Raw genomic sequence first — 72089 nt, 5'->3', positions numbered from 1 at the left:
ATTAGTGGTTAGGTTTAATACCAATCCCTGCTGCCAACCTTCCCTCTGTTCCTTTCCATTAGTGGTTAGGTTTAATACCAATCCCTCTGCCAACCTTCCCTCTGTTCCTTTCCTTTTCCATTGTTCCTTTCCAGTGGTTAGGTTTAATACCAATCCCTGCTGCCAACCTTCCCTCTGTTCCTTTCCTTTCCATTAGTGGTTAGGTTTAATACCAATCCCTGCTGCCAACCTTCCCTCTGTTCCTTTCCTTTCCATTAGTGGTTAGGTTTAATACCAATCCCTGCTGCCAACCTTCCCTCTGTTCCTTTCCTTTCCATTAGTGGTTAGGTTTAATACCAATCCCTGCTGCCAACCTTCCCTCTGTTCCTTTCCATTAGTGGTTAGGTTTAATACCAATCCCTGCTGCCAACCTTCCCTCTGTTCCTTTCCATTAGTGGTTAGGTTTAATACCAATCCCTGCTGCCAACCTTCCCTCTGTTCCTTTCCTTTAGTGGTTAGGTTTAATACCAATCCCTGCTGCCAACCTTCCCTCTGTTCCTTTCCATTAGTGGTTAGGTTTAATACCAATCCCTTGCTGCCAACCTTCCCACTGTTCCTTTCCATTAGTGGTTAGGTTTAATACCAATCCCTGCTGCCAACCTTCCCTCTGTTCCTTTCCATTAGTGGTTAGGTTTAATACCAATCCCTGCTGCCAACCTTCCTCTGTTCCTTTCCATTAGTGGTTAGGTTTAATACCAATCCCTGCTGCCAACCTTCCCACTGTTCCTTTCCATTAGTGGTTAGGTTTAATACCAATCCCTGCTGCCAACCTTCCCTCTGTTCCTTTCCATTAGTGGTTAGGTTTAATACCAATCCCTGCTGCCAACCTTCCCTCTGTTCCTTTCCATTAGTGGTTAGGTTTAATACCAATCCCTGCTGCCAACCTTCCCTCTGTTCCTTTCCATTAGTGGTTAGGTTTAATACCAATCCCTGCTGCCAACCTTCCCTCTGTTCCTTTCCATTAGTGGTTAGTGGTTTTTAATACCAATCCCTGCTGCCAACCTTCCCTCTGTTCCTTTCCATTAGTGGTTAGGTTTAATACCAATCCCTGCTGCCAACCTTCCCACTGTTCCTTTCCATTAGTGGTTAGGTTTAATACCAATCCCTGCTGCCAACCTTCCCTCTGTTCCTTTCCATTAGTGGTTAGGTTTAATACCAATCCCTGCTGCCAACCTTCCCTCTGTTCCTTTCCATTAGTGGTTAGGTTTAATACCAATCCCTGCTGCCAACCTTCCCTCTGTTCCTTTCCATTAGTGGTTAGGTTTAATACCAAGCCCTGCTGCCAACCTTCCCTCTGTTCCTTTCCATTTGCCTGTTTCTCTGTTCCTTTCCTTTCCATTAGTAGTTAGGTTTAATACCAATCCCTGCTGCCAACCTTCCCTCTGTTCCTTTCCATTAGTGGTTAGGTTTAATACCAATCCCTGCTGCCAACCTTCCCTCTGTTCCTTTCCATTAGTGGTTAGGTTTAATACCAATCCCTGCTGCCAACCTTCCCTCTGTTCCTTTCCATTAGTGGTTAGGTTTAATACCAATCCCTGCTGCCAACCTTCCCTCTGTTCCTTTCCATTAGTGGTTAGGTTTAATACCAATCCCTGCTGCCAACCTTCCCTCTGTTCCTTTCCATTAGTGGTTAGGTTTAATACCAATCCCTGCTGCCAACCTTCCCTCTGTTCCTTTCCATTAGTGGTTAGGTTTAATACCTGTTTCTCTGTTCCTTTCCTTTCCATTAGTAGTTAGGTTTAATACCAATCCCTGCTGCCAACCTTCCCTCTGTTCCTTTCCATTAGTGGTTAGGTTTAATACCAATCCCTGCTGCCAACCTTCCCTCTGTTCCTTTCCTTTCCATTAGTGGTTAGGTTTAATACCAATCCCTGCTGCCAACCTTCCCTCTGTTCCTTTCCATTAGTGGTTAGGTTTAATACCAATCCCTGCTGCCAACCTTCCCTCTGTTCCTTTCCATTAGTGGTTAGGTTTAATACCAATCCCTGCTGCCAACCTTCCCTCTGTTCCTTTCCATTTGGTTAGGTTTAATACCAATCCCTGCTGCCAACCTTCCCTTTAGTGGTTAGGTTTAATACCATTAGTGGTTAGGTTTAATACCAATCCCTGCTGCCAACCTTCCCTCTGTTCCTTTCCATTAGTGGTTAGGTTTAATACCAATCCCTGCTGCCAACCTTCCCTCTGTTCCTTTCCATTAGTGGTTAGGTTTAATACCAATCCCTGCTGCCAACCTTCCCTCTGTTCCTTTCCATTAGTGGTTAGGTTTAATACCAATCCCTGCTGCCAACCTTCCCTCTGTTCCTTTCCATTAGTGGTTAGGTTTAATACCAATCCCTGCTGCCAACCTTCCCTCTGTTCCTTTCCTTTCCATTAGTGGTTAGGTTTAATACCAATCCCTGCTGCCAACCTTCCCTCTGTTCCTTTCCATTAGTGGTTAGGTTTAATACCAATCCCTCTGTTCCTGTGGTTAGGTTTAATACCAATCCCTGCTGCCAACCTTCCCTCTGTTCCTTTCCATTAGTGGTTAGGTTTAATACCAATCCCTGCTGCCAACCTTCCCTCTGTTCCTTTCCATTAGTGGTTAGGTTTAATACCAATCCCTGCTGCCAACCTTCCCTCTGTTCCTTTCCATTAGTGGTTAGGTTTAATACCAATCCCTGCTGCCAACCTTCCCTCTGTTCCTTTCCATTAGTGGTTAGGTTTAATACCAATCCCTGCTGCCAACCTTCCCTCTGTTCCTTTCCATTAGTGGTTAGGTTTAATACCAATCCCTGCTGCCAACCTTCCCTCTGTTCCTTTCCATTAGTGGTTAGGTTTAATACCAATCCCTGCTGCCAACCTTCCCTCTGTTCCTTTCCATTAGTGGTTAGGTTTAATACCAATCCCTGCTGCCAACCTTCCCTCTGTTCCTTTCCATTAGTGGTTAGGTTTAATACCAATCCCTGCTGCCAACCTTCCCTCTGTTCCTTTCCATTAGTGGTTAGGTTTAATACCAATCCCTGCTGCCAACCTTCCCTCTGTTCCTTTCCATTAGTGGTTAGGTTTAATACCAATCCCTGCCTTCCCTCTGTTCCTTTCCATTCCAATCCCTCTGTTCCTTTCCTTTCCATTAGTGGTTAGGTTTAATACCAATCCCTGCTGCCAACCTTCCCTCTGTTCCTTTCCATTAGTGGTTAGGTTTAATACCAATCCCTGCTGCCAACCTTCCCTCTGTTCCTTTCCATTAGTGGTTAGGTTTAATACCAATCCCTGCTGCCAACCTTCCCTCTGTTCCTTTCCATTAGTGGTTAGGTTTAATACCAATCCCTGCTGCCAACCTTCCCTCTGTTCCTTTCCATTAGTGGTTAGGTTTAATACCAATCCCTGCTGCCAACCTTCCCTCTGTTCCTTTCCATTAGTGGTTAGGTTTAATACCAATCCCTGCTGCCAACCTTCCTCTGTTCCTTTCCATTAGTGGTTAGGTTTAATACCAATCCCTGCTGCCAACCTTCCCTCTGTTCCTTTCCATTAGTGGTTAGGTTTAATACCAATCCCTGCTGCCAACCTTCCCTCTGTTCCTTTCCTTTCCATTAGTGGTTAGGTTTAATACCAATCCCTGCTGCCAACCTTCCCTCTGTTCCTTTCCATTAGTGGTTAGGTTTAATACCAATCCCTGTGGTTAGGTTTAATACCAATCCCTGCTGCCAACCTTCCCTCTGTTCCTTTCCATTAGTGGTTAGGTTTAATACCAATCCCTGCTGCCAACCTTCCCTCTGTTCCTTTCCATTAGTGGTTAGGTTTAATACCAATCCCTGCTGCCAACCTTCCCTCTGTTCCTTTCCATTAGTGGTTAGGTTTAATACCAATCCCTGCTGCCAACCTTCCCTCTGTTCCTTTCCATTAGTGGTTAGGTTTAATACCAATCCCTGCTGCCAACCTTCCCTCTGTTCCTTTCCATTAGTGGTTAGGTTTAATACCAATCCCTGCTGCCAACCTTCCCTCTGTTCCTTTCCATTAGTGGTTAGGTTTAATACCAATCCCTGCTGCCAACCTTCCCTCTGTTCCTTTCCATTAGTGGTTAGGTTTAATACCAATCCCTGCTGCCAACCTTCCCTCTGTTCCTTTCCATTAGTGGTTAGGTTTAATACCAATCCCTGCTGCCAACCTTCCCTCTGTTCCTTTCCATTAGTGGTTAGGTTTAATACCAATCCCTGCTGCCAACCTTCCCTCTGTTCCTTTCCATTAGTGGTTAGGTTTAATACCAATCCCTGCTGCCAACTGTTCCTTCCCTCTGTTCCTTTCCTTTCCATTGGTTTAGGTTTAATACCAATCCCTGCTGCCAACCTTCCCTCTGTTCCTTTCCATTAGTGGTTAGGTTTAATACCAATCCCTGCTGCCAACCTTCCCTCTGTTCCTTTCCATTTGCCTGTTTAATACCAATCCCTGTTCCTTCCCTCTGTTCCTTTCCATTAGTGGTTAGGTTTAATACCAATCCCTGCTGCCAACCTTCCCTCTGTTCCTTTCCATTAGTGGTTAGGTTTAATACCAATCCCTGCTGTTCCAACCTTCCCTCTGTTCCTTTCCTTTCCATTAGTGGTTAGGTTTAATACCAATCCCTGCTGCCAACCTTCCCTCTGTTCCTTTCCATTAGTGGTTAGGTTTAATACCAATCCCTGCTGCCAACCTTCCCTCTGTTCCTTTCCATTAGTGGTTAGGTTTAATACCAATCCCTGCTGCCTTTCCATTAGTGGTTAGGTTTAATAATACCCTCTGCCAACCTTCCCTCTGTTCCTTTCCTTTCCATTAGTGGTTAGGTTTAATACCAATCCCTGCTGCCAACCTTCCCTCTGTTCCTTTCCATTAGTGGTTAGGTTTAATACCAATCCCTGCTGCCAACCTTCCCTCTGTTCCTTTCCATTAGTGGTTAGGTTTAATACCAATCCCTGCTGCCAACCTTCCCTCTGTTCCTTTCCATTAGTGGTTAGGTTTAATACCAATCCCTGCTGCCAACCTTCCCTCTGTTCCTTTCCATTAGTGGTTAGGTTTAATACCAATCCCTGCTGCCAACCTTCCCTCTGTTCCTTTCCATTAGTGGTTAGGTTTAATACCAATCCCTGCTGCCAACCTTCCCTCTGTTCCTTTCCATTAGTGGTTAGGTTTAATACCAATCCCTGCTGCCAACCTTCCCTCTGTTCCTTTCCATTAGTGGTTAGGTTTAATACCAATCCCTGCTGCCAACCTTCCCTCTGTTCCTTTCCTTTCCATTAGTGGTTAGGTTTAATACCAATCCCTGTTAGGTTTAATACCAATCCCTGCTGCCAACCTTCCCTCTGTTCCTTTCCATTAGTGGTTAGGTTTAATACCAATCCCTGCTGCCAACCTTCCCTCTGTTCCTTTCCATTAGTGGTTAGGTTTAATACCAATCCCTGCTGCCAACCTTCCCTCTGTTCCTTTCCATTAGTGGTTAGGTTTAATACCAATCCCTGCTGCCAACCTTCCCTCTGTTCCTTTCCATTAGTGGTTAGGTTTAATACCAATCCCTGCTGCCAACCTTCCCTCTGTTCCTTTCCATTAGTGGTTAGGTTTAATACCAATCCCTGCTGCCAACCTTCCCTCTGTTCCTTTCCATTAGTGGTTAGGTTTAATACCAATCCCTGCTGCCAACCTTCCCTCTGTTCCTTTCCATTAGTGGTTAGGTTTAATACCAATCCCTGCTGCCAACCTTCCCTCTGTTCCTTTCCATTAGTGGTTAGGTTTAATACCAATCCCTGCTGCCAACCTTCCCTCTGTTCCTTTCCATTAGTGGTTAGGTTTAATACCAATCCCTGCTGCCAACCTTCCCTCTGTTCCTTTCCATTAGTGGTTAGGTTTAATACCAATCCCTGCTGCCAACCTTCCCTCTGTTCCTTTCCTTTCCATTAGTGGTTAGGTTTAATACCAATCCCTGCTGCCAACCTTCCCTCTGTTCCTTTCCATTAGTGGTTAGGTTTAATACCAATCCCTGCTGCCAACCTTCCCTCTGTTCCTCTCCATTAGTAGTTAGGTTTAATACCAATCCCTGCTGCCAACCTTCCCTCTGTTCCTTTCCTTTAGTGGTTAGGTTTAATACCAATCCCTGCTGCCAACCTTCCCTCTGTTCCTTTCCATTAGTGGTTAGGTTTAATACCAATCCCTGCTGCCATCCCTGTTCCTTTCCATTAGTGGTTAGGTTTAATACCAATCCTTCCCCTCCCTGTTCCTTTCCATTAGTGGTTAGGTTTAATACCAATCCCTGCTGTTCCTTTCCATTAGTGGTTAGGTTTAATACCTTCCCTCCCTGTTCCTTTCCATTAGTGGTTAGGTTTAATACCAATCCCTGCTGCCAACCTTCCCTCTGTTCCTTTCCATTAGTGGTTAGGTTTAATACCAATCCCTGCTTCCCTCTGTTCCAACCTTCCCTCTGTTCCTTTCCTTTCCATTAGTGGTTAGGTTTAATACCAATCCCTGCTGCCAACCTTCCCTCTGTTCCTTTCCATTAGTGGTTAGGTTTAATACCAATCCCTGCTGCCAACCTTCCCTCTGTTCCTCTCCATTAGTAGTTAGGTTTAATACCAATCCCTGCTGCCAACCTTCCCTCTGTTCCTTTCCATTAGTGGTTAGGTTTAATACCAATCCCTGCTGCCAACCTTCCCTCTGTTCCTTTCCATTAGTGGTTAGGTTTAAATCCCAATCCCTGTTCTGCCAACCTTCCCTCTGTTCCTTTCCATTAGTGGTTAGGTTTAATACCAATCCCTGCTGCCAACCTTCCCTCTGTTCCTTTCCATTAGTGGTTAGGTTTAATACCAATCCCTGCTGCCAACCTTCCCTCTGTTCCTTTCCATTAGTGGTTAGGTTTAATACCAATCCCTGCTGCCAACCTTCCCTCTGTTCCTTTCCATTAGTGGTTAGGTTTAATACCAATCCTTCCCACTGTTCCTTTCCATTAGTGGTTAGGTTTAATACCAATCCCTGCTGCCAACCTTCCCTCTGTTCCTTTCCATTAGTGGTTAGGTTTAATACCAATCCCTGCTGCCAACCTTCCCTCTGTTCCTTTCCATTAGTGGTTAGGTTTAATACCAATCCCTGCTGCCAACCTTCCCTCTGTTCCTTTCCTTTCCATTAGTGGTTAGGTTTAATACCAATCCCTGCTGCCAACCTTCCCTCTGTTCCTTTCCTTAGTGGTTAGGTTTAATACCAATCCCTGCTGCCAACCTTCCCTCTGTTCCTTTCCATTAGTTTAGGTTTAATACCAATCCCTGCTGCCAACCTTCCCTCTGTTCCTTTCCATTAGTGGTTAGGTTTAATACCAATCCCTGCTGCCAACCTTCCCTCTGTTCCTTTCCATTAGTGGTTAGGTTTAATACCAATCCCTGCTGCCAACCTTCCCTCTGTTCCTTTCCATTAGTGGTTAGGTTTAATACCAATCCCTGCTGCCAACCTTCCCTTTCTTAGTGGTTAGTTTAATACTGTTCCTTTCCTTTCCATTAGTGGTTAGGTTTAATACCAATCCCTGCTGCCAACCTTCCCTCTGTTCCTTTCCATTAGTGGTTAGGTTTAATACCAATCCCTGCTGCCAACCTTCCCTCTGTTCCTCTCCATTAGTGGTTAGGTTTAATACCAATCCCTGCTGCCAACCTTCCCTCTGTTCCTTTCCATTAGTGGTTAGGTTTAATACCAATCCCTGCTGCCAACCTTCCCACTGTTCCTTTCCATTAGTGGTTAGGTTTAATACCAATCCCTGCTGCCAACCTTCCCTCTGTTCCTTTCCATTAGTGGTTAGGTTTAATACCAATCCCTGCTGCCAACCTTCCCTCTGTTCCTTTCCATTAGTGGTTAGGTTTAATACCAATCCCTGCTGCCAACCTTCCCTCTGTTCCTTTCCATTAGTGGTTAGGTTTAATACCAATCCCTGCTGCCAACCTTCCCTCTGTTCCTTTCCTTTCCATTAGTGGTTAGGTTTAATACCAATCCCTGCTGCCAACCTTCCCTCCCTGCTGCCAACCTTCCCTCTGTTCCTTTCCATTAGTGGTTAGGTTTAATACCAATCCCTGCTGCCAACCTTCCCTCTGTTCCTTTCCATTAGTAGTTAGGTTTAATACCAATCCCTGCTGCCAACCTTCCCTCTGTTCCTTTCCTTTAGTGGTTAGGTTTAATACCAATCCCTGCTGCCAACCTTCCCTCTGTTCCTTTCCATTAGTGGTTAGGTTTAATACCAATCCCTGCTGCCAACCTTCCCTCTGTTCCTTTCCATTAGTGGTTAGGTTTAATACCAATCCCTGCTGCCAACCTTCCCTCTGTTCCTTTCCATTAGTGGTTAGGTTTAATACCAATCCCTGCTGCCAACCTTCCCTCTGTTCCTTTCCATTAGTGGTTAGGTTTAATACCAATCCCTGCTGCCAACCTTCCCTCTGTTCCTTTCCATTAGTGGTTAGGTTTAATACCAATCCCTGCTGCCAACCTTCCCTCTGTTCCTTTCCATTAGTGGTTAGGTTTAATACCAATCCCTGCTGCCAACCTTCCCACTGTTCCTTTCCATTAGTGGTTAGGTTTAATACCAATCCCTGCTGCCAACCTTCCCTCTGTTCCTTTCCATTAGTGGTTAGGTTTAATACCAATCCCTGCTGCCAACCTTCCCTCTGTTCCTTTCCATTAGTGGTTAGGTTTAATACCAATCCCTGCTGCCAACCTTCCCTCTGTTCCTTTCCATTAGTGGTTAGGTTTAATACCAATCCCTGCTGCCAACCTTCCCTCTGTTCCTTTCCATTTGGTTGTTTAATACCAATCTGTTCCAACCTTCCTCTTTCCTTTCCATTAGTAGTTAGGTTTAATACCAATCCCTGCTGCCAACCTTCCCTCTGTTCCTTTCCATTAGTGGTTAGGTTTAATACCAATCCAATTCCCACTGTTCCTTTCCATTAGCCAATCCTTCCAACCTCTGTTCCTTTCCTTTCCATTAGTGGTTAGGTTTAATACCAATCCCTGCTGCCAACCTTCCCTCTGTTCCTTTCCATTAGTGGTTAGGTTTAATACCAATCCCTGCTGCCAACCTTCCCTCTGTTCCTTTCCATTAGTGGTTAGGTTTAATACCAATCCCTGCTGCCAACCTTCCCTCTGTTCCTTTCCTTTCCATTAGTGGTTAGGTTTAATACCAATCCCTGCTGCCAACCTTCCCTCTGTTCCTTTCCATTAGTGGTTAGGTTTAATACCAATCCCTGCTGCCAACCTTCCCTCTGTTCCTTTCCATTAGTGGTTAGGTTTAATACCAATCCCTGCTGCCAACCTTCCCTCTGTTCCTTTCCATTAGTGGTTAGGTTTAATACCAATCCCTGCTGCCAACCTTCCCTCTGTTCCTTTCCATTAGTGGTTAGGTTTAATACCAATCCCTGCTGCCAACCTTCCCTCTGTTCCTTTCCATTAGTGGTTAGGTTTAATACCAATCCCTGCTGCCAACCTTCCCTCTGTTCCTTTCCATTAGTGGTTAGGTTTAATACCAATCCCTGCTGCCAACCTTCCCTCTGTTCCTTTCCATTAGTGGTTAGGTTTAATACCAATCCCTGCTGCCAACCTTCCCTCTGTTCCTTTCCTTTCCATTAGTGGTTAGGTTTAATACCAATCCCTGCTGCCAACCTTCCCTCTGTTCCTTTCCATTAGTGGTTAGGTTTAATACCAATCCCTGCTGCCAACCTTCCCTCTGTTCCTTTCCATTAGTGGTTAGGTTTAATACCAATCCCTGCTGCCAACCTTCCCTCTGTTCCTTTCCATTAGTGGTTAGGTTTAATACCAATCCCTGCTGCCAACCTTCCCTCTGTTCCTTTCCATTAGTGGTTAGGTTTAATACCAATCCCTGCTGCCAACCTTCCCTCTGTTCCTTTCCATTAGTGGTTAGGTTTAATACCAATCCCTGCTGCCAACCTTCCCTCTGTTCCTTTCCATTAGTGGTTAGGTTTAATACCAATCCCTGCTGCCAACCTTCCCACTGTTCCTTTCCATTAGTGGTTAGGTTTAATACCAATCCCTGCTGCCAACCTTCCCTCTGTTCCTTTCCATTAGTGGTTAGGTTTAATACCAATCCCTGCTGCCAACCTTCCCTCTGTTCCTTTCCATTAGTGGTTAGGTTTAATACCAATCCCTGCTGCCAACCTTCCCTCTGTTCCTTTCCATTAGTGGTTAGGTTTAATACCAATCCCTGCTGCCAACCTTCCCCTCTGTTCCTTTCCTTTCCATTAGTGGTTAGGTTTAATACCAATCCCTGCTGCCAACCTTCCCTCTGTTCCTTTCCATTAGTGGTTAGGTTTAATACCAATCCCTGCTGCCAACCTTCCCTCTGTTCCTCTCCATTAGTAGTTAGGTTTAATACCAATCCCTGCTGCCAACCTTCCCTCTGTTCCTTTCCTTTAGTGGTTAGGTTTAATACCAATCCCTGCTGCCAACCTTCCCACTGTTCCTTTCCATTAGTGGTTAGGTTTAATACCAATCCCTGCTGCCAACCTTCCCTCTGTTCCTTTCCATTAGTGGTTAGGTTTAATACCAATCCCTGCTGCCAACCTTCCCTCTGTTCCTTTCCATTAGTGGTTAGGTTTAATACCAATCCCTGCTGCCAACCTTCCCTCTGTTCCTTTCCATTAGTGGTTAGGTTTAATACCAATCCCTGCTGCCAACCTTCCCTCTGTTCCTTTCCTTTCCATTAGTGGTTAGGTTTAATACCAATCCCTGCTGCCAACCTTCCCTCTGTTCCTTTCCATTAGTGGTTAGGTTTAATACCAATCCCTGCTGCCAACCTTCCCTCTGTTCCTCTCCATTAGTAGTTAGGTTTAATACCAATCCCTGCTGCCAACCTTCCCTCTGTTCCTTTCCTTTAGTGGTTAGGTTTAATACCAATCCCTGCTGCCAACCTTCCCTCTGTTCCTTTCCATTAGTGGTTAGGTTTAATACCAATCCCTGCTGCCAACCTTCCCTCTGTTCCTTTCCATTAGTGGTTAGGTTTAATACCAATCCCTGCTGCCAACCTTCCCTCTGTTCCTTTCCTTTAGTGGTTAGGTTTAATACCAATCCCTGCTGCCAACCTTCCCTCTGTTCCTTTCCATTAGTGGTTAGGTTTAATACCAATCCCTGCTGCCAACCTTCCCACTGTTCCTTTCCATTAGTGGTTAGGTTTAATACCAATCCCTGCTGCCAACCTTCCCTCTGTTCCTTTCCATTAGTGGTTAGGTTTAATACCAATCCCTGCTGCCAACCTTCCCTCTGTTCCTTTCCATTAGTGGTTAGGTTTAATACCAATCCCTGCTGCCAACCTTCCCTCTGTGCCTTTCCTTTCCATTAGTGGTTAGGTTTAATACCAATCCCTGCTGCCAACCTTCCCTCTGTTCCTTTCCTTTCCATTAGTGGTTAGGTTTAATACCAATCCCTGCTGCCAACCTTCCCTCTGTTCCTTTCCTTTCCATTAGTGGTTAGGTTTAATACCAATCCCTGCTGCCAACCTTCCCTCTGTTCCTTTCCATTAGTGGTTAGGTTTAATACCAATCCCTGCTGCCAACCTTTCCATTAGTGGTTAGGTTCCCTCTGTTCCTTTCCTTTCCATTAGTGGTTAGGTTTAATACCAATCCCTGCTGCCAACCTTCCCTCTGTTCCTTTCCTTTCCATTAGTGGTTAGGTTTAATACCCTGCTGCCAACCTTCCCTCTGTTCCTTTCCATTAGTGGTTAGGTTTAATACCAATCCCTGCTGCCAACCTTCCCTCTGTTCCTTTCCATTAGTGGTTAGGTTTAATACCAATCCCTGCTGCCAACCTTCCCTCTGGTCCTCTCCATTAGTAGTTAGGTTTAATACCAATCCCTGCTGCCAACCTTCCCTCTGTTCCTTTCCTTTAGTGGTTAGGTTTAATACCAATCCCTGCTGCCAACCTTCCCTCTGTTCCTTTCCATTAGTGGTTAGGTTTAATACCAATCCCTGCTGCCAACCTTCCCTCTGTTCCTTTCCATTAGTGGTTAGGTTTAATACCAATCCCTGCTGCCAACCTTCCCTCTGTTCCTTTCCTTTAGTGGTTAGGTTTAATACCAATCCCTGCTGCCAACCTTCCCTCTGTTCCTTTCCATTAGTGGTTAGGTTTAATACCAATCCCTGCTGCCAACCTTCCCACTGTTCCTTTCCATTAGTGGTTAGGTTTAATACCAATCCCTGCTGCCAACCTTCCCTCTGTTCCTTTCCATTAGTGGTTAGGTTTAATACCAATCCCTGCTGCCAACCTTCCCTCTGTTCCTTTCCATTAGTGGTTAGGTTTAATACCAATCCCTGCTGCCAACCTTCCCTCTGTGCCTTTCCTTTCCATTAGTGGTTAGGTTTAATACCAATCCCTGCTGCCAACCTTCCCTCTGTTCCTTTCCTTTCCATTAGTGGTTAGGTTTAATACCAATCCCTGCTGCCAACCTTCCCTCTGTTCCTTTCCTTTCCATTAGTGGTTAGGTTTAATACCAATCCCTGCTGCCAACCTTCCCTCTGTTCCTTTCCATTAGTGGTTAGGTTTAATACCAATCCCTGCTGCCAACCTTCCCTCTGTTCCTTTCCTTTCCATTAGTGGTTAGGTTTAATACCAATCCCTGCTGCCAACCTTCCCTCTGTTCCTTTCCTTTCCATTAGTGGTTAGGTTTAATACCAATCCCTGCTGCCAACCTTCCCTCTGTTCCTTTCCATTAGTGGTTAGGTTTAATACCAATCCCTGCTGCCAACCTTCCCTCTGTTCCTTTCCATTAGTGGTTAGGTTTAATACCAATCCCTGCTGCCAACCTTCCCTCTGGTCCTTTCCATTAGTGGTTAGGTTTAATACCAATCCCTGCTGCCAACCTTCCCTCTGTTCCTTTCCATTAGTGGTTAGGTTTAATACCAATCCCTGCTGCCAACCTTCCCTCTGTTCCTTTCCATTAGTGGTTAGGTTTAATACCAATCCCTGCTGCCAACCTTCCCTCTGTTCCTTTCCATTAGTGGTTAGGTTTAATACCAATCCCTGCTGCCAACCTTCCCTCTGTTCCTCTCCATTAGTGGTTAGGTTTAATAATACAATCCCTGCTGCCAACCTTCCCACTGTTCCTTTCCATTAGTGGTTAGGTTTAATACCAATCCCTGCTGCCAACCTTCCCACTGTTCCTTTCCATTAGTGGTTAGGTTTAATACCAATCCCTGCTGCCAACCTTCCCTCTGTTCCTCTCCATTAGTGGTTAGGTTTAATACCAATCCCTGCTGCCAACCTTCCCTCTGTTCCTTTCCATTAGTGGTTAGGTTTAATACCAATCCCTGCTGCCAACCTTCCCTCTGTTCCTTTCCATTAGTGGTTAGGTTTAATACCAATCCCTGCTGCCAACCTTCCCTCTGTTCCTTTCCATTAGTGGTTAGGTTTAATACCAATCCCTGCTGCCAACCTTCCCTCTGTTCCTTTCCTTTAGTGGTTAGGTTTAATACCAATCCCTGCTGCCAACCTTCCCTCTGTTCCTTTCCATTAGTGGTTAGGTTTAATACCAATCCCTGCTGCCAACCTTCCCTCTGTTCCTTTCCTTTAGTGGTTAGGTTTAATACCAATCCCTGCTGCCAACCTTCCCTCTGTTCCTCTCCATTAGTGGTTAGGTTTAATACCAATCCCTGCTGCCAACCTTCCCTCTGTTCCTTTCCATTAGTGGTTAGGTTTAATACCAATCCCTGCTGCCAACCTTCCCCCTGTTCCTCTCCATTAGTGGTTAGGTTTAATACCAATCCCTGCTGCCAACCTTCCCTCTGTTCCTTTCCATTAGTGGTTAGGTTTAATACCAATCCCTGCTGCCAACCTTCCCTCTGTTCCTTTCCTTTAGTGGTTAGGTTTAATACCAATCCCTGCTGCCAACCTTCCCACTGTTCCTTTCCATTAGTGGTTAGGTTTAATACCAATCCCTGCTGCCAACCTTCCCTCTGTTCCTCTCCATTAGTGGTTAGGTTTAATACCAATCCCTGCTGCCAACCTTCCCTCTGTTCCTTTCCATTAGTGGTTAGGTTTAATACCAATCCCTGCTGCCAACCTTCCCTCTGTTCCTTTCCATTAGTGGTTAGGTTTAATACCAATCCCTGCTGCCAACCTTCCCTCTGTTCCTTTCCATTAGTGGTTAGGTTTAATACCAATCCCTGCTGCCAACCTTCCCTCTGTTCCTTTCCATTAGTGGTTAGGTTTAATACCAATCCCTGCTGCCAACCTTCCCTCTGTTCCTTTCCATTAGTGGTTAGGTTTAATACCAATCCCTGCTGCCAACCTTCCCTCTGTTCCTTTCCATTAGTGGTTAGGTTTAATACCAATCCCTGCTGCCAACCTTCCCTCTGTTCCTTTCCATTAGTGGTTAGGTTTAATACCAATCCCTGCTGCCAACCTTCCCTCTGTTCCTTTCCATTAGTGGTTAGGTTTAATACCAATCCCTGCTGCCAACCTTCCCTCTGTTCCTTTCCATTAGTGTTTAGGTTTAATACCAATCCCTGCTGCCAACCTTCCCTCTGTTCCTTTCCATTAGTGGTTAGGTTTAATACCAATCCCTGCTACCAACCTTCCCTCTGTTCCTTTCCATTAGTGGTTAGGTTTAATACCAATCCCTGCTGCCAACCTTCCCTCTGTTCCTTTCCTTTAGTGGTTAGGTTTAATACCAATCCCTGCTGCCAACCTTCCCTCTGTTCCTTTCCATTAGTGGTTAGGTTTAATACCAATCCCTGCTGCCAACCTTCCCTCTGTTCCTCTCCATTAGTGTTTAGGTTTAATACCAATCCCTGCTGCCAACCTTCCCTCTGTTCCTTTCCATTAGTGGTTAGGTTTAATACCAATCCCTGCTGCCAACCTTCCCTCTGTTCCTTTCCATTAGTGGTTAGGTTTAATACCAATCCCTGCTGCCAACCTTCCCTCTGTTCCTTTCCTTTAGTGGTTAGGTTTAATACCCTGCTGCCAACCTTCCCTCTGTTCCTTTCCATTAGTGGTTAGGTTTAATACCCTGCTGCCAACCTTCCCTTTGTTCCTTTCCTTTTGCCTGTTTCTCTGTTTCATTACTATCTGAATAAAGTGTCAAATAAACTTCAGGAAATTCGCTTTAAAGTAGTAACATTTTTCTGGAGAAGGACCCCCGTCTAGAGGTCAGGGGTCAATGACATTCATCGAGCAAATCTCAAGTGAGTTGCATTATTATGCAAACTTAGGGCACAGTTTGTGGTGTAAAATAGGTATTGTGTCACACAGATCCGCGCTCCCTTGCACAACTAAAATTGTGCCATAGTCACTTCCTGTTTCTGTGGCAGGAAAATCACTTGAATAGTCACTTCATAGCAGCTTTGAGAAAAGCTAAGAAATGTTTTGCACCTTAAATATCTTGCGGCTTGAAAATGTCACCCATAATGTTGCCCCAGGATTCACAGTTCGATTTTACTGGGAGAAGAGTTTCACTACTCTGTCAGGAGTCATGTCGTCATGTTATGTAGCATTATATTGGATCTCTCCAATATGGTATCCATCCACTCGGCAGGATACAGTCCGAGTCAGAATTTCAGATGTGTCCTGTGTACTGGGTAGTGCTGTGGCTGAACCCCTTAACTTCTTTGGGCTAGGGGGCAGTATTTTGAAGTTTGGATGACAAAAGTGTCCAAAGTAAACTGCCCGTTACTCAGGCCCAGAAGCTAGGATATGCATATAAAATGTTTGTATGCTTTTGTAAGCGGGGCGCTGTCCTCAGATAATCGCATGTTATGCTTTCGCATTAAAGCCTTTTTGAAATCTGACTGTATAAACACAGACGTATACCTGCAGCTATTCAATAGCTTGGAGCAGCTAACTAGCTAGCTATCTATCCTCTCCATCTGGGTGCTCTCCTGCCCCCCACTCGGTTTGGCTTGTGCCAACTTGTGACAGTGTACCAACCTGGCCGATACGCGGTTTGGTCTACCATTATTGCGGCGCTGAGGGTTTATCTTAGTATTCCATGTGACTTGTCTGTCCACCGGAACCCGAAGGCTAAGCCGACCCTGCAAGATCTGGAGACTAAGTTTAGCTCGTTTTCTGTTTACAGTTAAGACAGTAACTATCCTAGTGTCCCTTGGAAACTCACTTTTCAGCTACAGTATTATGGTCCGCCCCCAGGTGGTAAGGGTGGGTAACAACACATCCCCCACGCTGATCCTCAACACAGGGGCCCCTCAGGGATATGTGCTCAGTCCTCTCCTGTACTCCATGTTCAATCATGACTGCACGGCCAGAGACGACTCCAACACCATCATTCAATTTGACGAGGTCAGAGACCTGGCAGTGTGGTGCCAGGACAACAACCTCTCCCTCAACGTGATCAAGACAAAAGGGATGATTGTGGACTACAGGAAAAAGAGGACCGAGCACGCCGCCGTTCTCATCGATGGGGCTGCAGTGGAGCAGGTTGAGAGCTTAAAGTTCCTTGGTGTCCACATCACCAACAAACTAACATTGTCAAAGCACACCAAGACAATCATGAAGAGGGTACGACAAAACCTATTCAGCTACAGTATTACACTGCGGTCTAAAAAGATTTGGCATGGGTCCTCAGATCCTCAAAAGGTTCTACAGCTGCATCATCAAGAGCATCCTGACTGGCTGCATCACTGCCTGGTATGGCAACTGTAGTGCGAACGACCCAGTACATCACTGGGGCCAAGTTTCCTGCCATCCAGGACCTCTATACCAGGCAGTGTCAGAGGAAGGCCCAATAAATTGTCCAAGATTCCAGCCACCCTAGTCATAGACTGTTCTCTCTCTGTCCACCAAGTCTAGGTCCAAGAGGCTTCTATACAGCTTCTACCCCCAAGTCGGAAGACTCCTGAACATCTAGACAAAAGTTTACCCAGATCATATGCTGCCCCCCCCCCTGTTTACACCACTACTACTCTCTGTTGTCATCTATGCATAGTCACTTCAATAACTCTACCTACATATTACATTAATTACCTCGACTAACCGGTGCCCCCGCACATTGACTATGTGCCCCCGCACATAGACTATGCATCGGTGCCCCCGCACATAGACCCTGTATCGGTGCCCCGCACATTGACTATGTATCGGTGCCTACGCACATTGACTATGTATCGTTACCCCCGCACATTGACTATGTATCGGTGCCCCCCTGCATACATTGACTATGTATCGTTACCCCCACACATTGACTATGTATCGTTACCCCCACACATTGACTATGTATCGTTACCCCCACGCATTGACTATGTATCGTTACCCCCATTACATTGACCATGTACCGGTGCCCCCACACATTGACTATGTATCGTTACCCCCACACATTGACTATGTATCGTTACCCCCACACATTGACCCTGTATCGGTGCCCCCGCACATTGACTATGTATCATTACCCCCACACATTGACTATGTATCATTACCCCCACACATTGACCCTGTATCGGTGCCCCGTACATTGACTATGTATCGGTGCCCCCTGTACATTGACTATGTATCGGTGCCCCCCCTGTACATAGACTATGTATCTGTGCCCCCCTGTACATTGACTATGTATCGTTACCCCCTGTACATTGACTATGTATCGTTACCCCCTGTACATTGACTATGTATCGTTACCCCCTGTACATTGACTATGTATCGTTACCCCCTGTACATTGACTATGTATCGTTACCCCCTGTACATTGACTATGTATCGGTGCCCCCTGTACATTGACTATGTATCGGTGCCCCCTGTACATTGACTATGTATCGGTGCCCCCTGTACATTGACTATGTATCGGTGCCCCCTGTACATTGACTATGTATCGGTGCCCCCTGTACATTGACTATGTATCGGTGCCCCCTGTACATTGACTATGTATCGGTGCCCCCTGTACATTGACTATGTATCGGTGCCCCCCTGTACATTGACTATGTATCGGTGCCCCCCTGTACATTGACTATGTATCGGTGCCCCCCTGTACATTGACTATGTATCGGTGCCCCCCTGTACATTGACTATGTATCGGTGCCCCCCTGTACATTTCTATTGTTATTTCACTGCTGCTCTTTAATTACTATTATTATTACTTTCATCTCTTATTCTTATCTGTATTTTTTTTAAACTGCATTGAGGCTCGTCAGTAAGACATTTCACTGTAAGTTCTACTACACCTGTTGTATTCAGCATTTCACTGTAAGGTCTACTACACCTGTTGTATTCAGCATTTCACTGTAAGTTCTACTACACCTGTTGTATTCAGCATTTCACTGTAAGGTCTACTACACCTGTTGTATTCAGCATTTCACTGTAAGTTCTACTACACCTGTTGTAGTCAGCATTTCACTGTAAGTACTACTACACCTGTTGTATTCAGCATTTCACTGTAAGTTCTACTACACCTGTTGTATTCAGCATTTCACTGTAAGTTCTACTACACCTGTTGTATTCAGCATTTCACTGTAAGGTCTACTACACCTGTTGTATTCAGCATTTCACTGTAAGGTCTACTACACCTGTTGTATTCAGCATTTCACTGTAAGGTCTACTACACCTGTTGTATTCAGCATTTCACTGCAAGGTCTACTACACCTGTTGTATTCAGCATTTCACTGTAAGGTCTACTACACCTGTTGTATTCAGCATTTCACTGTAAGGTCTACTACACCTGTTGTATTCAGCATTTCACTGTAAGTTCTACTACACCTGTTGTAGTCAGCATTTCACTGTAAGTACTACTACACCTGTTGTATTCAGCATTTCACTGTAAGTTCTACTACACCTGTTGTATTCAGCATTTCACTGTAAGTTCTACTACACCTGTTGTAGTCAGCATTTCACTGTAAGGTCTACTACACCTGTTGTATTCAGCATTTCACTGTAAGGTCTACTACACCTGTTGTATTCAGCATTTCACTGTAAGGTCTACTACACCTGTTGTATTCAACATTTCACTGTAATGTCTACTACACCTGTTGTATTCAACATTTCACTGTAATGTCTACTACACCTGTTGTATTCAGCATTTCACTGTAAGGTCTACTACACCTGTTGTATTCAGCATTTCACTGTAAGTTCTACTACACCTGTTGTATTCAGCATTTCATTGTAAGGTCTACTACACCTGTTGTATTCAACATTTCACTGTAAGTTCTACTACACCTGTTGTATTCAGCATTTCACTGTAAGTTCTACTACACCTGTTGTATTCAGCATTTCACTGTAAGTTCTACTACACCTGTTGTATTCAGCATTTCACTGTAAGTTCTACTACACCTGTTGTATTCAGCATTTCACTGTAAGGTCTACTACACCTGTTGTATTCAGCATTTCACTGTAAGGTCTACTACACCTGTTGTATTCAGCATTTCACTGTAAGTTCTACTACACCTGTTGTATTCAGCATTTCACTGTAAGTTCTACTACACCTGTTGTATTCAGCATTTCACTGTAAGGTCTACTACACCTGTTGTATTCAGCATTTCACTGTAAGGTCTACTACACCTGTTGTATTCAGCATTTCACTGTAAGTTCTACTACACCTGTTGTAGTCAGCATTTCACTGTAAGTACTACTACACCTGTTGTATTCAGCATTTCACTGTAAGTTCTACTACACCTGTTGTATTCAGCATTTCACTGTAAGGTCTACTACACCTGTTGTATTCAGCATTTCACTGTAAGGTCTACTACACCTGTTGTATTCAGCATTTCACTGTAAGTTCTACTACACCTGTTGTATTCAGCATTTCACTGTAAGTTCTACTACACCTGTTGTATTCAGCATTTCACTGTAAGGTCTACTACACCTGTTGTATTCAGCATTTCACTGTAAGGTCTACTACACCTGTTGTATTCAGCATTTCACTGTAAGGTCTACTACACCTGTTGTATTCAGCATTTCACTGTAAGGTCTACTACACCTGTTGTATTCAGCATTTCACTGTAAGGTCTACTACACCTGTTGTATTCAACATTTCACTGTGAGGTCTACTACACCTGTTGTATTCAACATTTCACTGTAAGGTCTACTACACCTGTTGTATTCAACATTTCACTGTAATGTCTACTACACCTGTTGTATTCAACATTTCACTGTAATGTCTACTACACCTGTTGTATTCAGCATTTCACTGTAAGGTCTACTACACCTGTTGTATTCAGCATTTCACTGTAAGTTCTACTACACCTGTTGTATTCAGCATTTCACTGTAAGGTCTACTACACCTGTTGTATTCAACATTTCACTGTAAGTTCTACTACACCTGTTGTATTCAGCATTTCACTGTAAGTTCTACTACACCTGTTGTATTCAGCATTTCACTGTAAGGTCTACTACACCTGTTGTATTCAGCATTTCACTGTAAGTTCTACTACACCTGTTGTATTCAGCATTTCACTGTAAGGTCTACTACACCTGTTGTATTCAGCATTTCACTGTAAGGTCTACTACACCTGTTGTATTCAGCATTTCACTGTAAGTTCTACTACACCTGTTGTATTCAGCATTTCACTGTAAGTTCTACTACACCTGTTGTATTCAGCATTTCACTGTAAGGTCTACTACACCTGTTGTATTCAGCATTTCACTGTAAGGTCTACTACACCTGTTGTATTCAGCATTTCACTGTAAGGTCTACTACACCTGTTGTATTCAGCATTTCACTGTAAGGTCTACTACACCTGTTGTATTCAGCATTTCACTGTAAGGTCTACTACACCTGTTGTATTCAACATTTCACTGTAATGTCTACTACACCTGTTGTATTCAACATTTCACTGTAATGTCTACTACACCTGTTGTATTCAGCATTTCACTGTAAGGTCTACTACACCTGTTGTATTCAGCATTTCACTGTAAGGTCTACTACACCTGTTGTATTCAACATTTCACTGTAAGTTCTACTACACCTGTTGTATTCAGCATTTCACTGTAAGTTCTACTACACCTGTTGTATTCAGCATTTCACTGTAAGTTCTACTACACCTGTTGTATTCAGCATTTCACTGTAAGTTCTACTACACCTGTTGTATTCAGCATTTCACTGTAAGGTCTACTACACCTGTTGTATTCAGCATTTCACTGTAAGGTCTACTACGCCTGTTGTATTCAGCATTTCACTGTAAGTTCTACTACACCTGTTGTATTCAGCATTTCACTGTAAGTTCTACTACACCTGTTGTATTCAGCATTTCACTGTAAGGTCTACTACACCTGTTGTATTCAGCATTTCACTGTAAGGTCTACTACACCTGTTGTATTCAGCATTTCACTGTAAGTTCTACTACACCTGTTGTAGTCAGCATTTCACTGTAAGTACTACTACACCTGTTGTATTCAGCATTTCACTGTAAGTTCTACTACACCTGTTGTATTCAGCATTTCACTGTAAGGTCTACTACACCTGTTGTATTCAGCATTTCACTGTAAGGTCTACTACACCTGTTGTATTCAGCATTTCACTGTAAGTTCTACTACACCTGTTGTATTCAGCATTTCACTGTAAGTTCTACTACACCTGTTGTATTCAGCATTTCACTGTAAGGTCTACTACACCTGTTGTATTCAGCATTTCACTGTAAGGTCTACTACACCTGTTGTATTCAGCATTTCACTGTAAGGTCTACTACACCTGTTGTATTCAGCATTTCACTGTAAGGTCTACTACACCTGTTGTATTCAGCATTTCACTGTAAGGTCTACTACACCTGTTGTATTCAACATTTCACTGTGAGGTCTACTACACCTGTTGTATTCAACATTTCACTGTAAGGTCTACTACACCTGTTGTATTCAACATTTCACTGTAATGTCTACTACACCTGTTGTATTCAACATTTCACTGTAATGTCTACTACACCTGTTGTATTCAGCATTTCACTGTAAGGTCTACTACACCTGTTGTATTCAGCATTTCACTGTAAGTTCTACTACACCTGTTGTATTCAGCATTTCACTGTAAGGTCTACTACACCTGTTGTATTCAACATTTCACTGTAAGTTCTACTACACCTGTTGTATTCAGCATTTCACTGTAAGTTCTACTACACCTGTTGTATTCAGCATTTCACTGTAAGGTCTACTACACCTGTTGTATTCAGCATTTCACTGTAAGTTCTACTACACCTGTTGTATTCAGCATTTCACTGTAAGGTCTACTACACCTGTTGTATTCAGCATTTCACTGTAAGGTCTACTACACCTGTTGTATTCAGCATTTCACTGTAAGTTCTACTACACCTGTTGTATTCAGCATTTCACTGTAAGTTCTACTACACCTGTTGTATTCAGCATTTCACTGTAAGGTCTACTACACCTGTTGTATTCAGCATTTCACTGTAAGGTCTACTACACCTGTTGTATTCAGCATTTCACTGTAAGTTCTACTACACCTGTTGTATTCAGCATTTCACTGTAAGTTCTACTACACCTGTTGTATTCAGCATTTCACTGTAAGGTCTACTACACCTGTTGTATTCAGCATTTCACTGTAAGGTCTACTACACCTGTTGTATTCAGCATTTCACTGTAAGGTCTACTACACCTGTTGTATTCAGCATTTCACTGTAAGGTCTACTACACCTGTTGTATTCAGCATTTCACTGTAAGGTCTACTACACCTGTTGTATTCAACATTTCACTGTGAGGTCTACTACACCTGTTGTATTCAACATTTCACTGTAAGGTCTACTACACCTGTTGTATTCAACATTTCACTGTAATGTCTACTACACCTGTTGTATTCAACATTTCACTGTAATGTCTACTACACCTGTTGTATTCAGCATTTCACTGTAAGGTCTACTACACCTGTTGTAGTCAGCATTTCACTGTAAGGTCTACTACACCTGTTGTATTCAGCATTTCACTGTAAGTTCTACTACACCTGTTGTATTCAGCATTTCACTGTAAGTTCTACTACACCTGTTGTATTCAGCATTTCACTGTAAGGTCTACTACACCTGTTGTATTCAGCATTTCACTGTAAGGTCTACTACACCTGTTGTATTCAACATTTCACTGTAAGGTCTACTACACCTGTTGTATTCAGCATTTCACTGTAAGGTCTACTACACCTGTTGTATTCAACATTTCACTGTAAGGTCTACTACACCTGTTGTATTCAGCATTTCACTGTAAGTTCTACTACACCTGTTGTAGTCAGCATTTCACTGTAAGGTCTACTACACCTGTTGTATTCAGCATTTCACTGTAAGTTCTACTACACCTGTTGTATTCAGCATTTCACTGTAAGTTCTACTACACCTGTTGTATTCAGCATTTCACAGTAAGGTCTACTACACCTGTTGTATTCAGCATTTCACTGTGAGGTCTACTACACCTGTTGTATTCAGCATTTCACTGTAATGTCTACTACACCTGTTGTATTCAGCATTTCACTGTGAGGTCTACTACACCTGTTGTATTCAGCATTTCACTGTAAGTTCTACTACACCTGTTGTATTCAGCATTTCACTGTAAGTTCTACTACACCTGTTGTATTCAGCATTTCACTGTAAGGTCTACTACACCTGTTGTATTCAGCATTTCACTGTAAGGTCTACTACACCTGTTGTATTCAGCATTTCACTGTAATGTCTACTACACCTGTTGTATTCAGCATTTCACTGTAATGTCTACTACACCTGTTGTATTCAGCATTTCACTGTGAGGTCTACTACACCTGTTGTATTCAGCATTTCACTGTAAGTTCTACTACACCTGTTGTATTCAGCATTTCACTGTAAGGTCTACTACACCTGTTGTATTCAGCATTTCACTGTAAGGTCTACTACACCTGTTGTATTCAGCATTTCACTGTAAGGTCTACTACACCTGTTGTATTCAGCATTTCACTGTAAGGTCTACTACACCTGTTGTATTCAGCATTTCACTGTAAGGTCTACTACACCTGTTGTATTCAGCATTTCACTGTAAGGTCTACTACACCTGTTGTATTCAGCATTTCACTGTAAGGTCTACTACACCTGTTGTATTCAGCATTTCACTGTAAGGTCTACTACACCTGTTGTATTCAGCATTTCACTGTAAGTTCTACTACACCTGCTGTATTCAGCATTTCACTGTAAGGTCTACTACACCTGTTGTATTCAGCATTTCACTGTAAGTTCTACTACACCTGCTGTATTCAGCATTTCACTGTGAGGTCTACTACACCTGTTGTATTCAGCATTTCACTGTAAGGTCTACTACACCTGTTGTATTCAGCATTTCACTGTAAGTTCTACTACACCTGTTGTATTCAGCATTTCACTGTGAGGTCTACTACACCTGTTGTATTCAGCATTTCACTGTAAGGTCTACTACACCTGTTGTATTCAGCATTTCACTGTAAGGTCTACTACACCTGTTGTATTCAGCATTTCACTGTAAGGTCTACTACACCTGTTGTATTCAGCATTTCACTGTAAGGTCTACTACACCTGTTGTATTCAGCATTTCACTGTAAGGTCTACTACACCTGTTGTATTCAGCATTTCACTGTAAGGTCTACTACACCTGTTGTATTCAGCATTTCACTGTAAGTTCTACTACACCTGCTGTATTCAGCATTTCACTGTAAGGTCTACTACACCTGTTGTATTCAGCATTTCACTGTAAGTTCTACTACACCTGCTGTATTCAGCATTTCACTGTGAGGTCTACTACACCTGTTGTATTCAGCATTTCACTGTAAGGTCTACTACACCTGTTGTATTCAGCATTTCACTGTAAGTTCTACTACACCTGTTGTATTCAGCATTTCACTGTAAGTTCTACTACACCTGTTGTATTCAGCATTTCACTGTAAGGTCTACTACACCTGTTGTATTCAGCATTTCACTGTAAGGTCTACTACACCTGTTGTATTCAACATTTCACTGTAAGGTCTACTACACCTGTTGTATTCAGCATTTCACTGTAAGTTCTACTACACCTGTTGTATTCAGCATTTCACTGTAAGTTCTACTACACCTGTTGTATTCAGCATTTCACTGTAAGTTCTACTACACCTGTTGTATTCAGCATTTCACTGTAAGTTCTACTACACCTGTTGTATTCAGCATTTCACTGTAAGGTCTACTACACCTGTTGTATTCAGCATTTCACTGTAAGTTCTACTACACCTGTTGTAGTCAGCATTTCACTGTAAGTACTACTACACCTGTTGTATTCAGCATTTCACTGTAAGTTCTACTACACCTGTTGTATTCAGCATTTCACTGTAAGGTCTACTACACCTGTTGTATTCAGCATTTCACTGTAAGTTCTACTACACCTGTTGTATTCAGCATTTCACTGTAAGGTCTACTACACCTGTTGTATTCAGCATTTCACTGTAAGTTCTACTACACCTGTTGTATTCAGCATTTCACTGTAAGTTCTACTACACCTGTTGTATTCAGCATTTCACTGTAAGGTCTACTACACCTGTTGTATTCAACATTTCACTGTGAGGTCTACTACACCTGTTGTATTCAACATTTCACTGTAAGGTCTACTACACCTGTTGTATTCAACATTTCACTGTAATGTCTACTACACCTGTTGTATTCAACATTTCACTGTAATGTCTACTACACCTGTTGTATTCAGCATTTCACTGTAAGGTCTACTACACCTGTTGTAGTCAGCATTTCACTGTAAGGTCTACTACACCTGTTGTATTCAGCATTTCACTGTAAGTTCTACTACACCTGTTGTATTCAGCATTTCACTGTAAGTTCTACTACACCTGTTGTATTCAGCATTTCACTGTAAGTTCTACTACACCTGTTGTATTCAGCATTTCACTGTAAGGTCTACTACACCTGTTGTATTCAGCATTTCACTGTAAGTTCTACTACACCTGTTGTATTCAGCATTTCACTGTAATGTCTACTACACCTGTTGTATTCAACATTTCACTGTAAGTCTACTACACCTGTTGTATTCAGCATTTCACTGTAAGGTCTACTACACCTGTTGTATTCAGCATTTCACTGTAAGGTCTACTACACCTGTTGTATTCAGCATTTCACTGTAAGGTCTACTACACCTGTTGTATTCAGCATTTCACTGTAAGGTCTACTACACCTGTTGTATTCAGCATTTCACTGTAAGGTCTACTACACCTGTTGTATTCAGCATTTCACTGTAAGGTCTACTACACCTGCTGTATTCAGCATTTCACATGCTGACACATAACAACATTTGATATTACACTGCTGTTTTCCACACAGTGTGTAGCTGGGTTGGTGCTCAATAGTTTTTCTGTTACATTACTTTACAGTCCAGACAGTAACTATCCCAGTTTCCCTTAGAAACTCACATAACAGCTAGATTACACTACAGTCCAGACAGTAACTATCCCAGTTTCCTGAGAAACTCACATAACAGCTAGATTACACTACAGTCCAGACAGTAACTATCCCAGTTTCCCTTAGAAACTCACATAACAGCTAGATGACACTACAGTCCAGACAGTAACTATCCCAGTTTCCCTTAGAAACTCACATAACAGCTAGATTACACTACAGTCCAGACAGTAACTATCCCAGTTTCCCTTAGAAACTCACATAACAGCTAGATTACACTACAGTCCAGACAGTAACTATCCCAGTTTCCCTTAGAAACTCACATAACAGCTAGATTACACTACAGTCCAGACAGTAACTATCCCAGTTTCCCTTAGAAACTCACATAACAGCTAGATTACACTACAGTCCAGACAGTAACTATCCCAGTTTCCCTTAGAAACTCACATAACAGCTAGATTACACTACAGTCCAGACAGTAACTATCCCAGTTTCCCTTAGAAACTCACTTAACAGCTAGATGACACTGCAGGTCTTATGCAGTGTGTAGCTGGAGTTGTCATATCCTTTGTAATACTGCAGGGTATATACGAACCATCTTTTCTTCCCACAGAGAGAAATGACCTTTTCCAGTAGGGCTTTTCTCCCACAGACAGCGGACTGCGGATAAGAAGGGTTGGACTCAGCAGTCATCCTGAGTTGCTCCTCTTACAGGCCCAAAGGCCAAACTGAGAGAGGGTTGGACCCAGCAGTCATCCTGAGGTGCTCCTCTTACAGGCCCAATATCAACAAGGCCAGCCGGCTTCTACCTTCCTAGTGGTGCATTCTACTAGAGTAGCTACATCGTGGGCCTCTGACCTCTGCTGTAGTTGTGCATTCTACTAGAGGAGTAGCTACATCGTGGGCCTCTCACCTATGACCTCTGACCTCTGCTATAGTGGTGCATTCTACTAGAGGAGTAGCTACATCGTGGGCCTCTCACCTATGACCTCTGACCTCTGCTATAGTGGTGCATTCTACTAGAGGAGTAGCTACATCGTGGGCCTCTGACCTATGACCTCTGACCTCTGCTATAGTGGTGCATTCTACTAGAGGAGTAGCTACATCGTGGGCCTCTGACCTATGACCTCTGACCTCTGCTATAGTGGTGCATTCTACTAGAGGAGTAGCTACATCGTGGGCCTCTCACCTATGACCTCTGACCTCTGCTATAGTGGTGCATTCTACCAGAGGAGTAGCTACATCGTGGGCCTCTGACCTATGACCTCTGACCTCTGCCATAGTGGTGCATTCTACTAGAGGAGTAGCTACATCATGGTTCCTGCTCCGAGGAGTTCCCCCTCAATGATATTTGCGCCTCGGCCAGTTGGGCTGTTTATGTGCTCTGTTGGATTACTCCAATCCTTTTTGTTGGTGCCTTGAAAAGGACACGAGGTGGAAGTAGTGCACGGCAGCTATTTAAAGTGGTCAGTCGCAGCACTACCCGGTACACGGTACTAATCTGAAATTCTAACTCAGAATGTACCCTGCCACGTGGAAGGAAACCATATTGGAGTGATCCAATAGCTCACATAACCGTGGTTACATACGTAACCTTCGATGTTCACTGAATTGCTAGCGCTAGTTGCTCAAAGATACCTAGCATCAATGCTAGCTTTGGTTAACACCTGCTGCGTGATGATGCAGTTTCCTGTTTAGGTTAGAGGTCACGCTGAAGTGCATTTCAAATATAACAGATTTGAAGCGATTTACATTCTTCCATACCAAACAGATTGCTCTCTCAGGTGTTCTTGGAAGATCACCATTGAAAGAACAGGAGAATAACACCAGTGTTCTGGGAAGATCACCAATGAAAGAACAGGAGAATAACACCAGTGTTCTGGGAAGATCACCAATGAAAGAACAGGAGAATGCATAACACCAGTGTTCTGGGAAGATCACCAATGAATGAACAGGAGAATAACACCAGTGTTCTGGGAAGATCACCAATGAAAGAACAGGAGAATAACACCAGTGTTCTGGGAAGATCACCAATGAATGAACAGGAGAATAACACCAGTGTTCTGGGAAGATCACCAATGAAAGAACAGGAGAATGAATAACACCAGTGTTCTGGGAAGATCACCAATGAAAGAACAGGAGAATGCATAACACCAGTGTTCTGGGAAGATCACCAATGAAAGAACAGGAGAATAACACCAGTGTTCTGGGAAGATCACCAATGAATGAACAGGAGAATAACACCAGTGTTCTGGGAAGATCACCAATGAATGAACAGGAGAATAACACCAGTGTTCTGGGAAGATCACCAATGAAAGAACAGGAGAATAACACCAGTGTTCTGGGAAGATCACCAATGAAAGAACAGGAGAATGCATAACACCAGTGTTCTGGGAAGATCACCAATGAAAGAACAGGAGAATAACACCAGTGTTCTGGGAAGATCACCAATGAAAGAACAGGAGCATAACACCAGTGTTCTGGGAAGATCACCAATGAAAGAACAGGAGCATAACACCAGTGTTCTGGGAAGATCACCAATGAAAGAACAGGAGAATAACACCAGTGTTCTGGGAAGATCACCAATGAAAGAACAGGAGAATGAATAACACCAGTGTTCTGGGAAGATCACCAATGAAAGAACAGGAGCATAACACCAGTGTTCTGGGAAGATCACCAATGAAAGAACAGGAGCATAACACCAGTGTTCTGGGAAGATCACCAATGAAAGAACAGGAGAATAACACCAGTGTTCTGGGAAGATCACCAATGAAAGAACAGGAGAATAACACCAGTGCGCATTTCGGAACACAGTCAATGTTTTTAACACGTTTTAACTTTTGATGATGTCATCGGGTATAACTTTTTAACTTTATATTTGTTTTCTACAACTTAAAGAAATGCGCCATTTTCACATATAGACAATGTGCTGTCAATAATGAAAATGATGAAGAGATTTTCCTTTTAATTAATTAATTGCTTAATTCATTGGAATTTCCTCTTTGTAAGTCTGCTGTTGTGTTGTGATGATGCAGTCTTCTAACAGTGTTTCTGGGGTAATACTGACACCTACTGGTTCATCATTGTCTTGACTGATCCCACAGAGAAAGAACTAAACTATAGCAATAGTACACTACATGCCCAGTACATTATTCATACATTAATACATTTATACATATATTTATCATTTATATTTTATTAATCAAATCAAATCAAATCAAATTTATTTATATAGCCCTTCGTACATCAGCTGATATCTCAAAGTGCTATACAGAAACCCAGCCTAAAACCCCAAACAGCAAACAATGCAGGTGTAAAAGCACGGTGGCTAGGAAAAACTCCCTAGAAAGGCCAAAACCTAGGAAGAAACCTAGAGAGGAACCGGGCTATGTGGGGTGGCCAGTCCTCTTCTGGCTGTGCCGGGTAGAGATTATAACAGAACATGACCAAGATGTTCAAATGTTCATAAATGACCAGCATGGTCAAATAATAATAAGGCAGAACAGTTGAAACTGGAGCAGCAGCACAGTCAGATGGACTGGGGACAGCAAGGAGCCATCATGTCAGGTAGTCCTGGGGCACGGTCCTAGGGCTCAGGTCCTCCGAGAGAGAGAAAGAAAGAGAGAATTAGAGAGAGCATATGTGGGGTGGCCAGTCCTCTTCTGGCTGTGCCAGGTGGAGATTATAACAGAACGTGGCCAAGATGTTCAAATGTTCATAAATGACCAGCATGGTTGAATAATAGTAAGGCAGAACAGTTGAAACTGGAGCAGGAGCATGGCCAGGTGGACTGGGGACAGCAAGGAGTCCTCATGTCAGGTAGTCCTGGGACATGGTCCTAGGGCCCAGGCCAGTTGAAACTGGAGCAGCAGCATGGCCAGGTGGACTGGGGACAGCAAGGAGTCATCATGTCAGGTAGTCCTGGGGCATGGTTCTAGGGCTCAGGTCCTCCGAGAGAGAGAAAGAAAGAGAGAATTAGAGAACGCACACTTAGATTTACACAGGACACCGAATAGGACAGGAGAAGTACTCCAGATAAACAAACTGACCCTAGCCCCCCGACACATAAACTACTGCAGCATAAATACTGGAGGCTGAGACAGGAGGGGTCAGGAGACACTGTGGCCCCATCCGAGGACACCCCCGGACAGGGCCAAACAGGAAGGATATAACCCCACCCACCCATTAACACTTAAATTACTGCACATACAAAGCATTTTAGAGCAATAGGATGAAATGATATTATAGCTGCAGTTTAAACTAGAAAAGGGAGATGTTTGTGTTGATATAATCCCAACTAGATGTCCATTTATTTTAAAGTTACAAACATTAGTGACCAGCACATACACTTTCTGGCCTCAAGCATTAGTTAAAGGTTCAACAATGAATTTGTGTTGGTTCAAATAGAAATGTTTTACTAATCATTCTAGAAATACGAGGAATATAAAAATATCCTTAAAAGATCATTATTTATAACTGGATGTATGTAAGATATTATATATTAAATGGCCTGGTTTAGGACATAAATCATGTATAGGTGAGATAGGTTTATGAACTTTACATTAATCATTTAGATAACTGGATTCATTGTTTAGGATACAGGAAGCCTGACAAGTTCAATCTTCATTTTGGGACCCTGAAAGTCAAAAACAAATACACTGTTATTTAGTTACTTAGTTACCTGAGTGTCCATCACTGACATCAACATCATTTGTTTGATGACATCTATTATTGGTTGATTGATAAGAGGTCGTACTCACAGGTGATTGGTCCGATGGTGACGGGGTCGAGGGGACAGAGGGGGTGACAGAGCGGTATTTCCTTTTGGTGCACATCTGAGGAGAGAGACGAGAAGGAGTCAGAGAGATCAAACACTGAGACAGAGAGACGGGACGGAGTCAGAGAGACCAGACACTGAGACAGAGAGACCAGAGAGAGTCAGAGAGACCAGACACTGAGACAGAGAGACCAGATACTGAGACAGAGAGACGGGAAGGAGTCAGAGAGACCAGACACTGAGACAGAGAGACCAGACACTGAGACAGAGAGACCAGACACTGAGACAGAGAGACCAGAGAGAGTCAGAGAGACCAGACACTGAGACAGAGAGACCAGAGAGAGTCAGAGAGACCAGATACTGAGACAGAGAGACGGGAAGGAGTCAGAGAGACCAGACACTGAGACGAGAAGGAGTCAGAGAGACCAGACACTGAGACAGAGAGACCAGAGAGAGTCAGAGAGACCAGACACTGAGACAGAGAGACGGGAAGGAGTCAGAGAGACCAGACACTGAGACGAGAAGGAGTCAGAGAGACCAGACACTGAGACAGAGAGACCAGAGAGAGTCAGAGAGACCAGACACTGAGACAGAGAGACCAGAGAGAGTCAGAGAGACCAGACACTGAGACAGAGAGACGAGAAGGAGTCAGAGAGACCAGACACTGAGACAGAGAGACCAGAGAGAGTCAGAGAGACCAGACACTGAGACAGAGAGACGAGACACTGAGACAGAGAGACCAGACACTGAGACAGAGAGACCAGACACTGAGACAGAGAGACGAGAAGGAGTCAGAGAGACCAGACACTGAGACAGAGAGACCAGATACTGAGACAGAGAGACCAGACACTGAGACAGAGAGACCAGATACTGAGACAGAGAGACGAGAAGGAGTCAGAGAGACCAGACACTGAGACAGAGAGACCAGAAACTGAGACAGAGAGACCAGACACTGAGACAGAGAGACCAGATACTGAGACAGAGAGACGGGAAGGAGTCAGAGAGACCAGACACTGAGACAGAGAGACCAGACACTGAGACAGAGAGACCAGACACTGAGACAGAGAGACCAGAGAGAGTCAGAGAGACCAGACACTGAGACAGAGAGACCAGAGAGAGTCAGAGAGACCAGATACTGAGACAGAGAGACCAGAGAGAGTCAGAGAGACCAGATACTGAGACAGAGAGACGGGAAGGAGTCAGAGAGACCAGACACTGAGACGAGAAGGAGTCAGAGAGACCAGACACTGAGACAGAGAGACCAGAGAGAGTCAGAGAGACCAGACACTGAGACAGAGAGACCAGAGAGAGTCAGAGAGACCAGACACTGAGACAGAGAGACGAGAAGGAGTCAGAGAGACCAGACACTGAGACAGAGAGACCAGAGAGAGTCAGAGAGACCAGACACTGAGACAGAGAGACGAGAAGGAGTCAGAGAGACCAGACACTGAGACAGAGAGACGAGAAAGAGTCAGAGAGACCAGACACTGAGACAGAGAGACGAGATGGAGTCAGAGAGACCAGACACTGAGACAGAGAGACCAGACACTGTGACAGAGAGACGAGAAGGAGTCAGAGAGACCAGACACTGAGACAAAGAGACGAGATGGAGTCAGAGAGACCAGAGAGAGTCAGAGAGACCAGACACTGAGACAGAGAGACGAGAAGGAGTCAGAGAGACCAGACACTGAGACAGAGAGACCAGACACTGAGACAGAGAGACGAGAAGGAGTCAGAGAGACCAGACACTGAGACAGAGAGACGAGAAGGAGTCAGAGAGACCAGACACTGAGACAGAGAGACGAGAAGGAGTCAGAGAGACCAGAGAGAGTCAGAGAGACCAGACACTGAGACAGAGAGACGAGAAGGAGTCAGAGAGACCAGACACTGAGACAGAGAGACCAGACACTGAGACAGAGAGACGAGAAGGAGTCAGAGAGACCAGACACTGAGACAGAGAGACGAGATGGAGTCAGAGAGACCAGACACTGAGACAGAGAGACGAGAAGGAGTCAGAGAGACCAGACACTGAGACAGAGAGACCAGACACTGAGACAGAGAGACGAGATGGAGTCAGAGAGACCAGACACTGAGACAGAGAGACGAGAAGGAGTCAGAGAGACCAGACACTGAGACAGAGAGACCAGACACTGAGACAGAGAGACGAGAAGGAGTCAGAGAGACCAGACACTGAGACAGAGAGACGAGAAGGAGTCAGAGAGACCAGACACTGAGACAGAGAGACGAGAAGGAGTCAGAGAGACCAGAGAGAGTCAGAGAGACCAGACACTGAGACAGAGAGACGAGAAGGAGTCAGAGAGACCAGACACTGAGACAGAGAGACCAGACACTGAGACAGAGAGACGAGAAGGAGTCAGAGAGACCAGACACTGAGACAGAGAGACGAGATGGAGTCAGAGAGACCAGACACTGAGACAGAGAGACGAGAAGGAGTCAGAGAGACCAGACACTGAGACAGAGAGACCAGACACTGAGACAGAGAGACGAGATGGAGTCAGAGAGACCAGACACTGAGACAGAGAGACGAGAAGGAGTCAGAGAGACCAGACCCTGAGACAGAGAGACCAGAGAGAGTCAGAGAGACCAGATACTGAGACAGAGAGACGAGAAGGAGTCAGAGAGATCAGACACTGAGACAGAGAGACGAGAAGGAGTCAGAGAGACCAGATACTGAGACAGAGAGACCAGACACTGAGTCAGAGAGACCAGATACTGAGACAGAGAGACGAGAAGGAGTCAGAGAGACCAGACACAGACAGAGAGATTAGAAGGAGTCAGAGAGACCAGACACTGAGACAGAGAGACCAGACACTGAGACAGAGAGACCAGAGAGAGTCAGAGAGACCAGATACTGAGACAGGGAGACCAGAGAGAGTCAGAAACCACCACACACAGACTGAGTGAGACCAGAGAGAGACCACAGACTGAGTGAGACCAGAGAGAGACCAGAGACTGAGTGAGACCAGAGAGAGACCACAGACTGAGTGAGACCAGAGAGAGACCACAGACTGAGTGAGACCAGAGAGAGACCACAAACTGAGTGAGACCAGAGAGAGACCACAAACTGAGTGAGACCAGAGAGAGACCAGAGAGAGACCACAGACTGAGTGAGACCAGAGAGAGACCACAGACTGAGTGAGACCAGAGAGAGACCACAAACTGAGTGAGACCAGAGAGAGACCAGACAGAGTGGATGAGTCAGCGGGAAAGATGCAGGACTCACTGGAGTGCAGGAGGAGCTCCTCTGGTCACACAGGCTGAGTCTGCAGTGCAGGAAGACGTCCCGGTAGTCCCCCTGGTACAGGAACAGCAGAGCAGAGAAGCGAGCCCTGAGAGACGAGCCGCTCTCCTCCACCCTCACCTGACGGAGTTCAGTCGGACATCTGGGAAACAGGGAGGGTCATGGGTTTAGGTTAGATAACGCAACAGAAAATACACAAACATTAGGGTTCGGTTCCCAGACACAGAATAAGCCTGATCCTGGAGTAAAAAGCATATGGAGAAGCTCCATGTAAAGTGTTAGTCCAGGACCAGACTTAATCTGTGTCTGGGAAAACCTCCTCCATATGTTCCTTGAGTATAAACCAAGACACCTGCACACATACTTGTTCTGAATGATGTAGTATCGCATGATGTCTTTAGGGTCGGGGATTGCGTGGCATAGCAGTCCTCCAGAACGACCACGAAACGCTCCGTCTCGGACTCCTCTACGGACACGCCCACGTGCAGCACGGAACCCACCGGCAAGGTGACTCCGCCCGCTGGGTAAGCCTTTGTGAAGTCGTCGCTGTGGTACAGAGTCATGTTGGAGCCCACTCTGGAGCCCTTACCGACTCTGGAACCCTTCAGCCTGTCAAATGGGCCAATAGGAGATTTGGTTTTGTTAGATTCCAAATAAACAGAGTAGAAAACTCACGGACGTTTAGTAAAGCTGAAACCAAGTTAATTCACCCACTGGGTCATACAGCAGCATAAGGCAACGACATGTTTCCACCAGTGGTAGTATATATATATATAGACCCCAATGTGGATGGAGCATCCTCCTTCCCTCTAAACATGACATGTTTCCACCAGTGGTAGTATATATATATATATAGACCCCAATGTGGATGGAGCATCCTCCTTCCCTCTAAACATGACATGTTTCCACCAGTGGTAGTATATATATATATATAGACCCCAATGTGGATGGAGCATCCTCCTTCCCTCTAAACATGACATGTTTCCACCAGTGGTAGTATATATATATATATATATAGACCCCAATGTGGATGGAGCATCCTCCTTCCCTCTAAACATGACATGTTTCCACCAGTGGTAGTATATATATATATATAGACCCCAGTGTGGATGGAGCATCCTCCTTCCCTCTAAACATGACATGTTTCCACCAGTGGTAGTATATATATATATATAGACCCCAATGTGGATGGAGCATCCTCCTTCCCTCTAAACATGACATGTTTCCACCAGTGGTAGTATATATATATATATATATACCCCAATGTGGATGGAGCATCATCCTTCCCGCTAAACATGTTTATTGCTCGGCAGGAAGTTAAGTGATGCAGGCAATAAACTGTTCCTTCTCCCAATGTGACCTGATCTCCATTCCTCACTAACCCACATCTCTCCATCCTTATCAGTTCCTGCAACCATGTGATTGCCTCTCCTTTACTCAAAACATTCCAAGCTTAACTGCCTCCACCACAAACATTCCTCCTTCAGATAACCATTAACATCTGGTGTAGAAACCTGACTATGGTACTCAATATTTGAGGTTTAGGAGTCAGAACCCATCAGTATAGTTTTAGCACTGTTACACAGCCAGCTTCAGCTACATATCTTGGAGGAACACCCAGAACAAACAGTACTGTGATGAGTGAGTGGACAAATGTCACGACCGTTGTATGAATAATTGGACCAATGCGCAGCGTGAGTAGAGTTCCACATTTTAACGATAGTGAAACTTCCAAAACAACAAAGACATAACGATCGTGAACTATGTAGCGCACAGAGGCACTCATACAAAACCATATCCCACATCGCAGGTCGGAATAAGGACACACTAAGTACGATCCCCAATTAGAGGTAACGATTATCAGCTGCCTCCAACTGGGAACCATACACACACCAACATAGAAATATAATACCTAGAAACCCCCCTAGTCACGCCCTGGCCTATTACACCATAGAGAACCTAGAGGGCTCTCTATGGTCAGGGCGTGACAACAGAGGAGGTGATAAAATCTTAACTAGTTATCTAAAGGATCATCAAGAACCACGGGTTTAGAGGATAAACTGTCTATACATTAACAGAATACTGACAGTCTGACATGTGTTAGCCTGCATTAACAGAATACTGACAGTCTGACATGTGTTAGCCTGCATTAACAGAATACTGACAGTCTGACATGTGTTAGCCTGCATTAACAGAATACTGACAGTCTGACATGTGTTAGCCTGCATTAACAGAATACTGACAGTCTGACATGTGTTAGCCTGCATTAACAGGATACTGACAGTCTGACATGTGTTAGCCTGCATTAACAGAATAATGACAGTCTGACATGTGTTAGCCTGCATTAACAGAATACTGACAGTCTCTCATGTGTTAGCCTGCATTAACAGGATACTGACAGTCTGACATGTGTTAGCCTGCATTAACAGAATAATGACAGTCTGACATGTGTTAGCCTGCATTAACAGAATACTGACAGTCTCTCATGTGTTAGCCTGCATTAACAGAATACTGACAGTCTGACATGTGTTAGCCTGCATTAACAGAATACTGACAGTCTGACATGTGTTAGCCTGCATTAACAGAATACTGACAGCTTGACATGTGTTAGCCTGCATTGCGTTACAGGGGCGCAACTTTGTTTTTAGAAGTTGGGGGGGCATAGTTATTATTGTTTTTAAATCGAGTCGGATACCCAGCCTACCCAACCACTCGGAGGCGTCCGCATGGTCCTAAAGTACACCGCTGCCTCGTATTGTATCACATTCCAATGATAAAACTGGTCAAAGATGCACCCCTGTTGTGTTACATTGTCCATGTTTTACAGTGTTTACTGTAACATCACCACTTACGACAGGTAGGGTTTGATGGCCACATCCAGGCTGGTCTCTGATTCCAGAGGGTAGGCACAGGAGAAAGGCACGCTCACGGGTCGCCTGAAGGACACGTCGGGGACGTGGTAGATGAATAAACTGTTGGAAAAGATGGCGTCCGTTCCGTTTGTCTGGTGAAAGGGGGAAAAGGGAAGAAGATTAGAAGCCAGGAGACGACCTCTCACCAGTTCTCACAATAATATCACTCTTGGACTATTGTATTTCAGTTCATCTGTTCATCATTTTCTGTTGATGGCAACATGTCTCACAGCAAGTGTTCTCTGTTGAACGTTTCGGTGAGGAACGGGGTGAACGGGTCTCTTCTCACCTCCAGAGTGTTTCCGCAGGCGCCCTCCGTGCGCTCCACCTGGTACCATACCATGCCGCCACGCTCTTCGTGAGCGTTACACCGGGGGTCGGCCAGGTTAGCGGTGGTGGCGTCCAGACCAGCGGCCTCCAGGTTAGTCCTGTTGAGACCCACCTGTACCAGGCTCCGCCCACATACTACCTCTGGGTGCAGCAAAACAGGCTGATCTGTAAGAGAGGAAGAGAGAGACAGAGGGATGAGAAACAGGCTGATCTGTAAGAGAGGAAGAGAGAGACAGAGGGATGAGAAACAGGTTGATCTGTAAGAGAGGAAGAGAGAGACATAGGGATAAGAAACAGGCTGATCTGTAAGAGAGAGACAGAGGGATGAGAAACAGGCTGATCTATAAGAGAGGAAGAGAGAGACAGAGGGATAAGAAACAGGCTGATCTGTAAGAGAGGAAGAGAGAGACAGAGGGATGAGAAACAGGCTGATCTGTAAGAGAGGAAGAGAGAGACAGAGGGATAAGAAACAGGCTGATCTGTAAGAGAGGAAGAGAGAGACAGAGGGATGAGAAACAGGCTGATCTGTAAGAGAGGAAGAGAGAGACAGAGGGATGAGAAACAGGCTGATCTGTAAGAGAGGAAGAGAGAGACAGAGGGATGAGAAACAGGCTGATCTGTAAGAGAGGAAGAGAGAGACAAAGGGATGAGAAACAGGCTGATCTGTAAGAGAGGAAGAGAGAGACAGAGGGATGAGAAACAGGCTGATCTGTAAGAGAGGAAGAGAGAGACAGAGGGATGAGAAACAGGCTGATCTGTAAGAGAGGAAGAGAGAGACAGAGGGATGAGAAACAGGCTGATCTGTAACAGAGGAAGAGAGAGACAGAGGGATGAGAAACAGGCTGATCTGTAACAGAGGAAGAGAGAGACAGAGGGATGAGAAACAGGCTGATCTGTAAGAGAGGAAGAGAGAGACAGAGGGATGAGAAACAGGCTGATCTGTAAGAGAGGAAGAGAGAGACAGAGGGATGAGAAACAGGCTGATCTGTAACAGAGGAAGAGAGAGACAGAGGGATGAGAAACAGGCTGATCTGTAAGAGAGGAAGAGAGAGACAGAGGGATGAGAAACAGGCTGATCTGTAACAGAGGAAGAGAGAGACAGAGGGATGAGAAACAGGCTGATCTGTAAGAGAGGAAGAGAGAGACAGAGGGATGAGAAACAGGCTGATCTGTAACAGAGGAAGAGAGAGACAGAGGGATGAGAAACAGGCTGATCTGTAAGAGAGGAAGAGAGAGACAGAGGGATGAGAAACAGGCTGATCTGTAACAGAGGAAGAGAGAGACAGAGGGATGAGAAACAGGCTGATCTATAAGAGAGGAAGAGAGAGACAGAGGGATGAGAAACAGGCTGATCTGTAAGAGAGGAAGAGAGAGACAGAGGGATGAGAAACAGGCTGATCTGTAAGAGAGGAAGAGAGAGACAGAGGGATGAGAAACAGGCTGATCTGTAAGAGAGGAAGAGAGAGACAAAGGGATGAGAAAATAAAGACAACAGAAAATAAGTTATTCAAGAACCCAAAATGAAAAGAAGGAATTACAAATGATCATATAAACTCTTCGAAAAAAGGGTTCCAAAAGGGTTCTTTGAATGTCCCCATAGGATAACCCTTTTTGGTTCCAGGTAGAACCCTTTTTGGTTCCAGGTAGAACCCTTTTTGGTTCCAGGTAGAACCCTTTTTGGTTCCAACCCTTTTTGGTTCCAGGTAGAACTCTTTTTGGTTCCAGGCAGGGGTTCTACTTGGAACCCAATAGGGTTCTAACTGGAACCAAAATGGTTATAGCTGGCACCAAAAAAGGGTTCTTCACAGGGTTCTCTTATGGGGACAGCCGAAGAACCCTTTTAGGTTCTAATTAGCACCTGTTTTTCTAAGAGAGTACAGTACATAGGTCCTCAAGCAGGTGTTTTCTGAGAACTCACCTGGCCTCTCACACCGCCAAGTGACCCCATCGGTGCTCACGCAGGTCTCCCCCGCTCTGCAGGTACTACACATTGCTTTTGGCGTAGTCGTGGAAACCTGTGACTGTGTTGTTGTTGTGGTGCGATTGTTCTCTACTGGCATTTCTGTAGATGTGACTGGTTTTGGTGTTGTGGTGGGAGCTGACACATCTGGAACAAGGAGTTAAACAGGAGACACAGTTATGAGGGAACATTCATCGCTCATGTTTTGAAAGAACTAGTATGCTGGTATTACCAGAATCAATATGAATGAATGGATGAATATGCTGAGTACTGTTGATATCTAGGGCCATAAGAAGAACATCAAGGTGCATATAACCAGCTGGTGAATGACTAAGCAGTAAACAGTTTAAAAATAAATACAACTTCAATTCAAAAGGCAGAACAACATCAACAAGCCCCACTCAGAACTTGGCAAAGCAGCAGGCGAAACCTTACATGCACAATAGGCGAAGTAGCACCCGGGAGGCATGACGAACTTGTACACAAAGTAGTTCCCAGGGCATGCCTTGACGTGGATGGGCTGAGACTGCACCCAGCAGCAGTCCCCATTGAAGCTGGCGCAGACTGCACTCTGGACAATTTCATCCACCTGCTGGGGGGGAGGAAACGCCAGCCACAAGGGAGCCTGGGTGCCGCACTGGAAGGAATCCACGCACCTGTCCGGCATGGACACGCTCTGGTTGCCGATGAACATGCGGTAATAGCCGTCCCAGCGGACGTTGCGGTCGCAGTGCTTGTTGCCCACGTGGTTGTTGGTGGAACGCCAGGCGTCGTTCAGGACCGTGTAGATCTTACAGGGGTTGGAGCACTGCTGGATGCCGGCGACCGTGATGCAGTCCTCCCCGTCGGCGCACTCGTTGAAGCCGCAGCTGAACCGGACATGGGCAAGGTTGGTGTTGGAGGTGGAGGTGGGGTAGGAGCGGCGGACACGGCGAGGGGCGTGGTGGTGGTCGGCGGTGGAGGTGTGGCCAGGTAAACAGATGAGGCCGTCTCCGGAGAAGCCCTTCTTACAGGTGCATGTGATGTCACCTGTCATGGGGGAGGTGTGGCAGACGGCTTGTTCGTGACACGCCTCGCAGCTGGTGACAATCGTACCTGTGGGAATTTGGGAATATATGGGTTCATCATCTTTTTAGGTTGAGGTATCATGATACAACTGAATTGTTTTGATGCTTCCATTTTTAGGTTCTGCCACTAAAAGAGCAGAGAAAGTCTGTTGTGTGGTGGGTTATATAATATTATACTGTATAAAAACACTTCACACATAATACATGTATCCCTGCACTGTCAACTCTAAACAAAAATATGTTGTTCAGAGTTAGATATGGCAGAACTAAAATAAGACAATGCAAAAATGAACAAATGAAAAAATGCTATACAGTATGGTTTATATCATATATAGTATTCATTATGAATAAACATAAATCATTTAATGTTTTAAATATACAGTGCATTTGGAAAGTATTCAGACCCCTTGACCTTTTCCACATGTTGTTACTTTACAGCCTATTTGTAAAATGGATTAAATCGTGTTTTACCCTCAAGGACATTCTGAGACCTGTCCCGAAGCCTCCTGCGTTGTCTTGGCTGTGTGCTTAGGGTCGTTGTCCTGTTGGAAGGTGAACCTTTGCCCCAGTCTGAGGTCCTGAGCACCCTGAAGCAGGTTTTCATCAAGGATCTCTCTGTACATTGCTATGTTCATCTTGCCCTCGATCCTGACTAGTCTCTCAGTCCCTGCCACTGAAAATCTCCCCACAGCATGATGCTGCAACCACCATGCTTCACCGTAGGGTTTGGTGCCCGGTTTTCCCAAGACGTGATGCTTGGTATTCAGGCCAAAGAGTTCAATCTTGGTTTCATCAGACCAGAGAGTATTGTTTCTCATGGTCTGAGAGTCCTTTAGGTGCCTTTTGGCCAAGTGGGCTGTCATGTACATTTTACTGAGGAGTGGCTTCTGTCTGGCCACTCTACCATAATGGCCTGATTGGTGGAGTGGTACAGAGATGGTTGTCCTTCTGGAGCTATGTCAGAGTCACCTCCCTGACCAAGGCCCTTCTCCTCCGATTACTCAGCTTGGCCAGGCGGCCAGCTCTAGGAAGAGTCTTGGTGGTTCCAAACTTCTTCCATATATGAATGGAAATCATGTCCAATTTCCAAATCATGTCCAATCAATTGAATAACCTACAGGTGGACTCCAATCAAGTTGTAAAGTTGTAAAAATATCTCAAGGATGATCAACGGAAACAGGTTGCACATGAGCTCAATTTCGAGTCTCATAGCAAAGGGTCTGAATACTTATGTAAATACATCATTTATGTTTTATTCAAATTCTAAAAACCTGTTTTCGCTTTGTCATTATGGGGTATTGTGTGTAGATTGATGAGGAAAAAATTAATTTAATCCATTTTAGAATGAGGCTGTAATGTAAGAAAATGTGGAGAAAGTCAAGGGGTCTGAATACTTTCCGAATGTAAAGTATAGTATATTTGTGTGTACCTGAGGTATGTCCAGCTGTTGATGTATTAAATATATAGTATATTTGTGTGTACCTGAGGTATGTCCAGCTGTTGATGTATTAAATATATAGTATATTTGTGTGTACCTGAGGTGTCCAGCTGTTGATGTATTAAATATATAGTATATTTGTGTGTACCTGAGGTGTCCAGCTGTTGATTTATTAAATATATAGTATATATGTGTGTACCTGAGGTATGTCCAGCTGTTGATGTATTAAATATATAGTATATTTGTGTGTACCTGAGGTATGTCCAGCTGTTGATGTATTAAATATATAGTATATTTGTGTGTACCTGAGGTATGTCCAGCTGTTGATGTATTAAATATATAGTATATTTGTGTGTACCTGAGGTATGTCCAGCTGTTGATGTATTAAATATATAGTATATTTGTGTGTACCTGAGGTATGTCCAGCTGTTGATGTATTAAATATAGTATATATGTGTGTACCTGAAGTATGTCCAGCGCTGGACAGAACCAGTAGAGGCACCAGCAGAGCCACCAGGATCATCCTCATCAACACTAGTTACTTCTACAGGGGCAGAAACGGGGAACACAACCTGAAGGAAAATACACTTATTATATTAATCCACACTTTATCCACAATTTACATCCACTGGAACGTCAGTCACGTTTAAATGCACGTTTGACCTGATTTAATTTGACTGTATCTATACAGGTCATCCTATGGTGATAAGAAACATTTTATTTTCTGTCACAAGACTGCAATTAACCCTGTTACAAAACATCTAATACAATAATAGATATTAAGCATGGACACACATTCTCTGGAGGATATTATAACAAAACATCTAATACAATAATAGATATTAAGCATGGACACACATTCTCTGGAGGATATTATAACATTTCAAACTCAGTGCAGGTATATTAATTTCACCAAACCAAAAAGAACTTTGTTTAACCATACAGTATGAATAGTGATCTGAGAGGAGTACTGACTTACCAAATGTTGATGCTGACTGCTGGAACCACCTGTAAACGAGGCATTTATACACTGGTTATCGGGGAGGGGGGAAGCGGGTCACATTGTGCAATATTCCCAGGGACAAGACCTTAGCCTGGGTCCCAGTCTGTTCAGCTCTCATTCCACTCCCTGCCACTCCTTGTCCTGATAAACTGTTTGACAATGACCCTGAGTAAAGGAGTGAAATGTCAGACAAAACTGACTGGATTTCAGGCAAACAATAGGTGTGGAAGAGGTTGAATCACAACTATAGATCCCAACTACAGTATAATCTTAATTTGATCACTCTGTTGTTGCTGAACATTTCCCAGTGTATTAAGAAGGCTTCTAAAGTTTGTCATTTCCACTCAGAAATATCAGACTTGATTTTATTTTACAAAAAATGTATCAACCCCCAATTATAATCTAGGTAGTAATTCACATTTTCTGTTGCTGCAGGATTATTTTCCTTCTGAGGCAAATTGGCTCAAATTACGATCCTACATCTGTATCATCGGTGAAATGTAAGGAATGCATAAGCATAAAACCCTGGGGTGTGGTTAAGGTAAAGTCTATATGCTCTGTTGGGTGGCGGCAGATACAATGGATGTTTTCAAACTAATTAAGCGACAGGGCAAGTGGCTGGTGGGTGGTGGGTGGTGGCTGGTGGCTGGTGGCTGGTGGCTGGTGGCTGGTGGCTGGTGGGTGGTGGCTGGTGGGTGGTGGGTGGTGGCTGGTGGCTGGTGGCTGGTGGCTGGTGGCTGGTGGGTGGTGGCTGGTGGGTGGTGGGTGGTGGCTGGTGGCTGGTGGCTGGTGGGTGGTGGCTGGTGGGTGGTGGGTGGTGGCTGGTGGCTGGTGGCTGGTGGCTGGTGGCTGGTGGCTGGTGGGTGGTGGCTGGTGGGTGGTGGCTGGTGGCTGGTGGCTGGTGGCTGGTGGGTGGTGGCTGGTGGGTGGTGGCTGGTGGGTGGTGGCTGGTGGCTGGTGGCTGGTGGCTGGTGGCTGGTGGCTGGTGGGTGGTGGCTGGTGGGTGGTGGGTGGTGGCTGGTGGCTGGTGGCTGGTGGCTGGTGGCTGGTGGCTGGTGGTTGGTGGTTGGTGGCTGGTGGCTGGTGGGTGGTGGCTGGTGGGTGGTGGCTGGTGGGTGGTGGCTGGTGGCTGGTGGATGGTGGCTGGTGGCTGGTGGGTGGTGGCTGGTGGCTGGTGGCTGGTGGCTGGTGGCTGGTGGCTGGTGGTTGGGTGGCATTAGGCCAACACCGTGCGATTAATGAGGTAAATAATGCCTCACAATATCCCAGAGAACCACTTAACATTTGGCTGCCTTCTTATCTCTGTTATAAAGACCATGTGTCATGGGTTGCTGGTGCTATTGGATAGGCCAACACCCTTGTTTTAATGTCATTTCCACCCTTCTTCCATCAGTTTTTCAATCAGTTTATTTGTCTTATGTTTGCACTGTAGATGTCTGTTTCAACTGTGCAGTGTTTAAATCTGTTTTCTGTTGTTTGTATGTACTATATACACTGCTCAAAAAAATAAAGGGAACACTAAAATAACATATCCTAGATCTGAATGAATGAAATATTCTTATTAAATACTTTTTTCTTTACATAGTTGAATGTGCTGACAACAAAATCACACAAAAATTATCAATGGAAATCAAATTTATCAACCCATGGAGGTCTGGATTTGGAGTCACACTCAAAATTAAAGTGGAAAAACACACTACAGGCTGATCCAACTTTGATGTAATGTCCTTAAAACAAGTAAAAATTAGGCTCAGTAGTGTGTGTGGCCTCCACGTGCCTGTATGACCTCCCTAAAACGCCTGGGCATGCTCCTAATGAGGTGGTGGATGGTTTCCGGAGGGATCTCCTCCCAGACCTGGACTAAAGCTTCCACCAACTCCTGGACAGTCTGTGGTGCAACGTGGCGTTGGTGGATGGAGCGAGACATGATGTCCCAGATGTGCTTTGGATAAAAGCGTCTGCTAAATGGCATATATTATTATTATTATTATTATTATTATTATTATTATTATTATTATGTGCTCAATTGGATTCAGGTCTGGGGAACGGGCGGGCCAGTCCATAGCATCAATGCCTTCCTCTTGCAGGAACTGCTGACACACTCCAGCCACATGAGGTCTAGCATTGTCTTGCATTAGGAGGAACCCAGGGACAACCGGCATATGGTCTCACAAGGGGTCTGAAGATCTCATCTCGGTACCTAATGGCAGTCAGGCTACCTCTGGCGAGCACATGGAAGGCTGTGCGGCCCCCCAACAAAATGCCACCCCACACCATGACTGACCCACCGCCAAACCGGTCATGCTGGAGGATGTTGCAGGCAGCAGAGCGTTCTCCACGGCGTCTCCAGACTGTCACGTCTGTCACATGTGGTCAGTGTGAACCTGCTTTCATCTGTGAAGAGCACAGGGCGCCAGTGGCGAATTTGCCAATCTTGGTGTTCTCTGGCAAATGAAAAACGTCCTGCACGGTGTTGGGCTGTAAGCACAACCCCCAACTGTGGACGTCGGGCCCTCATTCCACCCTCATGGAGTCTGTTTTTGACCGTTTGAGCAGACACATGCACATTTGTGGCCTGCTGGAGGTCATTTTGCAGGGCTCTGGCAGTGCTCCTCCTTGCACAAAGGCGGAGAAAGCGGTCCTGCTGCTGGGTTCTTGCCCTCCTACGGCCTCCTCCACATCTCCTGATGTACTGGCCTGTCTCCTGGTAGTGCCTCCATGCTCTGGACACTACGCTGACAGACACAGCAAACCTTCTTGCCACAGCTCGCATTGATGTGCCATCCTGGATGAGCTGCACTACCTGAACCACTTGTGTGGGTTGTAGACTCCGTCTCATGCTACACTAAAGTGAAAGCACCGCCAGCATTCAAAAGTGACCAAAACATCATCCAGGAAGCATAGTGTGGAAGGACCACTAGAGGGCAGGCTGGGCTCATGGATAGTAGCCCAACAAAGCATGGGAGACAAGGTAACCAGAGTCAATTAAGCACAGCTGACGGTACTAATGAGATACTCTCCTTCCCCTATAAAAGGGAGAATGGAACCAGCAGAGAAGGGGGAAACTATCTCTGGAAGATGGCCACCGAGAGAGAGAAGCTGTGCTGAAAGAACCACGAAGACGGTGACAAACCCGTGATTTATGTTTGTTGTAGTTTAAAGATTATCCTATTGTGTTCTTGTTTCATCTGGAGAAGAAGATGTGTGTTTTTTTCCTTGGAAGATTTTTCATTGATTATGTTAATGTTTTTGTTGACAAAATACCCTCAATAGAGAACCGTGTTCAATCAGAAAAACCTACTCCTGACTCGTTTATTCCACCTTCCCTCTTTAGAGTGACGCCTAATTACTTGGTACGCTCACATTGGTGGAGGATGCAGGCATTAGGTGGACGAGTGACACAAGGATAAGTGAGTAAATTAATATTCTTCCAGAAGACCCGGAGGAACCATTCAAGAACGATGGATAACGCCCTACTACAACAATTGATCACGGCACAGCAGACAACCATAGAACTCCTACAACAACAGCTGAGTCGACGAGAAGAACCTAGAGTTAGGCCAAGAGCGGCTGCTCACGCCATCTTACCTCGTCTCTCCAAGGAGGATGATATTGAGGCCTTCCTCATGACCTTCGAAAGAACGGCCACCTTGGAAGAGTGGCCGCCCACAGAATGGGCTAGCGCATTAGCTCCTCTTTTGACCGGGGTGGCTCAGGAAGCCTATTTTGACCTGGATTCCCGCGAAGCTGCGGACTATGGGCGACTAAAAACCGAGATCCTGTCCCGGTACCAGCTGACTGCCAGAGATAGGGCTGTAAAGTTCCATCAATGGACCTATACAGCTGATCAACCCGTCCGTGCCCAGATCTTCGCCTTAATACGACTGACGAAACAGTGGCTAGAACCTGGAAAAGGAGTAGGACATGTGATAGAGACTCTCGTAGTGGACAAGATATTGAGAGAATTACCCAGTGACTTAAAAAGGGTTGTGGGGCAAGCCAACCCGTTGTCAGCCAACGATATAGCCCAGGCGGTGGAAACATATCGGTCTACAGGGGAGCTGTTAAAAAGTGACAAGGAGGAACGGAAGGAGTCTTCCAATCCCGTACCACGACTCATCCCGGCGCGCCCGCCACCGAAACGTCCAAGCCCCCCCCGGAGGTGGGAGAAGTCAGCCACCACACAGCCGGGTCGATGTTATAAGTGTCAGTCTCCCAACCATTATGCCCCACAATGTCCTAGCAAGGATGAGCCCATGGTCACGGAGTCGTCACTGCCTACCCCCACACATCCCGTTTTGAGGGGGCAGGATCAACACTGTTGGTTAGCAGAGATAGCCCCAGCCTCAGAGATTCCGGTGCGAGTTGAAGGACAAGATGTGGTAGCTATTCTCGATTCGGGAAGTATGGTTACGTTAGTAGAGGAGCGGATGGTGACCTCCGCAACACTGCTACCAGACAAAGTAGCCGTATCCTGTATCCATGGAGACACCCACTATTACCCCACTGTGAATCTGCCCATTCTCACTCCAAAAGGAAGGTGTACAGTCAGGGCAGGGAAAGTGCCCCAGCTGAAGGTGCCATTATTGATCGGGAGAGACTGTCCCCTATATAAGGAGCTTCGGCAGATGACGTTATGCACGGGAAGAAGGGGGACAGGAAAGAAGAGAATCTCCAAGCCCGAGGTAGTGGTACTACAAGGAGACGTAGCCGCGTCCTCGTCCTCTACTGCAGAGGAAGAAATAGCGACCCAACGTTTACGACAGATATTCCAGGAAACCACCGATGAAGACGCCTGTGAAGGGTTATACACAACGCAGGAAGTAAGGAGCAACCAGGCACTAAGGGATATATTTGAAGCTCCATCCGAGGAGGGAACCTGGAAGGGATTCTCCTCGGTCTCCCCTGATGGGGATGTGGAACAACCTCCACATCCCTCTACTGAGGTTGACCTGCCCCAGGAATTAAAGGGACAGTTCGGCACCTCGCAGCATAGAGACCCAGACCTAAGGGAGGCCATGAGGAAGGTGAAGGTGATCGACGGGAGGAACGTCGACGGATCAGGTGAGCCCCCTCTTCCTTACTATGCAATCAGGCGGGGTCTCTTATACTGGGTCGTACGACGAAGGGGGGAAAACCAGGAATTACTAATGGTGCCTAGACCATACAGGGATACAGTTCTACAGTTAGCCCATTCCCACGTCCTAGGAGGACACCTGGCACGAGACAAGACTATTGACAGAATCATGCAGAGATTCTATTGGCCCCGTGTCACCCGAGATGTGGCCAGGTATTGTAAGACGTGTGATCAATGTCAACGTACAGCCCAATGGCCACACCTACGTAACCCTTTGATTCCTCTCCCCATCATAGAGACTCCCTTTGAACGCATAGCTATGGACCTCGTAGGACCCCTCCCAAAATCCGCCAGAGGACATGAGTACATCCTAGTGGTTATAGATTATGCTACCAAGTTCCCGGAGGCCATACCCCTGCGTAACATGTCGTCAAAGGGAATTGCCAAGGAGTTATTCCTGATGTTCTCTCGTGTGGGCCTTCCCAAGATGATCTTAACCGATCAAGGAACCCCGTTCATGTCCCGGTTGATGAAGGACTTGTGTCGGTTATATCAGGTTCAACAGATACGTACAAGCATATTCCACCCTCAAACAGATGGGTTGTGTGAACGCTTGAACAAAACAATTAAAAGCATGTTGAGAAGAGTGGTGTCCCGAGACGGGAAAAACTGGGACATGCTTCTCCCACACTTAATGTTTGCCCTGCGAGAAGTACCTCAGGCATCCACTGGATTCTCTCCGTTTGAATTGCTCTATGGCAGACCCTGTCGAGGAAACCTCGACTTAGCCAAGGAGACCTGGGAGACCCAACCATGCCCCTTTCGATCCACAATAGAACACGTTACCCTGATGAGAGACCGCCTGTCAGCAGTGTGGCCCATAGTCAAGGAGCATATGGAGAAGGCCCAAAGGACCCAAGGCCGGGCCTATGATAAATCTGCGACCCCCCGTGAGTTCACCGATGTTCGACCGTGCCCACGGCCGAACATCGCTTGCTGGCGCAGTGGAGGGGGCCCTACGAGGTAATGAAAAGGGTCTCACCGGTCAATTACCTCATCAAGCAACCTGACAGGAGGAAGAAGGTCCAACTCTATCACATAAACCTGCTGAAGACGTACCATGGACGAGAGGAGGAGGTGGCTTTGATGGCCCTGGAGGGCAAAGAAAAAAAAGAGGCTCTACCACAGGTGCGCCATGGCCAAACTCTCCTACCGGAGCAGTCAAGACAGCTAGACAAGCTGATTATGAACTTTGGTCGAATATTCTCTCCATTCCCAGGACAAACAGATGTCCTGTTCCACCATATCCACACTGAACCCGGCAAGAAAGTGCATATCCGCCCTTACAGGATTCCTGAGGCTCGCCGAGTCATCGCTAAGAAAGAGGTGAGGGAGATGTTGAGGATGGGCGTGATCGAGCCCTCGACGAGCGAGTGGTCCAGTCCCATAGTCCTGGTCCCCAAAGCCGATGGTAGTATGAGACTCTGCAACGACTTTAGGGGCGTGAATGCCATCTCTACATTCGATGCGTACCCCATGCCCCGCGTGGATGAACTCTTGGAGTGCTTAGGAAAGGCCAAGTTCATCACTACCCTGGATTTGACGAAGGGATATTGGCAAGTGCCGGTGGCTCCGGAGGATCGCCCAAAGACTGCCTTCGCCACCCCAGAGGGGCTTTTCCAGTATGTGAGGATGCCCTTCGGACTGCACGGAGCCGCTGCAACCTTCCAACGCCTCATGGATGCCATTCTACGGCCCCATCAAGAGTATGCAGCGGCGTACATAGACGATGTGGTCATCCACAGCGAGGACTGGGATAGTCACCTCCTGCGATTACGGGCGGTGCTCGTGAGTTTGGAAGCCACAGGGTTGACAGCCAATCCAAATAAATGCTGCCTGGGCCTGTCCGAACCGGAATACCTGGGGTATACCGTGGGGAATGGGAAAATACGCCCGCAGGCAGAGAAGACCAGGGCAATTCGTGACTGGCCTCGACCCCGGACCAAGCGAGACGTTCGGGCCTTCTTAGGGATAACAGGATATTATCGCCGTTTTATCCCGGGATATGCAACCATTGCCAACCCCCTCACAAACCTCATCAGGAAAAACCTGCCAAACCAGGTAGAGTGGAAAGATGAGGCGGAAGAGGCCTTTCAATTGTTAAAAGATGGCCTGTGTTCTGATCCCGTTCTACAGGCTCCGGACTTCTCACAAGAGTTCATTGTGCAGGTCGACGCCTCGGATACAGGGCTCGGGGCCGTACTAGCTCAGGGTGAAGGTGAAGCAGAGAAGCCGATTCTCTTCATTAGTAGGAAACTCAGCGATCGGGAACAGAGGTATGCGACCGTAGAGAAAGAGGCGTTAGCCATCAAGTGGGCCCTCGATTATCTCCGGTACTACCTACTGGGTCGGAGGTTTGCATTAGTTACTGACCATGCGCCCCTCACGTGGATGGCTGGTAAGAGAAACAATAACAACAGAATAGCCAGATGGTTTTTGTCTTTACAACCATTCTCTTTCCATGTCATCCACAGGGCCGGATCGAGGAACGGGAATGCAGACGCGCTGTCCCGACGCGACCAAGACGGTGTGTCTGGCGCCCGACCCTCCGGTTCGGTCCTGGGGGAGAAGGTATGTGGAAGGACCACTAGAGGGAAGGCTGGGCTCATGGATAGTAGCCCAACAAAGCATGGGAGACAAGGTAACCAGAGTCAATTAAGCACAGCTGACGGTACTAATGAGATACTCTCCTTCCCCTATAAAAGAGAGAATGGAACCAGCAGAGAAGGGGGAAACTATCTTTGGAAGATGGCCACCGAGAGAGAGAAGCTGTGCTGAAAGAACCACGAAGATGGTGACAAACCCGTGATTTATGTTTGTTGTAGTTTAAAGATTATCCTATTGTGTTCTTGTTTCATCTGGAGAAGAAGATGTGTGTTTTTTTCCTTGGAAGATTTTTCATTGATTATGTTAATGTTTTTGTTGACAAAATACCCTCAATAGAGAACCGTGTTCAATCAGAAAAACCTACTCCTGACTCGTTTATTCCACCTTCCCGCTTTAGAGTGACGCCTAATTACTTGGTACGCTCACAATAGGAACTGAGAAGTGGTCTGTGGTCAACACCTGCAGAACCACTCCTTTATTGGGTATGTCTTGCTAATTGCCTATAATTTCCACCTGTTGTCTATTCCATTTGCACAACAGCATGTGAAATTTATTGTCAATCAGTGTTGCTTTCTTAAGTGGACAGTTTGATTTCACAGAAGTGTGATTGACTTGGAGTTACATTGTGTTGTTTAAGTGTTCCCTTTATTTTTTTGAGCAGTGTATATATGCTTGTTTCGACCTGGCCATGCTTTAGGATACACCCTAGCTGGATAACCATTGTCCCATTTTTATCAATCTGTTTTTTTTTGTCTTCTGTTTGTGATATAGATATGCCTGTTTCAACTGTGCCGTGCTGACAGATAGGCTACCTCTAAGTGTTCTTGACATTGTTCCCTTTATCTTTAAGTTTTTTGTCTTTTGTTTGTACTATAGATATGCCTGTTTCAACTCTCACGTAATAGATCTCCATTTAGTCTTCTGTTTGTACTATAGATATGCCTGTTTCAACTCTCACGTAATACATCTCCATTTAGTCTTCTGTTTGTACTATAGATATGCCTGTTTCAACTCTCACGTAATACATCTCCATTTAGTCTTCTGTTTGTACTATAGATATGCCTGTTTCAACTCTCACGTAATACATCTCCATTTAGTCACGCTGAATCAGCGGATTAATAACAAGAAAAGATCTGACCTGATCCCTTTGTCTTATTCCAAACCCTTTTCTCTTTGCTCTAGATGACCAACAATAGCCAGTTGTCACCATGATGACATCATATCAACTATTCACGCTGAGGGAAAGGTGAACTGTTCCCACTCATCTAAACACAGACTCAAATGGCACCCTATTCCCTATATAGTGCATAACTTTTGTTTACTAAGATGGTCAAAAGTAGTGCACTAAATAGGGAATAGGGTGCCATAAGTAGGGAATAGGGTGCCATAAGTAGGGAATAGGGTGCCATTTGAAACGGAGCCATAGTGTTCCACAGGCATTATCCCTCTCTCTATGGCTTATAGACGAGGCCCTGATATATATATATAGGTCCTGATATAATGCTGTGTTCTCTCCAGGTGTCTATAGGTCCTGATATAATGCTGTGTTCTCTCCAGGTGTCTATAGGTCCTGATATAATGCTGTGTTCTCTCCAGGTGTCTATAGGTCCTGATATAATGTTGTGTTCTCTCCAGGTTGGTCCAGGTGTCTATAGGTCCTGATATAATGTTGTGTTCTCTCCAGGTGTCTATAGGTCCTGATATAATGTTGTGTTCTCTCCAGGTGTCTATAGGTCCTGATATAATGTTGTGTTCTCTCCAGGTGTCTATAGGTCCTGATATAATGTTGTGTTCTCTCCAGGTGTCTATAGGTCCTGATATAATGCTGTGTTCTCTCCAGGTGTCTATAGGTCCTGATATAATGTTGTGTTCTCTCCAGGTTGGTCCAGGTGTCTATAGGTCCTGATATAATGTTGTGTTCTCTCCAGGTTGGTCCAGGTGTCTATAGGTCCTGATACAATGCTGTGTTCTCTCCAGGTGTCTATAGGTCCTGATATAATGCTGTGTTCTCTCCAGGTGTCTATAGGTCCTGATATAATGCTGTGTTCTCTCCAGGTGTCTATAGGTCCTGATATAATGCTGTGCTCTCTCCAGGTTGGTCCGGGTGTCTATAGGTCCTGATATAATGCTGTGCTCTCTCCAGGTTGGTCCGGGTGTCTATAGGTCCTGATATAATGCTGTGCTCTCTCCAGGTTGGTCCGGGTGTCTATAGGTCCTGATATAATGCTGTGCTCTCTCCAGGTTGGTCCGGGTGTCTATAGGTCCTGATATAATGCTGTGCTCTCTCCAGGTTGGTCCGGGTGTCTATAGGTCCTGATATAATGCTGTGCTCTCTCCAGGTTGGTCCGGGTGTCTATAGGTCCTGATATAATGCTGTGCTCTCTCCAGGTTGGTCCGGGTGTCTATAGGTCCTGATATAATGCTGTGCTCTCTCCAGGTTGGTCCGGGTGTCTATAGGTCCTGATATAATGCTGTGTTCTCTCCAGGTGTCTATAGGTCCTGATATAATGTTGTGTTCTCTCCAGGTTGGTCCAGGTGTCTATAGGTCCTGATATAATGTTGTGTTCTCTCCAGGTGTCTATAGGTCCTGATACAATGCTGTGTTCTCTCCAGGTGTCTATAGGTCCTGATATAATGCTGTGTTCTCTCCAGGTGTCTATAGGTCCTGATATAATGCTGTGTTCTCTCCAGGTGTCTATAGGTCCTGATATAATGCTGTGTTCTCTCCAGGTGTCTATAGGTCCTGATATAATGCTGTGTTCTCTCCAGGTGTCTATAGGTCCTGATATAATGCTGTGTTCTCTCCAGGTGTCTATAGGTCCTGATATAATGCTGTGTTCTCTCCAGGTTGTTCCAGGTGTCTCTCATAACACAGAAATACATTCATACACTCTCATGCAGACTGGAGAATGTCTACAGAGAAGAGAAACAGAGTTATTCTGCCACTGGATGGCGCTCTCCCTCTATCTCTCTCTGTCTACCTCCATCTAAACTCTGTGTGTTTCATCACAGCGGTACATGCTGATGATACAGGTACTGAGTTTACTGACAGCGCCAGTGGAGGCTGGTGAGGGGAGGACTACTGATAGTAATGTCTAGAATGGAACATATCAAACACATAGAAATATATTGGTGCTTTATTGATAAATACACACAGTCTCATTTCCCATCAAGTGGAGTAAAAAACACTGAATAACCAAAGGTTCCTAAAAGCTACAAACTGTCTCTGTTTGTTCAAGTCAGTGTTACATTCACAGTAGAAACAATGAATGAATGAATGGACGTGCTGAATGTAATGACTGACAAACAACATAACAAATAAACAAACAGATGATTTGAACTAACGAATGATCAATGAAGGGACAAACAAAATATACATGAATGAATAAATTAAAATAATATATTTTTTTTTAAATCAATAAAAATTTGAATTAATTAACAAACAAATAATGAATGAACGGACGGACCGACTAACTAAATAGTGAATGAACGGACAGACCGACTAACTAAATAGTGAATGAACGGACAGACCGACTAACTAAATAGTGAATGAACAGACAGACCGACTAACTAAATAGTGAATGAACGGACAGACCGACTAACTAAATAGTGAATGAACAGACAGACCGACTAACTAAATAGTGAATGAACGGACAGACCGACTAACTAAATAGTGAATGAACAGACAGACCGACTAACTAAATAGTGAATGAACGGACAGACCGACTAACTGAATAGTGAATGAACGGACAGACCGACTAACTAAATAGTGAATGAACGGACAGACCGACTAACTAAATAGTGAATGAACGGACAGACCGACTAACTAAATAGTGAATGAACGGACAGACCGACTAACTGAATAGTGAATGAACGGACAGACCGACTAACTGAATAGTGAATGAACGGACAGACCGACTAACTAAATAGTGAATGAACGGACAGACCGACTAACTGAATAGTGAATGAACGGACAGACCGACTAACTAAATAGTGAATGAACGGACAGACCGACTAACTAAATAGTGAATGAACGGACAGACCGACTAACTAAATAGTGAATGAACGGACAGACCGACTAACTAAATAGTGAATGAACGGACAGACCGACTAACTAAATAGTGAATGAACAGACAGACCGACTAACTAAATAGTGAATGAACGGATGATTTAACTAGCGAATGATTAATGAACGAACAAATAAATTAATACACGATGTGGTCCTTCTGTAGCTCAGTTGGTAGAGCATGGCGCTTGTAACGCCAGGGTAGTGGGTTCGATCCCCGGGACCACCCATACGTTGAATGTATGCACACATGACTGTAAGTCGCTTTGGATAAAAGCATCTGCTAAATGGCTGTTATATATATATATATTATTATTATTATTATTAAAAAAATATGAATAATGAACAAACAAATTAATTCATTATTAAATTAATATTTGAACTAATTAACAAATAATTATTTAAATTATTTAAAAGCACAAATGAATGAACAAATGACAACATTAATTAATTCTGTTCCGAACAGATCAGTGACAGTAGTAGACTATGTAGCAGAGTGTTTAATGGTGCAGTACATTATGAGGTGTCTACAGTAGTAGACTGTAGCAGAGTGTTTAATGATGCAGTACATTATGAGGTGTCTACAGTAGTAGACTATGTAGCAGAGTGTTTAATGGTGCAGTACATTATGAGGTGTCTACAGTAGTAGACTATGTAGCAGTGTTTAATGGTGCAGTACATTATGAGGTGTCTACAGTAGTAGACTATGTAGCAGAGTGTTTAATGGTGCAGTACATTATGAGGTGTCTACAGTAGTAGACTATGTAGCAGAGTGTTTAATGATGCAGTACACTATGAGGTGTCTACAGTAGTAGACTATGTAGCAGAGTGTTTAATGGTGCAGTACATTATGAGGTGTCTACAGTAGTAGACTATGTAGCAGAGTGTTTAAGGGTGCAGTACATTATGAGGTGTCTACAGTAGTAGACTATGTAGCAGAGTGTTTAATGATGCAGTATATTATGAGGTGTCTACAGTAGTAGACTATGTAGCAGAGTGTTTAATGGTGCAGTACATTATGAGGTGTCTACAGTAGTAGACTATGTAGCAGAGTGTTTAATGGTGCAGTACATAATGAGGTGTCTACAGTAGTAGACTATGTAGCAGAGTGTTTAATGATGCAGTACATTATGAGGTGTCTACAGTAGTAGACTATGTAGCAGAGTGTTTAATGGTGCAGTACATTATGAGGTGTCTACAGTAGTAGACTATGTAGCAGAGTGTTTAATGATGCAGTACATTATGAGGTGTCTACAGTAGTAGACTATGTAGCAGAGTGTTTAATGGTGCAGTACATTATGAGGTGTCTACAGTAGTAGACTATGTAGCAGAGTGTTTAATGGTGCAGTACATTATGAGGTGTTTACAGTAGTAGACTATGTAGCAGAGTGTTTAATGGTGCAGTACATAATGAGGTGTCTACAGTAGTAGACTATGTAGCAGAGTGTTTAATGATGCAGTACATTATGAGGTGTCTACAGTAGTAGACTATGTAGCAGAGTGTTTAATGGTGCAGTACATTATGAGGTGTCTACAGTAGTAGACTATGTAGCAGAGTGTTTAATGATGCAGTACATTATGAGGTGTCTACAGTAGTAGACTATGTAGCAGAGTGTTTAATGGTGCAGTACATTATGAGGTGTCTACAGTAGTAGACTATGTAGCAGAGTGTTTAATGATGCAGTACATTATGAGGTGTCTACAGTAGTAGACTATGTAGCAGAGTGTTTAATGGTGCAGTACATTATGAGGTGTTTACAGTAGTAGACTATGTAGCAGAGTGTTTAATGGTGCAGTACATTATGAGGTGTCTACAGTAGTAGACTATGTAGCAGAGTGTTTAATGATGCAGTACATTATGAGGTGTCTACAGTAGTAGACTATGTAGCAGAGTGTTTAATGGTGCAGTACATTATGAGGTGTTTACAGTAGTAGACTATGTAGCAGAGTGTTTAATGGTGCAGTACATTATGAGGTGTCTACAGTAGTAGACTATGTAGCAGAGTGTTTAATTCTGCAGTACATAATGAGGTGTCTACAGCTGTTGGGGTTACAAGCATCAGAGTCTTTGCTGAAGGTAAGATGGCGCTGACAGAGATGGCCGCCTTGCTTCGCGTTCTTAGGAAACTATGCAGTGCATTGTTTTTATTATTTCTTACATTGTGACCCCAGGAAATCTGAAGTCTTATTACATACAGCCGGGAAGAACTATTGGATATCAGAGCAACGTCAACTTACCTACGTTATGACCAGGAATTACGACTTTCCCGAAGCGGATCCTCTGTTCGGACCACCACCCAGGACAATGGATCTGATCCCAGTAGGCGACCCAAAACAACAGAAGGGGCAGACGGTGCGGTCTTTTGGTCAGGCTTCGTAGGCAGGCACATCGCTCTCCGCTCCCGAGTATACTACTCGCCAATGTCCAGTCCGTTGACAACAAGGTAGACGAAATTCGAGTAAGGGTTGCCTTCCAGAGAGACATCAGAGATTGTAACATTTTCTGTTTCACGGAAACATGGCTCACTCTGAATATGTTGTCAGAGTCGGTACAGCCACCCGGTTTCTTCATGTATCGCGCCGACAGAAACAAGCATCTCTCTGGTAAGAAGAAGGGCGGGGGTGTATGCCTTATGATTAATGACTCATGGTGTAATCATAACAACATACAGGCGCTCAAGTCCTTCTGTACACCTGACCTATAATTTCTTACAATCAAATGCCGACCGCATTCTCTACCTAAAGAATTCACAGCTGTGTATATCCGCCCCAAGCAGATACCTCGACGGTCCTGAAAGAACTTCACTGGACTCTATGTAAACTGGAAACCATAAATCCTGAGGCTGCATTTATTGTAGCTGGGGATTTTAACAAAGCTAATCTGAAAACAAGGCTCGCTAAATTTTATCAGCATATCAAATGCGAAACTCGAACTGGCAGCATTCTGGATCATTGCTACTCTAACTTCTGCGACACATACAAAGCCCTCCCCCACCCTCCTGTTGGCAAATCTGACCATAACTCCATTGTTGTTGCTCCCAGCCTATAGACAGAAACTAAAACAGGAAACGCCCGTGCTCAGGTCTGTTCAACACTGGTCCGACCAATTGGATTCCACACTTCAAGATTGCTTCGATCATGTGGACTGGGATATAACCTAAGACAACAACATTGATGTATGCGCTGACTCGGTGAGTGATTTTCTTAGTAATTGCATCGGTGACGTTGTACCCATTGTGACTATTAAAACCTTCCCTAACCAGAAACTGTAGATTGATGGCAGCATTAGGGAAACACTGAAAGTCTTTGCTAGGTAAAGCCCCAACTCATCTCAGCTCACTGGTCACCATAGCAGCAGTGGCACTGTGTTTGAGGACAAAACAGTGCCACTGACACGCCCGCTACCAAAACCTGTGGGCTCTCCTTCACCGTGGCCAACGTGAGTAAAACATGTAAACGTGTTAACCCTCGCAAGGCTGCCGGCCCAGACGGCATCCATAGACGTGTCCTCAGGGCGCAGACCAGGTGGCTTGTGTGTTTACGGACATATTCAATCAGTCCCTATCCCAGTCTGCTGTGCCCACATGCTTCCAAAGGGCCACCATTGCTCCTGTTCCCAAGAAAGCTGAGGTAACTGAGCTAAATGACTATCGCCCCATAGAGCTCACTTCTGTCATCATGAAGTGCATTGAGAGACTAGTCATGGATCATATCACCTCCACCCAACCTGATATCCTAGACCCACTCCAATTGCTTACCGCCCCAATAGGTCCACAGACGACTCAATCGCAATCACACTGAACACTGCCCTATCTTATCTGGACAAGAGGAATACCTATGTAAGAATGCTGTTCATCAACTACAGCTCAGCATTTAACACCATTAGAACCCTCCAAACTCTTCATTAAGCGCGAGACCCTGGGTCTCGATTCCGGCCCTGTGCAACTGGTCCTGGACTTTCTGATGGGCTGCCCCCAGGTGATGAGGGTAGGAAACAACATCTCCACCCTGCTGATCCTCAACACTGGGGCCCCACAAGGGTGCCATGTACGCCTCCAACTCAATCATCAAGTTTGCAGACGACACTATAGTGGTAGGCTTGATTACCAACAACAACAAGGTGGTCTACAGGGAGGAGGAGAGGACCCTCGGAGTGTGGTGTCAGGAAAATATCTCCCACTCAACGTCAACAAAGCAAAGTGATGATCGTGGACTTCAGGAAAGAGCAGAGGGACCACCCCCCTATCCACATCGACGGGACGGCAGAGGAGAAGGTGGAAAGTTTTAAGTTCCTCGGTGTACAAATCACGGACAAACTGAAATGGTCCACCCACACAGACAGCGTAGTGAAGAGGGCGCAACCTCAGGAGGTTGAAGAAATTTGGCTTGTCACCGAAAACACTCACAAACACTCATCACCGTATGGTAAGGCAACTGCTCGGCCCACAACCGTAAGACTCTCCAGAGCCTACACTACACCCTACACTACTCCTTTTACAGTACCTTCACTACACCATACACTACTCCTTTTACAGTACCTTCACTACACCCTTCACTACTCCTGTTACAGTACCTTCACTACTCCTGTTACAGTACCTTCACTACTCCTGTTACAGTACCTTCACTACACTACTCCTGTTACAGTACCTTCACTACACTACTCCTGTTACAGTACCTTCACTACACCCTACACTACTCCTGTTACAGTACCTTCACTACACCGTACACTACTCCTGTTACAGTACCTTCACTACACCGTACACTACTCCTGTTACAGTACCTTCACTACACCGTACACTACTCCTGTTACAGTACTTTCACTACACCGTACACTACTCCTCTTACAGTACCTTCACTACACCCTACACTACTCCTGTCACAGTACCTTCACTACACCCTACACTACTCCTGTTACAGTACCTTCACTACACTACTCCTGCTACAGTACCTTCACTACACTACTCCTGCTACAGTACCTTCACTACACCGTACACTACTCCTGCTACAGTACCTGTAGCTCAGTTGGTAGAGCATGGCGCTTGTAACGCCAGGGTAGTGGGTTCGATCCCCGGGACCACCCATACGTAGAATGTATGCACACATGACTGTAAGTCGCTTTGGATAAAAGCGTCTGCTAAATGGCATATATATATATATATACCTTCACTACACTGCTACAGTACCTTCACTACACCGTACAGTACTGCTGTCACACTACGAGTCTGCTCTCTCTGTGGTGTGTCAGTCAGGCGGTTCAAGTCTAGAAGACTCTTCCTCTTTCTTTTAGAAGACAGTGGAGGTGTAAAGCCTAAACAGGATGAAGAAGACAGTGGAGGTGTAAAGCCTAAACAGGATGAAGAAGACAGTGGAGGTGTAAAGCCTAAACAGGATGAAGAAGACAGTGGAGGTGTAAAGCCTAAACAGGATGAAGAAGACAGTGGAGGTGTAAAGCCTAAACAGGATGAAGACAGTGGAGGTGTAAAGCCTAAACAGGATGAAGAAGACAGTGGAGGTGTAAAGCCTAAACAGTATGAAGACAGTGGAGGTGTAAAGCCTAAACAGGATGAAGACAGTGGAGGTGTAAAGCCTAAACAGGATGAAGACAGTGGAGGTGTAAAGCCTAAACAGTATGAAGACAGTGGAGGTGTAAAGCCTAAACAGTATGAAGAAGACAGTGGAGGTGTAAAGCCTAAACAGGATGAAGACAGTGGAGGTGTAAAGCCTAAACAGTATGAAGAAGACAGTGGAGGTGTAAAGCCTAAACAGGATGAAGACAGTGGAGGTGTAAAGCCTAAACAGGATGAAGAAGACAGTGGAGGTGTAAAGCCTAAACAGGATGAAGAAGACAGTGGAGGTGTAAAGCCTAAACAGGATGAAGACAGTGGAGGTGTAAAGCCTAAACAGGATGAAGAAGACAGTGGAGGTGTAAAGCCTAAACAGGATGAAGAAGACAGTGGAGGTGTAAAGCCTAAACAGGATGAAGAAGACAGTGGAGGTGTAAAGCCTAAACAGGATGAAGACAGTGGAGGTGTAAAGCCTAAACAGGATGAAGACAGTGGAGGTGTAAAGCCTAAACAGGATGAAGACAGTGGAGGTGTAAAGCCTAAACAGGATGAAGACAGTGGAGGTGTAAAGCCTAAACAGGATGAAGACAGTGGAGGTGTAAAGCCTAAACAGGATGAAGACAGTGGAGGTGTAAAGCCTAAACAGGATGAAGACAGTGGAGGTGTAAAGCCTAAACAGGATGAAGACAGTGGAGGTGTAAAGCCTAAACAGGATGAAGACAGCAAAACCCTAAGAAAGATACTGAGAAACCAATCCAACCAAAAACATAAAGACTCAGACAGAAGGAATTATATCATTTGTGCAAATGATGCCTATAGAAATGCATTTGGGCAATTTGGGCTTATTCTGGACAGATTTTGGTGAGAGTGAGCCCTCTCTCTTCAACCTCTTCCTCTTTGCTGAAATGATGTCACCAGTGTAAGCCTCCGAGTGAGCGAAACAGCGCCCCTCTATATGAAGACCATGTATCTGATGCTGTGTGGACAGAAATAGTATGACATGCTCTGTTTGTCCAGACAGCATCAGATACATGGTCTACACATACTGAGACAGAGGGGCGCTGTTTCACACGGATGAGTTAACCCTCCATAATCTAAACCCTGTCTAAACCAGGGGGGTCATACCGAGGATCATTTAGTTATTTGATTTGGACTTTTAAAACCCATTGAAGTATAAAAATATATATAAACACATCAATTATTTGAATTTGGCCTTAATTCTGTTAGCCCATAAACGCATTGATTTACAGATTCACTACATGTCAAACGTTTTAGAACACATACTCATTCAGGGTTTTCCTTGATTTGTACTATTTTCTACATTGTAGAATAATAGTGAAGACATCAAAACTATGGAATAACACGTATGGAATCATGTAGGAACCAATTTTCTTTTAACAAATCTAAATATATGTTATATTTGAGATTCTTCCAACAGCCACCCTTTGCCTTTATGACAGCTTTGCACACTCTTGGAATTCTCTCAACTAACTTCATGAGGTAGTCACCTGGAATACATTTCAATTAACAGGTATGCTTCTTAAATGGTAATTGGTGGAATTTATTTTCTCCTTAATACGTTTGAGCCAATAAGTTGTGTTGTGAAAAGGTAGGGGAGGGGTATACAGAAGAGAGCCCTATTTGGTAAAATAGTAAGTCCATATTATGGCAAGAACAGATCAAATGAGCAAAGAGAAATGTCAGTCCATCATTACTTTAAGATATGAAGGTCAGTCAATGCGAAACATTTCAAGAACTTTGAAAGTTTCTGCAAGCGCAGTTGCAAAAACCATCAAGCGCTATGATGAAACTGTCTCTCATGAGGACAGCCACAGGAATGGAAGACCCAGAGTTACCTCTGCTGCAGAGGATAAGTTCTTTAGAGTTTCCAGCCTCAGAAATTGCAACCCAAATAAATGCTTCAGAGAGTTCAAGTAACAGACACATCTCAACATCAACTGTTCAGAGGAGACTGCATGAATCAGGACTTCATGGTCAAATTGCTGCAAATTAACCACTACTAAAGGACACCAATAATACGAAGAGACTTGCTTGGGTCAAGAAACACGAGCAATGGACATTAGACCAGTGGAAATTTTGGCCTGGAGTCCAAATTGGAGATGTTTGGTTCCAACCGCCGTGTCTTTGTGAGACATGGTGTGGGTGAACGGATGATCTCTGCATGTGTATTTCCCACTGTGAAGCAGTGTTTTTAAAATATACACTATTTTAAAAACCTGTTATGAAGTTGTTTTTGTAGCATGAACTGTTCATTTTAAGCTGCTGATGACATTTTTGTATATTTTATTGAACTTTTTTTTCTGTTTATGTTTTTTTACCTGCTGACTTTATCACTGAGCTCCAGAGCTGGTGTGGGACAGGAACTTCCTGTGTCTGTTTGACAGTGGGACAGGAACTTCCTGTGTCTGTTTGACAGTGGGACAGGAACTTCCTGTGTGTGTTTGACAGTGGGACAGGAACTTCCTGTGTGTGTTTGACAGTGGGACAGGAACTTCCTGTGTCTGTTTGACAGTGGGACAGGAACTTCCTGTGTCTGTTTGACAGTGGGACAGGAACTTCCTGTGTCTGTTTGACAGTGGGACAGGAACTTCCTGTGTCTGTTTGACAGTGGGACAGGAACTTCCTGTGTGTGTTTGACAGTGGGACAGGAACTTCCTGTGTCTGTTTGACAGTGGGACATGAACTTCCTGTGTCTGTTTGACAGTGGGACAGGAACTTCCTGTGTGTGTTTGACAGTGGGACAGGAACTTCCTGTGTGTGTTTGACAGTGGGACAGGAACTTCCTGTGTCTGTTTGACAGTGGGACAGGAACTTCCTGTGTGTGTTTGACAGTGGGACAGGAACTTCCTGTGTGTGTTTGACAGTGGGACAGAACCTGTTTACTCACTGTGTATATCCCCTGGAGAGCAGCCTGGTTGGAGCCGTCAGACCTACCTGGGAGAAATATGACATGTTTACTCACTGTGTCTGTCCCCTGGAGAGCAGCCTGGTTGGAGCCGTCAGACCTACCTGGGAGAAATATGACATGTTTACTCACTGTGTCTGTCCCCTGGAGAGCAGCCTGGTTGGAGCCGTCAGACCTACCTGGGAGAAATATGACATGTTTACTCACTGTGTCTGTCCCCTGGAGAGCAGCCTGGTTGGAGCCGTCAGACCTACCTGGGAGAAATATGACATGTTTACACACTGTGTCTGTCCCCTGGAGAGCAGCCTGGTTGGAGCCGTCAGACCTACCTGGGAGAAATATGACATGTTTACTCACTGTGTCTGTCCCCTGGAGAGCAGCCTGGTTGGAGCCGTCAGACCTACCTGGGAGAAATATGACATGTTTACTCAATTACATGTTTCCTGGTTTTCATTTACATTCACATTGAACCCGTTAGCACGTTGCTAATGCCATGCTCTATCAACTGAGCCAAATCTGACTTAAATTGATACTTTGATTCCGTTTATTTTGCTAAACAGCATTAGCAAGCGCTAGTTGGCTGTAGATGCAACAAAAGTCCAATATGTTTCATCCTATATCTTGTTCTCCGTCTTGTCTTTAAATAGTGAGTCAACATGTTTTCAACACTTTTATTTCCATGACTGAGAAGAAGAAAAAAATGTCTCATGATCTCCTGTCTCTCTGCAGCTGACATATAGTGAGCCATATAGTGAGCCATATGTTTGGAACAGCTGACATATAGTGAGCCATATGTTTGGAACAGCTGACATATAGTGAGCCATATGTTTGGAACAGCTGACATATAGTGAGCCATATGTTTGGAACAGCTGACATATAGTGAGCCATATAGTGAGCCATATGTTTGGAACAGCTGACATATAGTGAGCCATATGTTTGGAACAGCTAACATATAGTGAGCCATATGTTTGGAACAGCTGACATATAGTGAGCCATATGTTTGGAACAGCTGACATATAGTGAGCCATATGTTTGGAACAGCTGACATATAGTGAGCCATATGTTTGGAACAGCTGACATATAGTGAGCCATATGTTTGGAACAGCTGACATATAGTGAGCCATATGTTTGGAACAGCTGACATATAGTGAGCCATATGTTTGGAACAGCTGACATATAGTGAGCCATATGTTTGGAACAGCTGACATATAGTGAGCCATATGTTTGGAACAGCTAACATATAGTGAGCCATATGTTTGGAACAGCTGACATATAGTGAGCCATATGTTTGGAACAGCTGACATATAGTGAGCCATATGTTTGGAACAGCTGACATATAGTGAGCCATATGTTTGGAACAGCTGACATATAGTGAGCCATATAGTGAGCCATATGTTTGGAACAGCTGACATATAGTGAGCCATATAGTGAGCCATATGTTTGGAACAGCTGACATATAGTGAGCCATATGTTTGGAACAGCTGACATATAGTGAGCCATATGTTTGGAACAGCTGACATATAGTGAGCCATATGTTTGGAACAGCTGACATATAGTGAGCCATATGTTTGGAACAGCTGACATATAGTGAGCCATATGTTTGGAACAGCTGACATATAGTGAGCCATATGTTTGGAACAGCTAACATATAGTGAGCCATATGTTTGGAACAGCTAACATATAGTGAGCCATATGTTTGGAACAGCTGACATATAGTGAGCCATATGTTTGGAACAGCTGACATATAGTGAGCCATATAGTGAGCCATATGTTTGGAACAGCTGACATATAGTGAGCCATATGTTTGGAACAGCTGACATATAGTGAGCCATATAGTGAGCCATATGTTTGGAACAGCTGACATATAGTGAGCCATATAGTGAGCCATATGTTTGGAACAGCTGACATATAGTGAGCCATATGTTTGGAACAGCTGACATATAGTGAGCCATATGTTTGGAACAGCTGACATATAGTGAGCCATATGTTTGGAACAGCTGACATATAGTGAGCCATATGTTTGGAACAGCTGACATATAGTGAGCCATATGTTTGGAACAGCTGACATATAGTGAGCCATATGTTTGGAACAGCTAACATATAGTGAGCCATATGTTTGGAACAGCTAACATATAGTGAGCCATATGTTTGGAACAGCTGACATATAGTGAGCCATATGTTTGGAACAGCTAACATATAGTGAGCCATATGTTTGGAACAGCTAACATATAGTGAGCCATATGTTTGGAACAGCTGACATATAGTGAGCCATATGTTTGGAACAGCTGACATAGAGTGAGCCATATGTTTGGAACAGCTGACATATAGTGAGCAATGTGTTCAGAACATCACATCACAATTAAATCGCAGTATCGAGTCACAATAGTACCTATACAATCGTGAAAATGGTAAGAAATGCAATACATCGTATCGGCACCTAAGTATCGTGATGATATCATATTGTGAGGTCCCTGGCAGTTCACAACCGTAACACAAACACACCTCACTGGTAACCTTGTATTTTCACCGTTTGTCTTCCATGGGACCAAATGGCCAGAGTGAACCAAACAGCCCTGCAATGGGACAACAGAGAGCTTCTGCATCTTAACGACTGAGATAATAAAGTGAACTGTACCTTTTTACTATTACATCGGTCTGTTGTGTCATTATATCAATGTCTTGTTGTTGACTTTAGGTTAAGCAGAGTTAGCGCTAAGCCGAGGTTCTGATAGAATTTCATCTTGTTCGTGTCATTTATTTTCCTAATTATTTTTTTTCGACTTAATGTTTCACAGTTAACGTGACTAAACAGCAGGGCTTAAATCATCAGGAGGCGTTGCTTCCTTCTTCCTCCATTAAAGGGTCCATACATGTTTTGTTGGTCCTAATATGAGAACGGTGGACCCGTTTCTTCCAGTGTGTACAGACGGCTACATGACATGACCATATTTGGTCGTAGGCCCGTTGCTAAGGTGTTGAGTAAGTTATTTACTAAGGTGTTCTAATTGATTGATCAGGCTTAATGTTATTTGACTCCCTTGTAAGGGTGAAACCGTTTTTTAAAAGTATGTGCTAACTTCATAACTGCCTTACCAAGCGGTGATGTAGCCAGCCACCATCCTCTCAGTGGTGCAGCTGTACAACATGTTGAGGATCTGAGGGCCAATACAGCGTCCTGAGGGGAGAGGAAGCGTTGTCAGGCCCTCTTCACGACTGAAAATATAAGGGTGCAACCATTTTTTAAGTATGTGCTAATGAGTTTCATGGATTCACATGGGCTCTAAACATGAAATGCCAGGCTCTCAAATTGTTCAGGCATGTAGAAGTGACTTAACACTAAAACCAAATAGCAAAACTTGCTGTATCGTCTATAAGCCATAGAGGGAGGGATAATGCCTGTGGAACACTATGGCTCCGTTTCAAATGGCACCCTATTCCCTACTTATGGCACCCTATTCCCTACTTATGGCACCCTATTCCCTATTTAGTGCACTACTTTTGACCATCTTAGTAAACAAAAGTAGTGCACTATATAGGGAATAGGGTGCCATTTGAGTCTGTGTTTAGATGAGTGGGAACAGTTCACCTTTCCCTCAGCGTGAATAGTTGATATAATGTCATCATGGTGGCAACTGGCTATTGTTGGTCATCTAGAGCAAAGAGAAAAGGGTTTGGAATAAGACAAAGGGATCAGGTCAGATCTTTTCTTGTTATTAATCCGCTGATTCAGCGTGACTAAATGGAGATGTATTACGTGAGAGTTGAAACAGGCATATCTATAGTACAAACAGAAGACTAAATGGAGATCTATTACGTGAGAGTTGAAACAGGCATATCTATAGTACAAACAGAAGACTAAATGGAGATGTATTACGTGAGAGCGACACAGTTGAAACAGGCATATCTATAGTACAAACAGAAGAGAATAAACTTAAAGATAAAGGGAACAATGACAAGAACACTGGACAGTGAGCTCCAAAAGTATTGGGACAGTGACACATATTTAGTTGTTTTGGCTCTGTACTCCAGCACTTTGGATTTTAAATGATTTGCTAACGTTGAGGTTAAAGTGCAGCCTGTCTGCTTTAATTTGAGGGTATTTTCATCCATATTGGGTGAATGGTTTAGAAATTACAGAACCTTTAGTATACAGTCGTCCGATTTTAGGAGACCGAAAGTATTGGGACAAATTCACTTATATGGGTATTAAAGTAGTAAAAAGTGAAATATTTAGTCCCATATTCATAGCACACAATGACTACATACATTAGTTGGATGCGTTTGCTATTTGTTCTTGTTGTGTTTCAGATTATTTTGTGCCCAATAGAAATTTATGGTAAATAATGTATTGTGTTATTTTGGAGTCACTTGTAACGTAAATAAGAATATAATATGTTTCTAAACACTTCTACATTAATGTGGATGGTGCCATGGTTACAGATAATCCTGAATTAATTGTTAATAATGAGTAAGAAAGTTAAAGGCATAAATTTCATACTCCCCCCAAAAATGCTTAACCTCCCCTGTTATTGGTCATGGTGCGAGGTTAGCATGTCTTGGGGGTATGATATATAATTCTTATCTCCCTTATATTGTAATGGTGAGAGGTTAGCATGTCTTGGGGGTATGATATATAATGCCATCCTCCCCTGTTATTGTAATGGTGAGAGGTTAGCATGTCTTGGGGGTATGATATAAAATGCTAACCTCCACTGTTATTGTAATGGTGAGAGGTTAGCATGTCTTGGGGGTATGATATATAATGCTAACCTCCCCTGTTATTGTAATGGTGAGAGGTTAGCATGTCTTGGGGGTATGATATATAATGCTAACATCCCCTGATATTATAATGGTGAGGGGTTAGCATGTCTTGGGGGTATGATATATAATGCTAACCTCCCTGTTATTGTAATGGTGAGAGGTTAGCATGTCTTGGGGGTATGATATATAATGCTAACATCCCCTGATATTATAATGGTGAGAGGTTAGCATGTCTTGGAGTTATGATATATAATGCTAACCTCTCACCATTACAATAACAGGGGAGGTTAGCATTATATATCATACCCTCAAGACATGCTAACCTCTCACCATTACAATAACAGGGGAGGTTAGCATTATATATCATACCCCCAAGACATGCTAACCTCCCCTGTTATTGTAATGGTGAGAGGTTAGCATGTCTTGAGGGTATGATATATAATGCTAACCTCCCCTGTTATTGTAATGGTGAGAGGTTAGCATGTCTTGGGGTATGATATATAATGCTAACCTCCCCTGTTATTGTAATGGTGAGAGGTTAGCATGTCTTGGGGGTATGATATATAATGCTAACCTCCCCTGTTATTGTAATGGTGAGAGGTTAGCATGTCTTGGGGGTATGATATATAATGCTAACCTCCCCTGTTATTGTAATGGTGAGAGGTTAGCATGTCTTGGGGGTATGATATATAATACTAACCTCCCCTGTTATTGTAATGGTGAGAGGTTAGCGTGTCTTGAGGGTATGATATATAATGCTAACCTCCCCTGTTATTGTAATGGTGAGAGGTTAGCATGTCTTGGGGGTATGATATATAATGCTAACCTCCCCTGTTATTGTAATGGTGAGAGGTTAGCATGTCTTGGGGGTATTATATATAATGCTAACCTCCCCTGTTATTGTAATGGTGAGGGGTTAGCATGTCTTGGGGGTATGATATATAATGCTAACCTCCCCTGTTATTGTAATGGTGAGAGGTTAGCATGTCTTGGGGGTATGATATATAATGCTAACCTCCCCTGTTATTGTAATGGTGAGAGGTTAGCATGTCTTGGGGGTATGATATATAATGCTAACCTCCCCTGTTATTGTAATGGTGAGAGGTTAGCATGTCTTGGGGGTAAGAAGTAAGCCAAATGTTTAAATTGTTCTCTGGGTTATTGTGAGACATTAATCACCTCATAAATCATATGTTGTTGACCTAATGCCTCCCATCAGTCACCACACCTGTACTGTTGATTTAAGGTTTTGGAGATTTCTTTTAAGTTTGTTTAATTAGTTTGAAAACATCCCATTTATTCGGCCACCCAACAGAGCATATAGACTTTAGCTTAATCACAGCCCCGGTTTCCATGGTTATCAGGCGATTGTTGCATTCCTTACGTATGAACATTGATAGTTGTCGTTGAACCTCTTCCACACCTATTGTTAGTCTGAAATCCAGTCAGTTTTGTCTGACATTTCACTCTTTTACTCAGGGTCATTGCCAAACAGTTTATCAGGACAAGGAGTGGCAGGGAGTGGAATGAGAGCTGAACAGACTGGGACCCAGGCTAAGGTCTTGTCCCTGGGAATATTGCACAATGTGACCTGCTTCCCCCCCTCCCCGATAACCAGTGTATAAATGCCTCGTTTACAGGTGGTTCCAGCAGTCAGCATCAACATTTGGTAAGTCAGTACTCCTCTCAGATCACTATTCATACTGTATGGTTAAACAAAGTAAATTTTGGTTTGGTGAAATTAATATACCTGCACTGAGTTTGAAATGTTATAATATCCTCCAGAGAATGTGTGTCCATGCTTAATATCTATTATTGTATTAGATGTGTTGTTATAATATCCTCCAGAGAATGTGTGTCCATGCTTAATATCTATTATTGTATTAGATGTGTTGTTATAATATCCTCCAGAGGATGTGTGTCCATGCTTAATATCTATTATTGTATTAGATGGGTTGTTATAATATCCTCCAGAGGATGTGTGTCCATGCTTAATATCTATTATTGTATTAGATGTTTTGTAATGGGGTTTATTGCAGTCTTGTGACAGAAAATAAAATGTTTTTCATCACCATAGGATGACCTGTATAGATACAGTCAAATTAAATCAGGTCAAACGTGCATTTAAACGTGACTGACATTCCAGTGGATGTAAATTGTGGATAAAGTGTGGATTAATATAATAAGTGTATTTTCCTTCAGGTTGTGTTCCCCGTTTCTGCCCCTGTAGAAGTAACTAGTGTTGATGAGGATGATCCTGGTGGCTCTGCTGGTGCCTCTACTGGTTCTGTCCAGCGCTGGACGTACCTCAGGTACACACAAATATACTATATATTTAATACATCAACAGCTAGACGTACCTCAGGTACACACAAATATACTATATATTTAATACATCAACAGCTGGACATACCTCAGGTACACACAAATATACTATATATTTAACCAGAAGGGGACTAGGGTTCCAATTTTGGAACACCCCACCCCCCCACGTTCAGCTGGGGGGTGGCGCATGGAACGCAAAAATATTCCTAAAAATATTTAACCTCCACACATTAACAAGTCCAATGGCTCAAATGAAAGATAAACACCTTGTTTATCTACCCAGCAAGTCAGATTTCTAAAATGTTTTACGGCGAAAACATAGCACATATTTATGTCAAACCACCACCGAAGACACAGCTAATTTGCATAGCCAAGTTGAAAAAAATATGCAATTGTCACGAACCGGCTCAAAGCCCGTAACAAAGGGAGACAACGTGGAGATAAGGAGTAGCAAAATCTATATTTATTAAATAAGTAACTAAGTATAATATACAATGGTGTGTGTAATCAGTAATCAGTAGTGTAAGTGAGTGTTTTGCATGCATGAATGTGATAATGCAGGGTGATGAAAGGTGCCAAAGCAAACAAACAAAAGGCCACCAAGAACCACAACAGAATCTACAACAGGTGTCTGCATGGAGAGAGTCTCCTCCATGAATGTGGAAGAGGTCTATTTATCCTGGGAGACACCTGGCCCAGGTGTTTCCCATGTAGCTGACGACCCTCTCAACTCCGCCCACCGGCATCCTAATAAGGAAACAAGAACAAAGACAGAATACGGCAGACAGAGTGGGAGGGTCGTCACATTCCCCCCATAAAACCGGGGACCAACAAGGACCCCGGAACAACATACCAGCCTCCCGCGTTCCAAATTGACATCGGCCTCCGCGTCCCAAATTGACACAGGCCTCCGCGTCCCAAATTGACACAGGCCTCCGCGTCCCAAATTGACACAGGCCTCCGCGTCCCAAATTGACACAGGCCTCCGCGTCCCAAATTGACACAGGCCTCCGCGTCCCAAATTGACACAGGCCTCCGCGTCCCAAATTGACACAGGCCTCCGTCCGAGGAAGAGGAAATGAATCTGGCTCTGTGACACTGTTTACCTTACGGTAGTCCGTACAAAAACGGTTTGTTCCATCCGGTTTACTGACCAAGATACAGGGAGAAGCCCAACTGGAGAAAGAAGGCTCTGCTATCTTACTCTCCAGCATGTACTTGACCTCAGCATCCAGACAACGTAGTTTCTCTGAAGAAACTCTATAGAACCGCTGACGAATGGGGTCAGCACCTCCAATGTCAATATCATGTTCTATTAAGTTTGTACGTGTAGGTGTATCAGAAAATAAACCTGGAAATCTCTGAATCAGACCAACCATCTCTTTCCGCTCATCAACAGGTAGGTGAGTGAGAAGACTGTCTAAAATATCCAGTGTTTCTGAATTTTTCAATCTACCCTGCAATATACAATCGTCAGGACCAGGAACATCTTCCTCCTCATGCACAGGTCTAGCACGACAAGAACCCAAGGAAACAACGGTATCAGCCAAAAGAACAGGTTTACCGTCCTCTGTAGAATCCCACTGTTCAGTCTCAGAGGAACGTGCATAATAGGGTTTTAACAGATTTACATGGCACAGCTGGTGTGCTTTCCTCCGTTC

At 44.3% G+C, this 72089-nt stretch overlaps 2 protein-coding genes across 2 annotated transcripts in view; one reads left to right on the top strand and one right to left on the bottom strand.

Moving 5' to 3' along the window:
* Nucleotides 1–30884: 30884 nt before the first annotated feature.
* LOC124018580 (pancreatic secretory granule membrane major glycoprotein GP2-like) lies at nucleotides 30885–43045 on the bottom strand. Its single transcript, XM_046333914.1, has 10 exons — nucleotides 43019–43045; nucleotides 42502–42611; nucleotides 39970–40629; nucleotides 39493–39681; nucleotides 37534–37739; nucleotides 37185–37336; nucleotides 34693–34941; nucleotides 34315–34474; nucleotides 31054–31128; nucleotides 30885–30929 (listed from the first exon to the last, which is right to left on the bottom strand). The coding sequence occupies exons 2-10, from the start codon at nucleotides 42566–42568 to the stop codon at nucleotides 30885–30887; spliced, it is 1803 nt and encodes a 600-aa protein (XP_046189870.1). The 5' UTR covers nucleotides 42569–42611; nucleotides 43019–43045.
* Nucleotides 43046–69727: 26682 nt separating this feature from the next.
* LOC124018595 (pancreatic secretory granule membrane major glycoprotein GP2-like) overlaps nucleotides 69728–72089 on the top strand; it is a 26275-nt gene continuing 23913 nt past the window's right edge. The window contains exons 1-2 of the mRNA XM_046333939.1: nucleotides 69728–69772; nucleotides 70306–70415. Coding sequence (XP_046189895.1) covers nucleotides 70349–70415 — 67 coding nt within the window. The 5' untranslated portion in view covers nucleotides 69728–69772; nucleotides 70306–70348. The remainder of the gene's footprint in view (nucleotides 69773–70305; nucleotides 70416–72089) is intronic.

This window comes from Oncorhynchus gorbuscha, unplaced genomic scaffold (assembly GCF_021184085.1).
Source record: "Oncorhynchus gorbuscha isolate QuinsamMale2020 ecotype Even-year unplaced genomic scaffold, OgorEven_v1.0 Un_scaffold_550, whole genome shotgun sequence".
Taxonomy (NCBI): Eukaryota; Metazoa; Chordata; class Actinopteri; order Salmoniformes; family Salmonidae; genus Oncorhynchus; species Oncorhynchus gorbuscha.
Note: the sequence above shows the minus strand (reverse complement) of the source record. Positions and strands in the feature narration are given on the sequence as shown.

Coding starts and splice junctions, on each gene's coding strand:
- LOC124018580 (XM_046333914.1), bottom strand. CDS start 42,568: ATGAGGATGATCCTGGTGGCTCTGCTGGTGCCTCTACTGGTTCTGTCC. Junction 37,337..37,533: donor CCTGCGGAAACACTCTGGAG/GTGAGAAGAGAC, acceptor CCCTTTCACCAG/ACAAACGGAACGGACGCCAT. Junction 34,942..37,184: donor GCCATCAAACCCTACCTGTC/GTAAGTGGTGAT, acceptor CCCATTTGACAG/GCTGAAGGGTTCCAGAGTCG.